This window comes from Perca fluviatilis, chromosome 6, assembly GCF_010015445.1.
Source record: "Perca fluviatilis chromosome 6, GENO_Pfluv_1.0, whole genome shotgun sequence".
NCBI lineage: Eukaryota > Metazoa > Chordata > Actinopteri > Perciformes > Percidae > Perca > Perca fluviatilis.
The window spans coordinates 31,270,859-31,342,947 of record NC_053117.1 but is presented as its reverse complement, the minus strand read 5'-3'; the positions used below and the strand labels follow the sequence as shown (position 1 = coordinate 31,342,947).

The 72,089-nt window shown below is 40.5% G+C and overlaps 3 protein-coding genes across 4 annotated transcripts; 1 reads left to right on the top strand and 2 right to left on the bottom strand.

Annotated features, from left to right (window-relative positions):
• Positions 1-26,525: 26,525 nt before the first annotated feature.
• LOC120560681 (transcriptional activator protein Pur-beta) lies at positions 26,526-27,649 on the bottom strand. Its single transcript, XM_039803436.1, has one exon. It carries the CDS (start codon positions 27,556-27,558, stop codon positions 26,626-26,628), a length of 933 nt encoding a protein of 310 aa, XP_039659370.1. The 5' UTR covers positions 27,559-27,649; the 3' UTR covers positions 26,526-26,625.
• Positions 27,650-28,371: 722 nt separating this feature from the next.
• On the top strand, positions 28,372-31,274 carry LOC120560682 (histone H2A.V). The gene is made up of 5 exons (XM_039803437.1): positions 28,372-28,527; positions 29,601-29,678; positions 29,808-29,921; positions 30,043-30,172; positions 30,359-31,274. The coding sequence occupies exons 1-5, from the start codon at positions 28,525-28,527 to the stop codon at positions 30,418-30,420; spliced, it is 387 nt and encodes a 128-aa protein (XP_039659371.1). The 5' UTR covers positions 28,372-28,524; the 3' UTR covers positions 30,421-31,274.
• Positions 31,275-42,502: 11,228 nt separating this feature from the next.
• hs3st1l2 (heparan sulfate (glucosamine) 3-O-sulfotransferase 1-like 2) lies at positions 42,503-69,050 on the bottom strand. 2 transcript variants are annotated; one of them, XM_039803819.1, is made up of 3 exons: positions 68,710-69,050; positions 44,533-44,924; positions 42,503-43,970 (listed from the first exon to the last, which is right to left on the bottom strand). In XM_039803819.1, exons 2-3 carry the CDS (start codon positions 44,788-44,790, stop codon positions 43,305-43,307), a joined length of 924 nt encoding a protein of 307 aa, XP_039659753.1. In that variant the 5' UTR covers positions 44,791-44,924; positions 68,710-69,050; the 3' UTR covers positions 42,503-43,304. The 2 variants fall into 2 exon arrangements, with proteins under 2 accessions (XP_039659753.1, XP_039659754.1); XM_039803820.1 differs by lacking the exon at positions 68,710-69,050 and adding an exon at positions 45,524-45,544.
• Between the last annotated feature and the right edge of the window lie 3,039 nt (positions 69,051-72,089).

Here is a 72,089-nt window from a genome sequence, read left to right as displayed (position 1 = left end):
CTCAGTTGGTTGTTCCAACATTTTTTGCAACCAATCTGCACCAATCGAGTTAGCGCTGTCGGAGGGACACACTCCTTAATACGTGGCATACCTCATCTTTTTTTCTTTTTTTTGGTAATCTATTAAAGAGATGATTTGTGCACTGATAATAGCGATTTAAATAATACATTATATAATAATTTATAGAGGCTTTACAATGTATTTATTAACCATTAACAAGGTATTATAATCATTATATTAATGCAACTTAATAGCCATTAAAATGTATATAATGTATAAAATGTCATGCTGTGTGCAACAATAAACTGTTAAAATAACATTAATTATAACATTACTAATAATTAGTACATTATTAATTACCATATATATATGAGGGGAGGCTGAAATGCAACTAGAGCTAAAATAATTAGTCGATAAATTGATCGAATGAAAATTCTTGCAACTATCTAGAAAATCTATTGATAGTTTAGGTCATTTTGTTTAGAAAAAATTACATATTTTCTGCTTCCATCTCCTTAAATGTGATATATCATTGAAATGTTAACACATTCAGGTTTTGAACTGGCAATTTGAAAGCGTTGCCATAGATTCTGGAAAACTGTGATGGACTTTTTCCGCCATTTTATGACATTTTATACTATTGGAATAATTGATTAGTAGGCTAATAACCCATAGTTGCTGCCCTTACATTCAACAAAGGTCCCGAGCTGAAATTGAACTGGAGATATTGTGTTTGCACGTACACATCTTAACCACTAGGCCTCCAGGATGCCCCTAATAATGTGTTTTGTATGTCAAATGTTACTCTACAGAGTGTTTATAGCAATTGTAGCTCTCCAAACTGTCCTAAAAATGTAGAGGAGTAAAATTTTATGAGTATAAACTATAAACAAATGTATTTAGCTACATTTAACCACTGAATTTAGCTTTGACTAAACAGTCTGACATTTACAAAGTGTAATGGCAGAAATTGTATTTTAATATATGTCGACGCCTTGATTCATTGCTAAAAGTCCATATATTCAATTATAGTGGACACAATAAAAGAAACGCCTGTATGTGTTACACGATCCGGATACTGTAGCAGGAGGGTAGAGGGGGCGTCCAGAGGGATGGATGTGTACACCATGCATGGTACGCAGAAATGCACAGAGTATGTACAGCAATCACATCCAATCTAGTCATAAATACAGAGCAGGAAGACAGTACATATGACATACTGGAGCGAAACATAGTGTTTCTGCTGCTCTGTGATGACTGCAGATAAATCAACTGAAAATTAAGGAATTTAAAATGCAAACTGCTGCAGATGGTATTATTGACAGTAAGAGAAGCACACTTTCATTACCAAACTGAGCATCAAAATTTCACTGAGCCACCTGTTCTGCTTAAACAAAACTCTACTCCACTCAACTGCAAGCAGATTACACAATCAGTGATCCACAGTGACCATTAATGACCAAATGTACATTGTTGAAGTGTAGTGACAACTGAGAATACACATAAGGCAAATTGTAAAGAAAAATGTATTTTTTCCAGTTATATTCACTTGGAAAACTGGAGTTTGTAAAGTTTCTGAAGTACTGCAGATTGTGTTTCTTAATATTAAAGATATTTCTATCCTTCCCTACTTGTCAGAACGCCACTGAAGAGACAACATGGCACAATGCAAAACATGTCCTCTTCTGACTAAGGGAGGGAAATATCTGACAGTCCGTACATCTAAGATTGGACTGAAGCTGGTTGCTGAAGACTTTCAAGATAGCGAAGGTACCACTGTTTTCTAGTCACCAGTACTATTTCAAAGTAAAAGATGAACTGCAGATGAATTACTTTGATGCACCATTGATCTGTTACACTCCATCCTAATTGTGCCATTAAAAGTCTTCATATTAAGACCTCTTGCAGTGAGTTGCAACATTTGATTTTAATCTGATTTGGAATGATTGTTATTTGAAGGATTATCATGGCAAATGTATTGACTCTGACACAAAGTAAATATGTTGTCTTGCTCCTGTCCTTAGCACCTGAGTTGGTCATACATGAAAAGGACACAACAGTTGCAAATGTCACAACGAGAGAGATTGCTTTCAGGTTAATGCGGGGCAATGAATACTATTCTATAAAGGTGGTTGGAACAGACCTGAAGGTAAAAATAAACCATCATCAATAGCAATAGTATATAAGGAGATGTATATATATATATATGTTTATAGTATAAATAATTCAATGGTGGTGAATCAAAGCATGTGTTTTGTGTGTTCACAGGTGGAAAAAACTATGAATGAAAATCATTCATTCACCAATGATCATTGGTTTAAGAAGATTAATCTGGGAGGGGACCATTTTGGCCTGCAAACGATGAACCATTATTACCTGGCTTGTCAAAACGATTACAGTTACAGTTACGATACAGTTTTCCTCTGTCAAAACGTAACGGAATGTGTTCAGTGTAGAGAGGTATTTTTTCATTATTCAAATTTGTTTTGTATTGTACTTATTTTTTTATGCTCTATTTTGCACCTGCTTTTACATGTTCTGACACGTTTCCCCAGAATGAATCACTTCTCCTTAGCTTGTGACAGTCTGTAAGAACTTCTTACTGATTTATTTCATTATTTTTTTTTAAAAGATTTTTTGGGGGGCATTTTTAGGCCTTTATTGACAGGACAACTGAAGACATGAAAGGGGAGAGAGAAGGGGAATGACATGCAGCAAATGGCCGCAGGTCGAAGTAGAACTTGGCCCGCTGCGTCAAGGAGTAAACCTCTATATATGGGCGCCCGTTCTACCAACTGAGCTATTCGGGCGCCCACAACAATTGACATTTAACGCTGAGCCAACTTCTCCACTCTCCTTCCGCCTTCTGCTCCATTTCATCCATTCATCCATCCAATCACTATCTGAATTTCTGATTCACTGTTATTGCTCTATTTATTCATTAAACTAGCACTTATCCTCCTCCGCTCTGTTGTTTGTTTCTGCAGGCCTTAACTACCAGCTCACCTTCACCTTGTACCACATAACTCAAGATGTCCCTGCTGGGGTAGATGTCTTCCTTTGGACCAAGCAGACAGTGGAGTTATTTAGATAATTTGTCATTCTTGGGTGGCTATGTGTCTTCTTTTTATCTTGTATAACTTAATTAAAGGGATACTCTTGCAATTAAGTACTGTACTTCCATAAAGTTGGGGGACTTCAGTCAAAATAAAGGCAGCAGTATGGGCCAAACTCCAAAAACACTGGGTCCCAAACTATCTATACTGTAATTTGACTTAATTTGTCTTTTTTTAAATTAACCTTTAATTCCGTTTCAAAGCTGACGCCCCAGTTTGTAACATCCTGTTAAAGTTTGAAGTCTCCCATCCCAAGCTGAGATCCCTGTCAATATGACCACATGACAAGTACACTTATCTTTGTGTAATGTTGGTTGTGTTTCCCTTCGATGTGAAAATGTTCTTCAAATGGTTTTGACGTGTTGTTTAAGTGGGGAAAGGGTTATTTACTACTGCATGTGTGTGAAGCAGATTGATTTCTTTTGGTTTGACCAATCTCTACTGAAACAGACTTGGGGTTCTTTAATGCAACCATTTTTATGATCCAGTTTACTGATTGGCTGGCAGTAATGCTGACCCTGCTTGATCAAAACCTTACTTAGTTAAATATGATTTTTTTAGTAGCAGCAGCAGCAATTGTGTAGTGTCATGATGTTAAAAAGTTGGTTCAACAGTTGAAGCAATTTAACTTATGCTTAGCATTTACAGCATTAAGATAACACAAGCAACTGCCAAATCCATCCAAACTCATGAGAATTAACGTTGAATGCACATCAACGGTTGCCACATGCCTGTTCATGTTTTGTCTTGCTAGTGTTGGAAATAAAAGCTTTATATGTATGTACAGTACAGGCCAAAAGTTTGGACACAACTTCTCATTCAATGCATTTCCTTTATTTCCATGACTATTTACATTGTAGATTCTCACTGAAGGCATCAAAACTATGAATGAACACATATGGAATTATGTACTTAACAAAAAAGTGTGAAATAACTGAAAACATGTCTTATATTTTAGATTCTTCAAAGTAGCCACCCTTTGCTTTTTTTGATAACTCTGCAAACCCTTGGTGTTCTCTCAATGAGCTTCATGAGGTAGTCACCTGAAATGGTTTTCACTTCACAGGTGTGCTTTGTCAGGGTTAATTAGTGGAATTTTTTCCCTTATTAATAAAAAAAAAAAAAAAAAAAAACTTTTGGCCTGTACTGTATATAAATATATATATATATTTCTTTGTAATTGTTATACTAACAATGCATATGTAAATGTAAGAACACATTTTAATAAACTGTTGTATATCTTTATGTTGTGGAAATTGTCTGCAAAGCCCTTAAATACACATCAAATAATGCAAAAACACTGAAGAGTTAAATTAACGTATATTGTAATTACAAGGAGACAAACCTTCCAGACGTCAGGTACAGCAATTTCAAAATCCTTCACATTGTAAACTACACTTTTATAGTTATTATAGTTGAAGGTGCTCTAAGCGATGTTGGGTGACGTCACGTCTTGTTGACGTTCGAAGTATTGTCAAACAAAACGGAGGCTAGCTCACCCCTCCCTCCTCCTCATCCCATCCCCTCCCCCTCCCTTCTGCGCACTAACCCCCCATCCCCAAATCCTTCTTGTCGGTTATTGGCTGGAACACTGTTTGTTATGTTTGGTGGTGCAGGTTGGCGCAGTTTGTTTTTGTTGCCGTTTGTGGAGCCTGGGCTGTCTTCAGAGACCGCATTTTTTTTACAGTGTGTTCAGGGGACAGGCAGCTAGCGGATAGTGAGGAGATGTTTGCTGTATGTGACAAAAAATGTTGTAGCCTAAAAACGCGTCACATCACTTAGAGCACCTCTAACTAAACCCAAAAATTGTAAACTAGGTGTAAGAAACAATGTAGTTAAAGCTATGGTATGAAATCTAATCTGACCTAGATTTATTGCTTAATGCCTTAACACCACTTTACACTTGTTTCTTAAGACTTGTAAAACCCATTAAACTGAAGGATAAACACATACTCTATTCAATAGACCTACAGTACAATAGACTATATTGTACTGTAGGTCTATTGAATGGAATCATGAGTGCTCTCATAAACATGCTGGTAGGACAGACTATTGCAAATAAGTTTTCAATCAACTGAGGCTTATCTGTGTCTGACTCATATCAAGTATATTTAATTATTAAATGACTCTTAGTGCTGGTTCCTCACTGAAAACAGCTGGATAAAAATCATCTGTGAACAAAACAATCACTTTACTTGTTGAGCCATTTACCTCTTTTTGCCTGGATTAAAACGAAACACATGTACAACTCAGGCCCAACTTTATTTTTTATTTAAAGGTTGTGTGAAATGATGCCCTCCCTTCCACAGAATGGGTGTGGTGGATCTATCTGCAGAACTAAAGTTGTAATGTCCCATTTCCCCCCCACAAACAACAATAAAAATAAATCCAAGGGAGACAATACATTCCTTTGATGAATCACTGCCTTGGTGGTTAACTGCTTGATGATAACTAAACAAAAGTTATTGTGTTTATTATATTTCATATCACACGGCGTATGCACTCCTGTAACTTTCACCAGCAATAGAAAAGAAATCCCCAAAAAATTCAAATGCGGTGGTGATTATGGTAACGATGATGTCATTACAGAGAGAGTGTTGCGTCACCGTGGTATTGCGTTGAAGCGGTTATCGTCACAGCCCTATATCTCAATAGTTTGTCTTTGCTTTTACACAACAGGTTACAGTAATTACAGCACAGATGTCGAAATGCCAGAGCTCCACACATCAGCACTACCTGCAGATACTGTTGCATCACCTTCATTCTAGTATCAAGTCCCATAACACTTCCTCAACATGAGCAACACATAACAGAAACCATTAGTGATGTTACGTGAATACTGGAAGTTTTCCAGCGTTTATGCTGTGGGAACATACTTTCTAGTGCGTGTTTCATATCTTGTTTTGTCACCTTTAGGGTTGGGTATCGTTTGGGTTTTTTTCGATTCCGGTGCTAAATCGATACTTTTAAAACGGTGCCGGTGCCTAAACGGTGCCTGACCCGATACTTTTCAATAAAGTTAAAAAAAAAGAAGAAGAAAAAAAATAAGGGTAGTAGCCTAAACAACAGTCAGTGACTTGTTTATTGCTAAGGTGTGGTGTAATTTGTAGCGATGCTGCATTGCTGTGTAGAGAGGAATCTGCCGACACTGTTTCTTGATTATAAAGGTTTATTTACATCGAAGAAATCAGCATCATGTACAAGCCCTGCAGAGCTCGGAGAGGACCGTTTCCCAAATCTCTGATGGTCACTCTAAAGTTCTTTGTGTGTGTGCCACATGTGTATATTCCATGAATTGGGGTGGGATCGATAACTGACCAATGGCTTCATGCCAACTGGCTGTGTCTAAGAGTCCATTGATAATGCATACCAGATGTCCAGAAAAGTGTCCAACGAATGTAGGCCAAAGTTCATCTGGGTTTCTCTGTTACCCAAAGCTTAAGTACAAATCATATAGAATATGCAGATACAATAAGATGACAATATACCTCAAAGGCCATGGTCAAAATTAAAGATTTAATAATAATGTAATAACTATAACAATAACAATAACTTATTTCACCAGTAAATTGCTGTTGAACCCCAGATGGGAAAAGGGTATTTTACAATTACTGTGAATGCACCACGAGGCTACCTGTTTTAAGTGAATGCACCGTCTGTGTTGTTTAATTCCGACCAGAGCCATAGAGATTTCTTTCTTTCTCTATCACTCTGATTCCGACCATATAAACATAGTACTACTAGTACTACTACTGTATATCTATGAATTGCGACAACGGCAGCTGCTGCTGCGCTGCAGAGCAGACTGTTACATCCCGCTGTTGTCCTCCACAGTGAAATACAGTCACACTTTACACTGTTTAACGTTAGCTGTCAGCATTTTACCGGTGTTTAATCCAGCTACTAGCTAAAGGTAGGCTAATGTTACATGCTGTCAGTTGTAGTGTAAAGTCAAGCACCAAAATGAGGCACCGAAACTTTCGTTCTTATTCGGTCTCATTACTACCGTTTACGTCGGCACCGGTTCCCTATTGGCACCGAGTTTCGGTACCCAACCCTAGTCACCTCACACAAATGAAGCAGAGAAAGAAAAAAAGGAGGTGTGGGACAGGTGTGCAGGGTGGCATCTTTGATTTAAGTTATCATCCTTGTGAATGTGAGTCACATTCAAGTAAAAAAAAAAAATCATCAGGTCAAAACTTCAGTTCAATACTGTCTTTGGTTTATAAACAAATACCTGCAAATCTAATGACATTTCGCCTCAGCTGTACCAAATTCATACCACATACTGATTTAATACAGTTACTAAGCCGTTACTATAGAAATATATCAGCACACTTAACCACTTTATACTAACAGGAGATGACACCTGACGTAAGTACTTTATTTCTTTCTAGGTGTAAACCGCTTCTCGTTCATTTCTGCATTGCATTGTGGGAGAATAGTGTGCATCAACAGCACACTCAACACTCAACTTTAGTATGCATGCTGTCTGCTTGGAGTACACTTTATTTATATACATATACACTATATACATATAGGCCTACTAACCCGCTTAGAAGCTCTAAGCCCTGCTGTGTCTAAGTGCAGCATCACAGAGCTGCTAGCATAACAAAACAATCACTTAACTTGTTGAGCCATGCTTTTTTTAAATTGACATTTACCTTAATTTGCCTGGATTCAAACTAAAACACATACAACTCAGTTCCAACTTTATTTTTTATTTGAAGGCTGTGGAAATAATGCCCTGCCTGCCACAGAATAGGTGTGGTGGATCTGTTTGCAGAACTGAAGTTTTAGTGTCTCATTTCCAGCCCCAACAACAATAAAGATCCAAGGGAGACAATAAATACTTGATGAATCATTAGGGCTGGAGGTTAACTGCTTGATGATAATTTAACACGGTTTATGCACACCTGTAACTTTCACCAACAATAGAAAGGAAATCCTAAAAAAACTAAGAATGCGGAAGCCATGGTATTGCATTAATGCAGTTATTGTCACAGCCCTACAACTCACTAGTGTTGACAGATGTCGAAATGCCAGCGCTCCACACCTTAGCACTAACCGCAGCTACTGTTGCTTCACCTTCATTGTATTAATATCAAGGCATATAACAACTCCTTAAATGAAAACCTAATTTATTTTGTTAAAACTGTTTGATTCAAGAAGTGTTGATCAACATTTACACAAAACATTGTTAACACCTCAGTACCTATAATTATTCGTACTAATTTTGTTTCATGGCTTGATTTATTTGTTTACTTTGTTGTATTTTTTATATTAATCGATGAAATGACTTAAGTTAATTGAATTTGGAAGTTACTACAATGAACTGAAAGTAACTTAAATGAGTCTAAAACCTCTAATTGTTCTTTGGGTACAGTGCATTTTGGGAGAGAAAACAGACACACTTCATGGAACCATGCCAACAACTACTATCCAAAGAAAAAAAATTTAAGGTGTGTTTGAAACACTTCAGAAGTAATTTATTTCTGATGCCTGAGGACATTTTACGGTTTAGAGTGAACAGGTTCCAGTTTCACAAAGACAGACTTTGACTAATGGCCTAGATCAAACTAATTTTATCATTTCCACCATGTCGCCACTGGTCAGCAGGTATTACTGATTGTTACCATGGAAACGTGGGTCTGTGTTAGCCTGGCAGTAGGGTGGCTAACTTTTTTTTATTTGCATTAGACCAATCTAAGATTTAAACGACACAGGCCTAACACTACAGACCGTTCTAAAATGTTAAGGTTGCAGGGCGTGGCAAAGGTGCTCTCTTGTGCTCTTTTTAATGAATTTTTCCTCACTGCAGCAAGATGAAAACATGGATGTAGGACAGCAAAAACAGGTTAGGTCAGGTTAGAGTGTTCTATGACTATGTCCAAGTATTTACTCACTTGATTGTGCATTAATGTTCAGATGCTCTGTCTTGAAAGTCTTTTGAAGTTTTCAGATGGTGGTACGGCATGGAGGTCCCTGAGGGGAAATGCTGATGGGAGTTCATGTAGGCTATTCCAGCTCTTTGTAGTGCATCTTTCTAAAAATGATAAAAGTCTGGAATCAATCAGTGATTGAGGTCAGCAAAACAAACATTTAATGAGAAAGTTGCAGGTTTGCAACCCAGTGTATGGTGCACTTGAAAGAAATGGAATGTTTATTCCCGTCAGAGACATGAAAATTAGTTGGCTTCCACGTGCTCCTGTGTGTGAGACAATGTGCTCTTATGGAATGCCTCCACAGTGGAAACACCTGAGGTTCTGAGGTCCCTGAATCAATCATCTTCGCTCACTGCAGGTGATATGAACAGGTTGTGTGATGCAAGCTGCCTGTTAGCTCCACAGTCACTTGATCTCTGCTGCTGACATGTGGCATTCATGAGGCATTGCCACTCTTGATTTGGCTAATGATTGATAAATAATTTAATGTGGGTGCAAAAAGGGAGGTTACATACTGGGGTTTTGCAATGAATTACCAAGTATTACTGACTATATATACAAGTTTAAAATAGACCGTGATGTGAAGGGGATGCTGAAAAATTTGACATGTCGTGGTTGAAATAACCACAACTTAACTATTGTGTTATCACAGAATAACAGGAATATGTTTTCCTTATAGATACAGGATCATTTTGTAAAATAAATATGATATGGTTATTTCAATGTTTTTTTTAAATAAATAAAATAAAATAAAATGAAAATACAAAGAGAGACTACCTTCAAAATGACTTGTCTTCAGCTGTCATGCCAGAAAAGCACAGAGGACTAAATTGTCATTGAGAGCTAGAATGAGAGGGAGGAAGAAATGTTCAGATAGGGAGAAGAGACAAGAAAGTGTGTGATTGTGTGTGTGTTGCATCTTTGAGCAGTTCAGTTGAGCTGATTCTTTCCTCCATTCATGCATGGGATTGGGATGATGCTGTGTCATGTGCGTACATAATGTAGTTTGCCTGAATGTGCAGCAGAGAGCATTTCTCACACATGGCAACACAGACAAAAAATAGCTCAGATGCTCTGAGCTATTTCACCACTTTTGGATATTTGCTCGGCAATAACCTTGGTTACCTCACACTTTCTTGTCCATAATCTTCCCCAACCCTCCTCTCATTATCAGTCATCTTTGACCCTTTCTGCCTCTCTATTTGGGGTTTTGCAATCCAGCTGCTGATGGGTTTCATCAGGCAGGCTAAGAAGGAAACCATAGATGGACAGACCTCTCACTCCTACATACTCTTCATAAAGATATCTCAGTCATTCTCAGGGAAGGGCTTTTTTCCTGATAGATTTGAGAGAAATTTCGAAAACATGCACTACTTTCTGCTGAGTATTTCACTTTTCTTTGTATTAACACGACTTAGCACGTCATTATTAATTTTTAAACATATGACATTCTGATTAACAGTATCCCATATTAGTCAAGCACCAGATCACAGATGCATCTTGGGTATGTTTGACTGAACTTTATAACAACAACTGAGAGATATGGAGTGCTACATGTAAGATTTAATACAGTTTGTTCAGTGAAAGATGGGTAATTAAACTATCAGCAAAGGTCGTAACAAAATCAGCATTTGGTGTGTTTTATGTCTCTCCTTTAAACTGGATTTCCGTCACATTCTGCCTCTCTGTCCGTCATTTGGGCCAAATTTCCACCTCCTCAAACCCGTTCACTGCCATTCTCTACCTTTCCGCTAGATGCCCTCAGACTTTTCCACCTGCTCCTGTCACAGAACTCACCTGTTTCCACTTTCCCACATCTGCATTGCAATAACCTGCAGTATACAGTATAACCAGCCCCTTTTTACCTATAGTGTCACTTTTCCTGAGCTGTCCTTAAAACAGGAGGACCTCATTTACTGTAAAGTGTGATGATCAACATGTTCTTGCAGTGGGAAACATAAAGACATGTGTGTTGGAACATGTGAAAATGGCTGTAAGCCGAAAACAATGAGCCTTTATGTGTTTCTTTCTCCATTTACCGTACCCACTAACATCTTGCATTATCATGCGTTATTCTGAGGCGCAGCATGGATGCATTTAGTTAAGTGTGTGGCATTGGGCACCAGGTTCATTCAATACCCCACTACCTCATGGAGATCCAATCCTCAGCCTTCGCTACCTCTCGCTCCTCGCCTGTTCAGAATGATGGATTGGCAGCTTAGCATGGCCATCAGGACACCAGGCCCATGTGAAATAAGCCCCTCTTCCACTGGCTCCTGGCTCAGCATGGTATTATGTGCCCTTGCGATGTCCTCTCTACACACACTCTTTATCACTCAACACTGGGAGGGTGTTGCTCGTTTATATGAATGAAAATGTGTGTGCACATGCACATGTGCACATACGTAGGGGGAAATAAACAGTGTACAGGTGACTCAAAATGCTCAGAAGAGGAAGCGGAGTACGCAGCAGAGGATTTAGCATCATCCTCACAGGGCACAGTGGACCATGGAATGCACTCATGTGGTGAAACATCATACAGACAATACACATTTTAAAAAGATGCCAACACTTTGTCAGAGAGGCAGTCATGTTAACAGCTAGCCTGGTGCTACTGGCTCAGAGATTCATACTGTAGCTTTATTGCAAGGTTGACACATTAATGAGTTAATGAGTCTAGAAGGTCATTCATTTGCTCCGAGTTTTCTGTTGATGCCAAAAGCAGCCACAATGTATGGGTGTTTTCCATCATTCTACACAAGATTGTGAAACTGTGTATCAGCTCGGTATCAGCTGTTTCCCACCCAGCTCTGCCGTCATGTTGGCCATGATCCTTCCTGTTCAGACGCATCCTTCTGAGAATTTTTGTCTGCGTGAGGTTGTATTGTGAAACAGTGTCATAGTGCACAATGATCATTATTTGCATGTTTGCAAGTTCAGTATTAATCTGAGCACAACTAAATGTTTTCTCACAGCTATGGCTCTACTGCATAAGCATCACCTACTGGTGGAAAGTAACTAAGTACATGTACTCATATACTGTACTTAAGTACAATTTTGAGGTACTTAAATTTGATTTGAGTAATTCCTTTTCTTTATACTCAACTATGTTTTTTACTCCACTGATTTCCAAGCCTTGACCACCCTCTTTCTCTACCCTTAACCATAGTGCAGTTGCAATGCATGGCTATTGTAGATTATTTAAATTTAAACATGGCACTCCATATAAATTCGAGTCCAAGAAAACATTAGTTTTATATCCATCAGGTTGAATGCAGACATGGCCCGAAATGTTCTTTATCAAAATAAAATAAAAAAATTTTGAAGGCTGTGCTGCATGCTGACAATTTGTTCTGCCCCATTGTGGCCAAGTAGTTTAAGGTTTAAATTATTTAAGGGAACATTATTTTAAGTTTTTTTGTTTTATTGAAAATGCTCAGTTTTGATGTGTGAATTTGATCCAAAGTTGAACCACACCAGTGGGGACTCGGGACTAATTGCCCAGTTGATTGCAGATCAGACCGGCCAAGTGTTCATTTTGTTTGCCTTGGGACGGTCTCGTGTTTTCATCCGGACTGGTACAGATGACGTCATCCGGAAGCAAATCCTTTAGCTGCTCAATAGACTAAATAATAGACTATAACATTGCATATATTTTTGTATATAAATCATATAAATATTTTGAGGTATGCTTTGCCTTTGATAAAGAACTAAGGTTCCATTTAACACCAGGACGCTAATACAGCAGTCATAAGGGCTTTTACTAGTATATGGACACATTTTGGGATTTAATGATGGTAGCCCTGCATTCAACTAAAACAGATTTTGCTGAAACATCTCTAAGAAAAACATTGAATTTAGGCCACAGTGGCAGTGAAGTCAGTGAGTGGCAGTGGTGCAACTCCACATGATAGCATCACAGGACTTTTAAGTGTTCTGATTTCCAGCTCATAGAAACAGACACTTTGTATATATTTACTTCTATAAATTTTTTTGAATTAAATTTTTTACTTTAAAAAAGTTAAATTGGATTAGATTTAATAATTGCGGAAGGCCTACAAGTACTGAGACAACTGAATGCAGTTTAGCATCTAACCAGATGGGCAAAAATCTGTCAAGTGCATAGTAAGGTATAGAAGATATAGAATAAATAAAGTATAGAATAAACAATAAGGGGTACATGTGAATATGCTAGATATATACAGTACTTGGCAACAGTTACAGTAGGCAAAATATACAGTGCAGGTGTAAGTATGAGTAATAGCAAAAGTAAGACATTGTATACAGAATAAATAGCTGGAGGTATGATATGAATATGATATATAGATCATATATATATATAGTAGTATAAATATGTATGGGTGTGAGATCATAAGAAATGCAGCTGAACATGTAAAAAGGGGAACAGCGTAAGAAGAAAAATATCAAAAAGATTTTAAAAAAGTGGTGTAAAAACCTAGGTTTGGGACTGAGGCCTAGGACCTCTTTTAAACTACAGTAATTCCAATTAAAAGTAACTATTAAAAACAGGTCCTTTGTGCCGAGGGAGAGCAGTAAGACAATGTATTTAAAACAATGAATGAAAAAAAACAAGTTAAGGAATAACACATTTATTTTAAAAAGGATAAAAATAATAAAAATTCCTCCTTAAAAGATTTTAAAAAACTAAAAACACAACCACTAAAATAAAGTTAAAACAGTACAACGGAACAGGAGTCTCGGCTTTAAAACGTCCACAGGGCTCTGCCAGGAATCAGCCTCCTTTTCATAGGTCACCTTCCTTGGGCAGGGCCGCGCAGAGACCTTTGGAGGGGCAGGTGCTCAAAGTATAAAAGGGGCACATGGAACAAGGCTTTAAATAGGGCTGTGCTCAAAATATCAATACATCAATATATTGTGACACATTCCTTTCTGATACATGTATCGATATGGATGCTTCTGTATTTATATGTTGTTATGCAGTTTTGAAAAAGAATCAGAATTGAAAAGACCATTTTAAGGTCAAAAATTTTCTTCTTAGTGTCTTAAATTGTCCCAATCTGAAGGCTTTTTCTTCTCTGTTATACAGAATAGTAAAGAATAGTTAACTCTGTCTAGGACATCGTCATTATACAAAATCAACGTGGCCCGTTTCGTACAGTACAGTATAGTTTTATTTAATGCCTTATCAGCAGGGGTTAAATTGGGATTTGTTATGTGGGGGGGCTCTCCCTAAGGGGTCCGGGGGTATTCCCCCTAGGGAAAAGAAATTGAAAAATAAACCGCTAAATGGCACTTTCTGGAGAGTTTTGTGCAAAGAAATGGAGAAATTGAGTCTTACATGATATGTGCAAAACTGCCAGGTTAAGAGCCTATACTTTGCATTGTAGTATCAACAGGTATTAGGGCATTTAGCATTTACATTACTGTTAATCAATCATCATTTGATTACACATTGTATTACCTTGTTATGATATAAGAAGTGACCCATACAAGAGTGCAGCATATGACAGTAGGAACAGCTGAGAAGATTTGGGTCTGTGGTGACCAGGTCCACCTCACACAAACTTCCTTCTCCCATTCTCTCTATTACTAACACACACACACACACACACACACACACACACACACACACACACACACACACACACACACACACACACACACACACACACACACACACACACACACACACACACACACACACACACACACACACACACACACACACACACACACACACACACACACACACACACACACACACACACACACACACACACGGCGCTGAGTGGGGCTCTCCGTGGCCGGCTCAGAGCCCTGCCGCTGGAGGAGATGCGACAGTGAGAACCGGTTCAACGGCTTGGTCAGCGACATGAACTCGTAGCGGCCGGTCCAAGCGCCGAGCTTCCACCACTGCGAACAGGGTTTTTAGCTTTAGGAGAAGTCATTTTATCTACCGACGGAGACACTTTGGCGTTATGTAGTTGACCCACGGTGAATTGTCTGCAGTTCTGGGCGGGTTGTTGCCGTGTTCTGATTGTTCTCATCTAACTAAATTGTGACATATTTAGACTGCAAGCAGGCACATCCGGACAAACGAGCAGGCTTAAGCCCAGGAGAGCCCCGGCCCAATTTAACCCCTGCACACAGCAATATAAACAACAGCTCCATGCTCTCTTCACGTCGTTCTTGTAAAATAATAATAATAATTATCAGTAAACATTACAAACACACCGCTTCGCTGAGAAGAGCACTTACCAGCAGCCGCGGAATTGAAGGTCCTCTCCTTCTGGTGCAATTTTAAAAAACGCGCGTGCGGCAAATTGTCCCGGTCTGGATGAGGTCTCAGGTGAAAGGTCATCATGTGGTTCATTTTATTTACGAATAAATTATTATTCATTAATTTACTAATAGTTAGATTTGGGCAGGCCTTCACAAATGGGACTTTAATTACATTTTTTTATTTATTTTTTTTGCCTTGACAAAAGGGCACTTTGGGCATCAAGGGGCAGGTGCTCAAGCACCCTCCGTCCCCCCCTCTGCACGTGCCTGTCCTTGGGCATAACCTGCAACAGAAACTTTGGGCAGTAAAACGTCCTTAGGAACTGCTACCGCTTCATACAATTTACCACCACCAACACCGGTCTCAAAAAGGGACTGACGCGGGAGGGAGAGGTTTTACGCTCTCCCACTTTTTGCCACTAGCGGTCGTTGTTGGTGTTTCCTTCGTTGTAGCTTCAGGGCTCCTCTAAGGTTCTTTTTCTTTTCTCTTCGTCCGATCCCCTGTCTGCTTCTCCGCCTGTTCCATATGCTCCATCGTGCTTTCAGCGTTTTCTCTGGTGTGCTTTCCCATCTTGCGTCTCTCCATGTGTGTCTTTTCCCATACTCTCAGGCCTCCCTCATGTTCTCCGTGGCCTCCTCCTTCTCCCATGTGCCTTTTGCTGTTCCTATTCTGCCCTGTTTTTATCCAAGGGCCAATCAACCCCCTCTCTCACTCCCAGGTGAGAGTCATTAAGGTGTAGACACATTTAGCCGACGGCCGACCGTTGACAGAAAACCCCGTCGATATGTTCAGTCGCGTCCCCGAGGTCCAAAAAACTGCCACAGAACAGACCAAAAAGACGAGACTTAATACATCTCTATAACAGCAGGCGGCGCTAATCTGTAATGTTGCCCAAGAAATGAAAACCGGCAGCTGATTGGACAAACGCGTCACATGGATTTGTTTTCTCCGGAAATTCAAAGCCAGACTGTCAGGGTGGCCGTTCAGAATACGATCTCATATTGTACTAAAATAGTTCACTGAAACGTGTTTCTGAGAACATTTTAAGCGAGAAATAGGCCGTGCAGTGTCTGAATCTGTCTTCATTTCAGCTCAAAAAAGGTCAGTTTAAAAGATTTTCGTCAGATTTTGAGAGACTCTAGTCACCTCATTCCGCTCGCCATTTCCCGGGTGAGTCTCGGCTGCCCTGCCGTCGACCTAATATGTCAGGTCGGCCAAAATGAACGCCGACAGCCCCTCGTGACGCCGCCTTCACACTGGCAGTTGAAATCAGCTCCGATACGGCTTCGAAACGGCCGGAAGTCATTAATTTCCTATGGAGATTCGCAGACCGCATGCGAATGGGTCCGAACCGGGTCCGAACAAATGCGGTGCGAAAAAAATCGTGTCAGTTGGTCTCTTGCGAAAGGCTACCATTTTTGTGAGTCGCTTCTGAAGCGAAGGTGTAGTACGACGTCCGCTGGGGGCGTATTGCGTATTACGGAGCTGATTTCAACTGCCAGACTGACGACGGCACTCGGCTGGAGTAGGGACTTTCAAACACAACTTTAAGGGACAGGTTATGGAGACTGAGACAGATGTTTCAGGTCACTTTGTCAGTATGATTATAGCCATAAACAATCTTACTATTATTATAATCAATCTCTATGGTTACCACTCCTCTCTGGAGAATAGTACACTCTTTGATACTTTGGAAGATAAAGTATCTTACTGGTTAACCAAATCTCCCAATGCTTCTCTAGTCTTAGGTGGGGATTTTAATATAGCCATAAATAACACCATAGACAGATTCCCCCCAAGGAATTCAGTGTCTCCCAATTCAACTCTGAAATGTTTTATGGAGAAGTTTGAACTAGTTGATGTCTGGAGGCAATTGTTTCCTAGTGAGCGACAATATACGTCTAATAAGGACAGATCAAGACAGTCTAGAATTGATTATTGGCTGCTTTCCAGATGCCTGATAAATTATAACATTTTAGTTCATTTTTATAATACCCCGTTGACTGATCACAAAGCAATCTATCTATCAATATCCTTACCTGGTAGTCATACAGGCCCAAAAGCATCATTCTGGAAATTGAATAGTTATCTTCTGAACTATGCACAGGTCAAAGAAAAAGTTAAGGATCTTATAATAACACACTGGAACCATGCAGAAACCCAGAAAGCTTATGGGAGGAATTGGGAACTGTTAAAATATGAGCTTGGGAAATTTTTTAGGAAGTTTGGTGCTGATTTGGCTAAACAAAAAAGAGCAAATGAAGATGAGATTACTCTGCAACTGGCATCTCTTTGTCAAAAGGAGCCCTTATCTGAATTGGAGAGGATTGACTATATGCACTTACAAAATAAACTAGATTAGGGCTGCAGAGAGAGAGAGAGATGCGTAACAATCAGCTGTTTTCCGAAGGGATAGTCAACGCGTCGGCTCATCAGATCGTGGTCACCACTACGTATTTTCTTGTCTTTGTTTTTGGTAGTTGTTGTGTTTAGTGTAGTTTCATCGTCCATACGACTCTGTGATTTACTTTAGTCGGTCCTCTTCGTGGATGATTAAGTTAGACGTCGTGCTATTATTGTGGTAAGCTAGTTTGATTTTGCAGTAGACACACTGTACAGAGTTTTAGTTTTAATTACGTTTGAACTGATTCCAAACTTTGGACACTTTCTGTCGTTTTCTCCAGCCTGTCTCTTCTCTTAGCCCCTCGTTATTTATGCTCTGGCATGTGTCGCCCATGCAGCAGACTGAGCCGCGTTTGTGCGACAGTAATAATGCTCCGTGCAGAAACACCATCCGTCAGCGATACAACGTTGGTAACATTGATTTCACGAAGCTTCGAGGCAGTCATTTTGCATCGAGGATTTTTTGTAATCGAATTATTCGAGGAATCGTTTCAGCCCTAAACTAGATGAATTATATATAGAAAAAGCTAAGGGTGCATACGTTCGATCCAGATCCAAATGGTTAGAAGAGGGCGAACAAAACTCTGCCTACTTTTTTAGATTGGAGAAAATTAGATCTCTTCTTGATACGATCGACAAACTAAAAATAGATGACCAGATAGTTGATAATCCCAAAGATATATCTGCCTTTTGCCACCGTTTTTACAGCAGCCTATACACATCCAAATACTGTGAAGTGACAGCTGACTCATTTATAGACTCAATCAACAATTGAAAGTTATCTCCGCAGAAGATAGGGACGCATGTGATTATAACATCTCAATGTTAAGGTTCTGAAAGCGATGGTATAACCTCTGAGTTCTATAAAATGTTCGACAAAGAACTGTCCCCCTTTTTGCTAAATGTTTTCTCAGAAAGCATTCATAATGAAGCTCTTCCAACAAGTATGACTCAAGGTATCATCACCCTGATTCCAAAGACAAATAAAGACAAAGAAAATTTAGAAAACTGGCGTCCGATTACTCTGCTAAATAATGATTATAAAGTTTTGGCTATCATATTTGCAAATAGAATGAAGTACGTTCTGGACTCTATCATAGATGAGTCACAATCTGGATTCATGAGGAAACATCATATTGCTAACAATGTTAGACTGATTTTGGATGTGCTAGACTATAGCGATCTCATCAATGATAACAGCTTCCTCTTGTTTCTTGATTTCTATAAAGCTTTTGACTCTCTTGAACACGGCTTCATTTTGAAAGCTCTTGATAAATTTGGTTTTGGTAATTTCTTTTTTTAAAACTATTAGAACCCTGTATAAAAATGGCAACAGTGCAGTAAAATTAAAACTTGGCACATCCCCAAGGTTTAACGTGTCTCGCGGGGTTAAACAAGGTTGCCCTATCTCACCCTACTTGTTCTTAATAGCTTCTCAACTCCTGGCTCTTCATATTTCAAACAGTGCCTTACAAGGAATCTTAATTGCAGATAGGCAGATTATAATCAGTCAATTTGCTGATGACACCACAATCTTCCTGAAGGACACCTCCCAAATTCCTTTATCGTTAGAATTAATCAAAGATTTCATGAAAGCCTCTGGTCTTCATTTGAACTTAAAAAAGTGTGAACTTATGGCTATAAAAGATTGCTTGGTGCCCTCTATACACAACATCCCTGTAAAAGATCAGGTCACTTATCTAGGAATTATCATAACCAAAGACCAATCTACAAGGTGCTCCCTAAACTTTAGTCCTACCTTTCAGAAAACACAAAGGAAACTGAATTCATGGTTACAAAGAGACCTATCTTTAAGAGGTAGAATCTTACTCTCAAAAGCTAAAGGTATATCCAGACTTACTTATGGTGCTCTCTCTTTAGCTGTAGAGTGTATCCAAAAAAATTGACTCAGTATTGTTCAACTTTATATGGAAAAACAGAATACATTATATTAAAAAATCGGTTATAATGAACTCTAATCAATGGGGGGGTCTGAACTTTTTAGACTTCACCACATTAATTAACGCTTTCAAAATAAACTGGATTAGACAGTTTATTAATAACCCCACATTCTTATGGAACTTTATAACTAACTATGTTTTCTCTAAAGTTGGTGGCCTGAAGTTTTTATTGATGTGCAATTACAAGATTAGTAAAATCCCAATCAAATTGTCAAATGTTCACAAGCAAATGCTTTTGGCGTGGTCTCTCATATTTAAGCATAACTTCTCACCACACAAATGCTACATTTGGAATAACGAGAACATTCTTTACAAACACCAATCTCTTTTTTTTGAAAATTGGTTTAACAACAATATTACACTTGTTAGCCACCTTGTTGATCTGAATGGTAAACTATACGAATACTCAGATTTCCTAATATCAAATTCCAGTAACAGTCAAGGAATATGCTATTATTTTTGATGCAATTCCCACTGGGATTATAATGTTGTTAAAGAGTAATACTCCCCCACAACCCACACTCATCCAATCACTTTAACTGATACTTCTGTGGGTGGTTTGTGCTTCTCAACAGAAAATCGCAGCATTAATAAGAACATTAGAGCTTTATTCCAGTCTGACATTGTTACTATTCCCTATGTTGTTCCATACTGGAATGGTATTGTAGAGAATATTCCCTGGAAGAAAGTGTGGTCTTTACCTTTTAAATATCTTGTTACTAATAAAGTGAGAGAAGTTTCGTTTAAACTAACACAGGTTTTACCCAGCAAAATCCTTCCTTAAAAGATACAAACAGGATATTGAGTCTAACTGCTCATTCTGTAATAACACTGATGAAAAAATGTCACATCTTTTTTGGAAGTGTCCCCATGTTGTAAAATTCTGGTCCGAGTTCCTAAAATTCATTCACTCAGTATTAATCCCAAATTTTTCATTTTGCTTTAAGGATGTTTTCTTTGGTATGTTTGACTTTGAACCTGAATATAAAGGTAAATACTTTATTATAAATCTTTTATTTCTATATGCTAAATACCACATCCATAGAAACAAATTCAGTGGTTCTAAACCATTCTTTTCTAGTTTTATGACTGAGTTTAGAAATTACATAAATTCAATTAAGTACTCGAAAAACACTAAGGCCGTAAGAACTCTGGATCTATATGAGTTGTGTGTGACTTCAAATACTTATTAATAAGGTTTTATTATTATACATATTTTTCTATTTATTTCTCTGCCTACCAGCATGTCCACTTAGGCCTTGTGACTGTGGCTATACCCCTGTACACTGTATATCTGATGTAATGTTGTATGTCATTTGTTCCTTGCATTTGTTGTAGACAACAGGAAACGTAGCCGCGGTGCGTCAAATACAATTGTGAAATTCAAAAAAAAAAAAAAGAAAAAAAGAAGAAAATATTCTGACGATTATGGACACACCGAACAGATTTGAGTCACTGACCTCGCCAGACTGTCCCACGACCGATTAGTAACCGTGCGTTCATGGACATAGGAAAAACGTTTTTCCGAGTGAAAACGTCACCATTCACGTAACGTCCTGTGGGAATCAGAGGTGGGAAACTCGGGCTGGATTTTGATAACCGAGTTCCCCAGTTGGTGACGCGTTGTTGACAACTGACGTTTGACTTTGGTTCACTGAACATATTTCAATGATAATAAACTGTTTATTGTGGACAAATGCCTCTGCCAAGAAACATACACAGACATAATATGTTTAAAATTATTCATAAATAGGTTTATGTATAAAAAAACAACACATTATCCGTGTCTTTTCCCGTTCGTTGTCCTGCAGATAACACAAACAAACACCTGGCGATGTGCTGTTGGGATGCTCGCATAACAAAACAGCAGAAAATATTTTGTTATTGTGGCCTCCATGTTTTCACACACCTGATGCTCTCTAGGCTACGGCCAACCGTTGGTGGCAGTCATGCAAAAAGTTGTTATGCCAAACGCCAATATAACAGAAGAAGGAGAACGCGCATCCCGACCATGTGAACGCTTTTATATATGTCAATGTGTGAACGCTGCCAGTCGGAAAAACAACGTAACCAGGGGCGATACCTGTTATTCCGAGGTAGCATGAACGCAGCATGAGTGTCCGGTGGCGGAAGTCAACATTAAAAACACACACATTTCAGAATAAAAGCATGCAATAAAAAAGATAAAAACACAGCAAATCCAATAAAAGCATGCTCAAATAAATATAAACTTCCACCCCGTGACAAACACATCAAATTGATCTGAATACAATCCAAGATCAAGTAGATACATACTGTATGATGTTCCACAAACTAAAACAGAGTTTGGCAAAACTGCTTTTAGTTACAGTGCTCCAACTTCATGGAATGAGTTGCAAAATCAGCTAAAACTGCAGGTTTTTATTTCACATACTGAATTCAAGTCTTACCTAAATCAAATATACCAACATGTCTACGCTTGTTTTTAAAATGTGATTTTCTGTGTTTTATTTGTTATTGCTGTCCATCCCTGTCTGTCCGTTACTTGTTGTCTGTTAAAGTGTATTCTTGGCCAGGGATTACATGTAAAAGAGATTTTAATCTCTATTATGTGACTCTTTTCCCTGGTAAAATAAAGGTTAGAAAAATTGTCTTTTACTTGAGTTTTGTGATAGAGCAGGGCCATTTAGAGTGCACTGTGCAATAAATTGTCTACGTCATCACCTGAAATCTCGGCCTGTGCTCTAGTAAGTAGTCAGCAGATTTTTCTGTGACTCATCCTTCCTCTGTCTGGAGGGGGCTGACAAATTGTGGACAGCTGGGTTATTCTGAGTAACTCTAAAGTAAAACCACACACTATTACCAGCCCTTTCGGGCCTTTCACATGTTGACCTGTTGACCTGCACATGGTCATGGACACATTTATGGATTTAATGATGGTATTGACCTGCACATGGTGCAGGTGCACATGGTGCAGGTCAACAGGTCAACAACTACACTACTATATATGGCGAGGTGTTTTTAGGTTTCAGGCAAACCTCCGTGGATACACCGGCCTCTAGTCGGATCTGCTTCTTGTAGGTTTGGTTTAACGTAGTAGCAGTAGGTGTTGCAATACTCCACTTCTTCAATTTAAGACAAGGGCTTTTAGATTGTCAGGTGCCTTTTATCTATTTCACTTAAGTAAGAGAAGCAATACTACAGGTTAGAATAATTTTGTTACAAGTAAAAGCCCTGCATTGAAAATGTTACTTTAGTAAAATTACAAAAAGCATTAATGTGTTCATCACTTTAATGTTGCAGCTGTTAAAGGTGGAGCTAATTTAAAAGTTGAGTAATAAAAATGCAATTGATGCCCATACTTTCAATGTTTTTGTTTTTTTCATGTTTCCATCTTGTAATTTTTCTGTTTATACATATGATCAGCATTGTTGTATATTAAACTATCCAACAGTTTGTGAAGTAGTCAAAATTAAATCTCAACAACATTAAAAAACTACTTAAATGTTAGTAATTCAGTCTATATGATAAATATAACACTCTGAATGGGGCCATTTTGCATTATGAGTACTTTCAGTTTTTATACCTGAAGTACAATTTGCTTATTATTCTAAGAAAGGTTTTGTATACAGGACGTTTACTTGTAAAAAGAGCACTGCGGTATTGATACTTTTACTTTAGTAAGTCTTTTTCACTGTATTCCTCAGTATCTGAAACATAAGCAGACATTTCTATGCATCTGTTGAGTACTAACAAATTGTATCAGGGCCAAAATAGATGATATAATATTGGAGCCATTCTGCATTTTACCTTATCTGTAAGGTGTCTTACATGTAATCTTGGAAAGATGACAATGTGCGACAGAGGGCCAACAGAAATAAGATTACAGCAAGTGATTTCACCGACACACTTCAAACCAGACAGGAGGATCTTATCTGTAATATCGCCATCTGTTATCTTTTACTTGAATAAGACGAATGTTAGGATTTACATGCTGTCTTACGTAAATGTCTTTGTTTTCAGTGACACACTGGAAATACAGGTGTCTGTCATTCTTCCCCTTTTAACCCTTAGTGTCGTGAAAAGCCCTGAAAACATTGAGCTTGTATAAACTGTCTTTGCAACAAACAAAAAAATTATGTCCAAGTCTGAAATGTAAAGAAACATGTTATTAACAGTTGAGCGTGAAAGTTAACTCTTGACGTTGTACATAGTCGTTTTATAAAGAAAATCTTAACTCATGTGGTTGAAAGCTCTGGAAAAAGCTAATACTGAAAGTTGACCCAAGGTTGTTTTTTAAATGAAATTACTTCCAATGTTTACTTGCCAGCAGTATAAAGTAACTAATTACATTTACTTGGGTGCTGCACTTAAGTAGGAGGTGCTGGTAGGTGCTTTATACTGCTACTCAATTACATTTCAGAGTGAAATATTGTAGCCTACTTTTTACGCTGCTACCTTTATACAAAAAAATGACTGGTTCCAGTTTCTCAAAATGTTGCTGGGTTCACTGACTGTTCTATGATTGTAAATTGAATATATTTTGTTTTTGACTGTTGGTAAGACAAATCAAGCAATTCAAACATGTCTCCTTGTCCATTGTGATGAGCATTTCCCACTACTTTTTAGACATTATTTATCAAATAATTGCAACTGGCTGGTTAATCAATAACTTTTACCTAAAAAATATCAAGAAAAATCACAACTTTGTTGCACTGATCCTCTAAAGATAGAATGAGCTCCTCCCTTAAGTGGGGAGGACAAAAAGAACACACCTCTCCTGAGCAAAATCTTTTTATTTCTTGTTGAAAGGAACTTGGTATATTACAGCAGAACACACGACTGAAACAGCTGCCATTTCACGTAACACAGTACAGGAAGGATGTAGTTCAATCTCATGTGTAATATTATATATATAGTATATTTATATCAATAGAAAATAAAACTATTGCTCCTATGGGTTTATTTTTTTCATATGGCATTTTTCTGCTGTGTAAATGGATAAAGTAAAATTCAACGAGAGGTTTACACACCAAAGGAAATGGGACAATGAATGTGACATTCCTCAAAGCACGGGAACTTGGTGGCTTTTTTTTTTTATTAGGCTGAGAAGTAAACTTTAAACCTTTTCCATTGCAAGAAATAAAACTTGAAACCGCTCTCAAAAATGGATAAATACCATCATACAGCAATCAGAATATGCAAAACCAAAGAACACAAGGCAGCTCCGCGTAAGAGCAGGCATGCAAAAATTCATATTTTTTAAAAAGGAGCACTAAAGACAAAATGTTGATGATTGCAGGTGTTTGTGTGCGTCGTATGGCAACTGATGGAAAGCCAATTTGTGACAAAAATGGTAACGGGTGGACTGAAACGAGGGGACAACTTGATGCTATGTAAAGTGAACTGGAGTGCTTAGTGTTTGCTGACAAACTTCTTCAATGAAGTTGTTTCTAGAAATTGCTATAACATACTTTGTTATCAATTTGTTGTAATCTTCTTAATTTCCTCTAAGGAATAACAGAAATGTTAGGAAAAAAACAGGTATGAAATATCACCTTGGACAGTTGCATCCAAGTTTAGTGTTTTAAATAAGCCACTTTAGGCAGCATTATCTAATAAATGTCTCATATTTCGAAGACACATTTTAATAGATCTCTTTTGAAAAATAAGTTCTATCTATACTTGATCTTTTTAGTAAGTAAATCTCTTCCAGTATATATATATATATATATATATATATATATATATATATATATATATATATATATATATATATAAATATATATATTTATTTTTTCTTCTTATGCACCCTAAATAAGCCAACAAGGTCAATTCCCTTAAGACCATAGCTTAAGTTCGACAATATTAACTTTAACTCGAACAATCGTGACCAGTGCTAGAGGCCTGAGCTTGCCCCGTCCCCTTTGACAAAAAGGAAACGGGGGTCAAACATGGGACTGCATCATATGAGACATCATCAGTTGCCAAAGACGTCTCGACTGCAGCTACTGGCTGACCAGATCTGCACCCAGAACCTCTTAAAGATGATGCACAGGCACAGATAATGCTGATATACCCAAAAATACAGATTGGACCAGCCAGCCCTGAGACAAAACAAGCTATGTGTGAGGAGGCCTCACCACGTTTCAGCTATTGGAGCAGGTGGTTAGCACCTAAGGGATGCCCAGGAAGGAGAGAGGGAGGGAAGAGGTCATTTGGACTTGTTTGGATTGTCCGGAGAATCCAAATGAGTCATGTGCTTGTAAAGATCACTTTATGGGACCTCGCTGGGCTGAGTGGATTTCCTGAGATGCCAAGGATGCCCCCTATAGCTGAGACAGTGACTCTTGTTGTGGGTCTGTGGGCAAGCCGTTCGTTACAGGTCATTATAGACAAAAACACACACAGCCATGGTGAGTGATGCAGGTGCTCGGTGTCACTCCCACTCTGCACCTGTTGGTATGAGTATGTCACACGTTTCACACTTATCCTTATTATCATCACACAGACTACAGGTCAGCACCAGGTGAGCTCTGCAGGGATATCAAGCAGGAAGTGGGTCTGGTAACCTATTGGTGTATCTTGAGCACTGTCAAACTTAATTAGTTGGGCTACATGGGAGGTTATCAAATAGAAAATCAATATATATATATATTGATATAGATGTACAGATATAATCTCTATTCTTTTTTTTATATCAATGGGGAATCTCATACAGGAGCTGACTACTGCAGTTCGCACTCATTTAGCTATAACATCGACCTAAACTTTAGGACATGATTCCTTATGTAGACAGTGATTTATCAGTCAAATATACATATTTTTATTTTACTCCGTTGTTTTAGCATTTTAAAGTTCGATTCGTCATGCACAGAATAGTCGTTCATCTCTCTCTGTTTAACGCCAGGCTTTGCATCATGTTGTCAGCTTCATCACATGTAACCACCTCTCCATCAATCGTCGTCCACGTCGTCGCCCTCCGACTCCTCTCCGGCTCTCCTCTCGTACATCTTATCACGGTGCCGCTCCTGGATCTCTTTCATTTCCTCGGCGTAGCGGCTGAACGCTCCCCCGAACTTGCCCCACGCCTTGAAGGGGATTGTTATAGAGTTTCTGTAACTGGGCTTCACTTCGCTCACCCGTAAGAAAACTCCGTACTTGTTGGACCCAACGTCAAAGAAGAACCGCTTGGAGTCCACCATGATCGAGGTGCCCTCCGGAAGCTCGCTGTAGCCCCCGGCCCCTCCACCGCCGGCCAGCTCCTCCTCATCTCCCCCGTAGTCGTCTATCAACTTGGCCAAAGCGTCACGAAACTCTATTAAGCCTTGAGCCGGTAGTGCAATGGTTTGTCCGGCCTGCAGGCCAGCCCCGGGGATGCCACCCACTCCAACTCCGAAACCGGGGCCTCGGTTGACGGTCTGCCGTATCCGGAGAAACCGACCCCGCTGGTTCTCCTTCAGGTCGAGGTAGTATTTTCGGTTCTCACGCACCAGGAACTCGCTCTTCAGGGCCCGTCTAGGCCCGCTGTCATCCCCACCGGATGATTGAGCGATCTGCTCCGGGGTGCTAGGCCCAAGCTGGGCGTAGTGCTCTATGAAATCCCCCAGGTAGTCGCGGAACTCTGCCGCAACTGACATAGAGAGGGTCAGCCGACTTTTCGAGCCCCCAGCGCCAACCTCGGCGATTTTGATGAACCGGCCTTTGGCGTTCTGCTTTACATCAAGGTAGAAGCGTTTGTTCTGAATGTCCAGCCGCTTCGACGCCAGCTCCTGGGTCTCCACTTCCCGCTGGTATTGCTGAAATCCGCTGCCGCCTCCTCCTCCTCCCCCTCCGCCGCTGCTGCTGCCTCCACCACCGCGCTCACTGCCACTGTCCCCATCCGCCATCTTCGCCACCAGCAGCCCGTTTCTCTGCGTATCTTTGACCCCCCACCGCCCCTTGCTTGCCGAGCTCGCTGAGGAGACCGGACGCTGGTTGCTGGGCTCTGATTGGCAGCTATTGTTGTCAATTACAACATCAGATAGAGGGCTTGCGTTTTTATTGGACAAGCATCCTGCCTGTCATTAAAACACATCCACCTTCTGGATGACATTCAAGTATATATTGTATTTAGTCCACGTTCTACACGTAAGTATTTAAAACGATGTTTTACGAACATCTACGACGGAAAATGTGTCCGTCGGTGAATTTACTGTTTGCATGACCAGTTCTAAAGCGATGAGTGCAAAACTATTAGTATTTGAAGAAGTTATGCGTGTCCTTGTACTGAAAGTCAAGAGTTAATTCCAAATACGGCCCCCTGATTATGTATTTAGTACATTTTTGGGACGTATGCCTCTCTGGAAGGAGGACACTTCACTGTCCCGCCTGCAAGATTTTCTTTCCCAGGATGGCGAAGGCATTTCCCGCCCTACTCTGCCTTACTGTGCATCTTAATGGCTTAACCTGAAATTTTTACCCTAAATTTACCCAATCCCACTCTTCTTGTCTAAAACTAACCAACCCACCCAGAGCGGGTAGGGACTACTAGCCAATCAGAGTGAGAGTAGAGTGAGTCGTGACTTCGCCATCCTAAGAAGTAAAAACGTTGCGTCCCGCCTACTTGTTGGTTTCGTGCGCAAAGGCAGGCACGATGATCGTAGGGTGGGGGATGGGTGAATGTCCTGCAAGCCTTTTGGCGATTGGTCGAAACAGAGATTCGAAGTAACAAAACACAATCTGATTGGCTGTCTAGACTTCCACGAGGGGTCGCATGCAAACGATTTGCGAAAGGGTTTATTGTTTCTTTGCTTTCGGGAGCCAAAATTGTTTGCTATCTACTCAGTTCTACAATCAAATAACGAGACGGAAAAATGGTATGTGCGCTTCGGCTAGTGCTAAATGCTTTACCGGGGATGTCGGAACATTTGTACTGCAATTAATGTGCAACTGTAGAAAGTGCTGTTTTTAATTTGAACTGAGGAAATTCGACCAGAACGTGTGTGGTTAAAAAAGCTTGATAAAGAGCTAACTGTCAGCTAACACGTTAGCATTCACGTCAGCGTGAAAAGTCGAGTTTTGTTGTTTTAACGTTAACGGTAGCATTACTACCTGATGTGTCAGGTAGTTCCTATTTTGCAGCAGTGGAGCGGTTAATTAAAGTGTGTAAACTTAGCTAGATTCAACGCAAAGTGCTTCCTCTCGGAAAGGTGGATTAACGTTAGCAGCCATTAGCAAGCTAAGTTTAAGGGTAGCTGTTTCATTAGCTGACCATTAGTTAACCCGTAAATCTTTCAAAAATAAGAATAGCGTAAAACGACTGTGTGTTTTCTATTCGCATATCGTTAGATGACTGTGAGGTAGCTATTTAAAAAAAAAAATAAGGATAACTTAAGATCTAAAAGCTGTTTGTCGCGGGGTCCCTGCAGCATCCCGCTGACAGCTTCCCGTGTTTTTGTCAGAATTTCGCTATATTATTTTTTTAAAACTCAATTTGTTTATTTCTAGCTAGGTGTTGTGCATTTAAATTCCGATAATCGTTATCGTTACCCGCGCTGATTTGTTGTGTTTTACTTGTCAAAGGCGGGAAGGCGGTAACAGTTTAACCGGGCATCTTCACGGGCAGCTTTAAATCGAAACGTTATTAACGTTACATATTGTAGCGCTAATACGGTGCGTTTAGTGTTGACTTTCTCATTTGTTGAGTTTTCTTTTTCTGCTTTAACGTTAACCACTTCGTGCGCTTTTGTTTTTGTAAACTCCCTTGCCAACAAATTTGAAAATATGATGTGCTGTTGTAGTTTTCATTATTATGTGGCACTTACTGCACAAAATCCATACCCTACAGCCTCACACATTTCTGCCTCAGTTTTGCTTCTCTTACTTTTTACTCTGATGTCATTCCCTCTATTGTTTCCTGTTAAAAAATGTCCTGAAATCACCCTTACAGGCTGGTGGCAAGGCAGGAAAAGACAGTGGCAAAGCCAAGGCAAAAGCAGTGTCTCGCTCCCAGAGGGCTGGGCTGCAGGTAATCTCTTTCAATCTTTGTATGTCTGTTTGTGGCTTAACTGCATATGTTTTGTGGCACCCACCTTGATCAGAGAAAGTTTTCCTCTTGGTTTTCTCAAACCACCGTTTCGTATCTGTTTCCTGACAGTTCCCAGTGGGTCGTATCCACAGGCACTTGAAGACTCGCACAACCAGCCACGGTCGCGTAGGAGCCACAGCAGCTGTGTACAGTGCAGCTATCCTTGAGTACCTCACCGCTGAAGTAAGCCTTTCTTTTTTGTGTACATGTGTGTGGTTAACCGTAGCATTGGATGCCACATCATGCAGTGTTTGTGTGAAATGGTGCTTTTTGTCTTAATGTCTGTTTATTTTCTTGTTCTCAGGTACTAGAGTTGGCGGGCAATGCCTCCAAAGACTTGAAGGTGAAGCGTATCACTCCCCGTCATTTGCAGCTGGCCATCCGTGGTGATGAGGAGTTGGACTCCCTTATCAAGGCAACAATTGCTGGAGGAGGTAAGCTGACAGCTTCACAGACGTTGATTATGTTTATTTTTCCCACGTTCTATCAGGCTTGATTGTATGTGCATCGTACTTTCTTCCTAGTATCTGTGTTCCAATTCTAAACTATGATTCTCTAGAAATGTTGACGTCTACCTTTGCATGAAACATTTAATCTCACCATATGTTTTTTGTTTTCAGGTGTCATTCCCCACATCCACAAATCCCTCATTGGGAAGAAGGGCCAGCAGAAGACTGCATAGATGTCATGTTAACCAGAAATTTCAGGGCTTGGGCTTTGAATGGACCAGGAGTTCACATTTGTTCTTTTTTACTATTAATATTATAGCAAACGAAGAGTGATTGTTAGAATTTGTGTTGTAATATTTCCCCATAACTAGAAAAAAGTACGGAAAACCCCTTAACGACAAAACCCTTTGTATGTTATTGTAGAACGTTTGACTGGGGAGATCATTATTATTTCAAATGGTGACAGTGAATTTGTTTGATTGGCCTGGGACTATGTAATGTTTTATACTGAAAAAATAAGTTGTTAAAACCGTTTTTATATAAAAAAAAAACTTGTGTTGTGGTTATTTTCTTGAAGTTACAATATTTACTATAATACAAGTCTTTTTTTTTCAGACAGAAAATTAGGTAACAGCTAAATGTAAGATGGTGCTTCTTTTCTCCCTTTCGATTTGCTGTAATATTTTGAAGTGCACATGGATAGTGATGTATTAAAAGTTTGGTTTTTTACATCAAAATGAAAAGTCATTGAAAACAAGTTATTGCAACCTTCTGCTACACTGTTTTGTGTTTATAGCTCTTCATATGTGTTAAACATTTAAGTGTGATCCTCAGCTGCTGTGATCAGGCAACACTGATCCTGCAGTTTCTGCCTCAATGTGGCACCGTATGTCAAATACATATCACTACTATATAGTTGGTACCCTAATGTATGGAGAAGATGGATTAATCATCTGGCATGGAAATCTAACACATCTGAACCATATCAGTGCTTTAAGAAGTACTCACAGTTTAAATGTATGCGCAAACCGAAATGTTCATCCTTAAGTCCGTTATGTTTTTCAAGTAAAGAAGTCAGTTTTTAAAAGCTGTGCTTAGGGAAATTATGTATTTTCTCTTTGACTACCCACTGCATGTTCTTGGCTTGGTTTATAATGACTACTTGAAATCATTTTTTGCCGTTATCAATATTATAAATCTTATGTAAGGTGCTACAACTGTCAAAAATATATAAACAGAGCTTCAATATTTTTATGTTTGATTTTTAAATACATATTTACACTCACCTAAAGGATTATTTGGAACACCTGTTAAATTTCTCATGAATGCAGTTATCTAATCACCCAATGGCAGCTGCTTTAATGCATTTAGGGGTGTGGTCCTGGTTAAAACAATCAGTTTTTCAAAAGTAATCCAGTGGGGATTTCAGATCACAGATTGGCTCAAATCTTGGAAATGGGTTTTTCAAAAGCAAAAGAGGGATTCCGAACTAAGATCAGACCATGTAATCCGATTTTACATTTAATCTGGATCAAACCTGCCCTTTGGGTTTTTCAAAACTTTGAACTTGGTTTGGGATCTATTTGATAAAAAAAAAAAAACAGGATTATCCTGATCCCATCAGTGTTTTTTTTAAGTGAATGATCACAAAATCAATGTTTACTGATGATATATACATTTCTTCATATTTGAAGCATGTCACATCTAATGAGATATGGTAAACAAAACAACAAAATAAAGAATGTAAAATGTTTCTGTTTATTATAGTTTTTCTGTTTCTTAAAATTAAAACAAACAATGGCTATTTGTGGCCACCGGTATTTTGCCTACCTGTTGTTCTTTGCTATGCCAGTAGGCTACACTGTTGGTTCCATTTAAGGCTCTGGTAAACAGGATTTGGTAATCCTGAAATCTGGTATTTGGATCACGGTGATCCAATCCAATGTTCCTTTAAAAAAACTGGCATAAAAGTAAGATGGATCAGGTGATCCTGGATAGCAAAACATGGGATTTCCAAATCCGTATCAATTTCAGATTAAATGTTTTTGAAAAACTGGGCCCCGAACTCCAAACTGAATGTCAGAATGGGAACGGAAGGTGATCTAAGCAACTTTGAGCGTGGCGTGGTTGTTGGTTCCAGACAGACTGGTCTGAGTATTTCACAATCTGCTGAATTACTGGGATTTTCACCCACAACCATTTCTAGGGTTTACAAAGAATGGTCTGAAAAAGGAAAAACATCCAGTAGTCGGCAGTCCTGGGAAGCGAAAATGCCTTGTTGATGCTAGAGGTCAGAGGAGAATGGGCCAACTGATTCAAACTGATAGAAGATCAACTTTGACTCAGATAACCACTCGTTACAACCGAGGTATGCAGCAAAGCATTTGTGAAGCCACAACACGCACAACCTTGAGGCGGATGGGCTACACCAGCAGAAGACCCCACCGGGTACCACTCATCTCCACTAAAAATAGGAACATGAGGCCACAATTTGCACGAGTTCACCAAAATTGGACAGTTGAAGACTGGAAACATGTTGCCTGGTCTGATGAGTCTTTATTTCTGTTGAGACATTCAGATGGTAGAGTGAGAATTTGGCGTAAACAGAATGAGAACATGGATCCGTCATGCCTTGTTACCACTGGGCAGGCTGGTGGTTGTGGTGTAATGGTGTGGGGGATGCTATCCTATCAATATGGGCCAACATTTCTAAAGAATGCTTCCAGCACCTTGTTGAATCAATGCCACAAAGAATTAAGGCAGTTCTGAAGGCGAAAGACGGTCAAACAAGGTATTAGTATGGTGTTCCTAATAATCCTTTAGGTGAGTGTACATTTGAGATATTTTAGGAAACAATTCTGCAAGAGAAGTTGCACCAAGTGAGTTTCTGAATTTTACAGTATTGCTAAAAGGTCAGTTTTGTGTGTATTTACATTTCTTTTGTGGAGTTTAGTAAAGTAGCATCTACATAGTTTGACTAAGCAAGTCATAACTTGATTTACATTTTGGTCTCCTGACCAAACATAAACTTGGCTATTTTAGTCTCATCACATGATTTGTTCTGCAGGTTCACAGCCTGCCAGCAGGGGGAGGCACCGACATTCACAATAACATCTTTCTTTTCTAAATGATTAATTTAAATGATTAGTACTTTTAACATTGAGATATACAGCAGATACTAGTCTTTCAAATATGTCTTCTGCCAACCCGATCCGCACCATAAATCCATCACACGGTACAAAGATGAAAACATTTGCAGAAATAGTATAAAACATATTAAGGGGTGATTGTAGTGTTAATATTGTGGGTTACGGCAATTTTCTAAAACAGCGAGCATGTTTAAAATTCATGTGGCATTAGTTTTTTTTAGGCTGCAAAGAAAATACACATAAATAAGATGGATATAAAATCTAATTTCGAACTTGTGGAATAAAAAAGTGCCAAATAAATACATACGTGACACAAGATCAGGGTTTGGATTTCTTTTTTAACCTAATCTTTTTTCCCCCACATGTTTACAATATTCCACTGAGATGGCTCAAGACATAAAGACATTTTTCATCTCCTTCAGATTGTAATCTGTATTTGCTACTTCCAACACTTCACTGAAGCTGGAGAACACTTATAATTTACATTTAATTAATCCAAGATACCAACATTTAATGGCTACACTATTTCATACAAATATGATTCCTTTTTTCTTTTATTTTTAATATGTATAGATCACACAAATGCCCTTTTTCTGCTATTCAACATGACTGCATAATTAAAAACTGTAGGAAAAAGGATTAGGATTTCAAATAAAGGTCTGCAGGTTTGAAGCATTAGTTACAAACCAGTTTCTGTTTGGTGAGGGAACAGAAATTTGCCGCCTTGCTGTGCCCACACCGTATGATAAAAAATGAAAAACTTCTCAATTTAGCTTTGCAAAGATCTTTAGTTTGCGCTGACCAATTCTGAAGTCAGTCGGGTTAAATCTGTAGGAGGAGTTCGTTACAGTACAACCCCTGAAACAATCGTCCAAAACATTGATTTTCAATTAAAAATGGCTGACTTCCTGTTGGGTTTAGGGGGTGGGTCCTACAGACTTTTTTGTATGTCTGAATATAATACATTTGCCTCCCAAATTGCATGCCTATACGTGAAAGTGAAAGAAGGGGGCTTTAACTTTGAAAACTGGTAGGGGTGCTATTGGGCCAATTTGCCACTGCCAAGGCCGAGACCCATATCTGATCGCAACGTTCTCCAGATCTGACATGCGTACCAATTTCGTTTTTGAGTAGCCCAAGCACTTAATTTTTTGCGCTCAAAGACAAAGAATAGTAAGAAACATTTCAAGACCAATAGGGCCTTCGCTGACTGACGCGGTCGGTGCTTGGGCCCTGATTACATGTGAACAACAGTACTCTGTGTTTCTTCAGTATTCGGTAAGTAATAGTAAAGCAAAACTCCTGGCATAATCAATTCTCTATAAAGATGGAGACGAATGTCAATATTCATATCTCAGTTAAGCATTTCTTCACATGAGTTTCACACAAACATTTGTGATTGTCTGAATTTGACACAGCCACTTAGGCTATGATGAAATGTGCTGTGGAGTGGGTGCTGTTGTGTGTGTGTGGGCAGCTGTTGATTTTCAAGTGCACAAAGTATCTCATATTTCCTTTCACAAGATGATGAAAAGAGTTTACATGGAGTGATCTACAGCTCCACTGGGCTTTGACACTTAACTGTACAGAAAAGGCCTCACATAACATTGCAGTCATCTGAACAACTTTCCATCCATGATGTCCTAGCAGTTTTACCAACGTGAGCAAGGACAGTTCAGCCGCTTGTTGTGGGCATCATGTGATGTACTTTATACACAGTGTGTTCCCTATATCTGCTATTCAAAGCTGAAATATTTCAGTAGTGTCGTTGTTTGCTTTTTATTATTCCTTTTGCTGCATTTGTGTTGCTAGAGATTTTTCTTAAGGGCATTGATGCTGTTGGTGATGCTTTCAGCTGTTTGTGCAAACACTTCGAGCTTCAGTATTGAAAGACCTTACTTTAGTTAACAACACAGCTCAACAACAAGGACAACATTCATACTTCAGGCAATATTTGGTAAGGGAACAGTCTTCGAAGATGAATTGAAATCCCTAACTTTGCAATTGAAAATGACTCCTTTACAAGTTATGTGAAAGTTGATCTCAATCATCAAGGTGAAACAATGTCAAAATAAAAAAGTATTAAAAAGTATTATTATGTTATTAAAGTATCAACAGTATTTATTGTGACATGAGGAAAACCATTCTTTTTCAGAGTTTCTAAAAAGTTGAAATTCTTTGCTAAGATAACACTGCTTAAGGCCCAGATACACCGACCAGATGACCGACTATCGGCAGAAAAGGCAGTCTCCCTGAGTGACGCCGACTTGAGCGTACGTTCTGCCCATGTGCGAGACGTAATACGTCTCCATAACAGCAGGAGGCGCTAATCTGTATTGTCGCCTGGCAGCTGATTGGACGAATGCATCACGTGGGTCTCGCTTCTCCCAAATTTCAAAACTGACCATAATGGCGGCTCGTTTGGAATACGATCTCGTATTTTACAAAAATAGTTCACTGAAACGTGTTTCTGAAAAGATTTTATACAATCTGTCTTCATTTCAGATCGACAAAGGTCAGTTTAAAAGATTTTCATCAGATTTTGAGAGGCTTTCGTCACGCTTATCCTGCTTGTCATTTCTGGTAATTGGTCATTGAGTCCGACTGCCCACTGCCCAAAACGAACGCTGACGGCTCCTCCGACTGACGACGGCACGGAACACACCAAACAGACTTGTGTCACTGACCTCGCCCGACTGTCCGACGGCCGATAATCGGGTTGGTGTGTCAGCGCCTTTAGAGGGATTGACAAATTTAATTATAGGGCTCGATCAACATTTTGGAAAACAACCTTATTCGCTTTGTTGCTTAGAGTTAGATGAGAAGATGGATACCATGATTGATTGAAATAGTTCTATTGGTCTTCTCATTTAACCGTCTGCAAGAAAGCAAACAAGCATATTTCCCAAAATGTTAAACTACTCCTTAAAGGCAAAACAATTAGCAAGAAGATTTAAACTCTTTTTTTATATATATATCTTTAACAACCTCACTCTTGAAGCAATTATCTATTTTCATAAACGCTTATGAGAAGCCTTATTAACTTTTATTCCCTGACAGAAACTTAAAATAGTCTAATTATGACTACTTTGTATCCCAACACATCAGCGTCATGTTCATCTCATTATTGCCTTTGCAGTTCCCACTTACTAAAGTGTCATGAAAGCTCTTAATTATATAAGCTGCAAATGATGAGGAAGAGATGAGTGATGATGAGACTGCAGAAGAACAAACAGCTCTGAGGGTGACAGTAACAGAAAACTGTGGTTTATTAAAACCCACATTTTGTTTACTCATGTCTGACTCAGAGGATGAGGATCTTATTATGACACTAACAGGACTGACCTTTGCAAGAGCAGCAATAACTCCTCTATCGCTCTGAGGCCCAGAGTCTGAGTTTACATGACAAAAACCTCAGATCGGAATCACACTGAAAATTTTTTTCTTCCATTTATCAGGCACAAAGGGAAAAAATTTTAAGATTTAACTGGATGAACACAACATCTTTTAAATAAGAGTTAGACTACTGCTGTTTTACATTTGCGTTAGCAATGGAGTCATTGGAATCATTATACAATTGTCTATATCCAGTATGTTCCACTTCCAGGATTGCTTCGGTGCCGCAGGAAATTCCGCCAGATGCATGTCTTTTCGCCGATGTCCGTTTCCTTCTGCTTTGTTTGTGTTGGAATTTTAAACTCCGATGGAATTATGAGGACTATGGTTAACTGCTCCTCAGATCTCTACAGGCTAAATCCAGACAGTTAGCTAGACTATCTGTCCAATCTGAGTTTTCTCTCACATGACTAAAACAACTTCTGAACGTACACGTTCCACCAAAACAAGTTCCTTCCCGAGGCTATTTTGCAGCGGCTCTGTGCAGAGCTTAGCACCGCCCAAGACGATTGTGATTGGTTTTAAGAAATGCCAATAAACCAGAGCACCTTTTTTCTCCCATCCCGGAATGCTACGTGGACTAGCCAGGCCTTCCTTTGCAGCACTGTGGAGGAAGGTCTGGCAAAGCAAGACTAATTATACAAACAAGCACTTAAAATATTAGAAACCAAAATACAAAATCTTTCACATTTCATCATTGCCATATACTGAAAAAGTACAGGTAAAGGGTAGCAGGAGATTATATTGGCCTAATTGAATTTTAATTTTATTTGAGAAGTTATCTGCTGTAGTTATGGCTGATACTGGGGCAGGACCATCACAGAAAAAAAGAAAATGAAACGAAGAACAACTAAAAGCTAAAAGGGAATGGGAATGGAGTCACACTCGGTCGGGCTTTCTAACATTTAAAGAATTCATTCATTCTTATAGCTATGTTATGATTTGTATATTTATGGTATTTTTATTATTGATATTTGATATTGTATTACCATTATTAGCCTACTATTTTGCTTAATATTGGCTTAGCAACTTTAAAAACTTTAAAGATTTTATAGATCATACAGACTTTTCAACTACCCAACAGGCCAACCGCTAGCATTTTCAATGTAGCCTAAGTTTAAACGTAATAAAATGTTACAGCCAAACTGCTTATTTTACACACACACACACACACACACACACACACACACACACACACACACACACACACACACACACACACACACACACACACACACACACACACACACACACACACACACACACACACACTTAATTTGCCTACTCCTTAATTTGCTTACTCCTTATCACGTCGTCATCTACTCTCTCTTCCATCTTTCCATCTTTTCCTCACTCGCTCCCATGGCCCTGTCATGGTCACTCTCCTCCTCCTCGGCTTCTTCCCTGTCATGATGATGTTTCTGCTTCTTTGTATAGCCAGCCACCTCTCCTCCTTCCTCTACTTCAGGTAATGCTGGTGTTGAAGCAGCTAGCCCACTACAGCCCCAAACATGTCAGAAATGTCGGCACATTTTTAGGAATCCTTAATTTTTTTTGTCCCGTAATTTCTCTGCACCTTCCTTGCGCTTTGGTGTTCGTTTTTCCATTTTAACGTGGATGCTAAACTTCCAGCATAATTATTACAGCTTGTGTCTCATGGCCGGGAAGCGTGGCCATAGTGGGATTCGTACATTTGCGGCCCGGAGTGGGGAAGGGGGTTCCTGGATTTGATTGGGTCAGGCCAGTGCCAATAAAGAAAATTAACCAATGGGCCGCTGTGAGTTCTTTATGGGCCGGCGCGGCCAAAAAAACAAAAAAAAAGGCCTATTCATATCCAAAAGTGCGTCGGCCCACCGGGAAAATGCCCGTTATGCCAGATGGCCAGTCCAGCCCTGCAGTGCATGGCTTCATATCACTCACTAGAGTTTAATGCAAAAAAAAACTATAATGTGATTTTAGTTGTTGTATACAAGACAATAATGTAATGTGATTTTATCTGGTGCACATGTATTTATATTTGTATTTTTAATGTTAGGATGCCTATCATTGCTTTTTAGGGAACCTATTGCAACATCTAGGGACTGCAGATGAAAACTAGCCTTTTGGCTAATTCTGGCATATTTACAGAAATATTCAATCAATATGCAATGTCCCTGTCAAATTAAAAAAGAAAATTGAAAAAAGAAAGCAGCTGTAATGAAGACACAGTCTACAGCTAAGCTTGTGGCTCTGTGAGTAATTAGGCAATAGGGTGCATTACGCTAAATGACAACATCGACATGCTAACTTGTTCAAACCATTCATGTATCACACAGACAATGCTAACATGCTGATGTTTAGCATTATGTTCACCATCTTGGTTACAGGGGCTGCATGTTAGTGCATGTGGCTGTGAAAAAACGCGGGTATTTCACGTAGTGGGGAACGGTCTGTGAGAGCCGTGTTGAGGCAGTCCCAGTCGGCTGTTTATTAAGTATGCCTAGTTCGAGTACAGCCCCTTTAAAGTAACATTTAACATTTAAGTAACATTTGTTAATTAGCACTAAACACTTCACTTGAGGCTAATGAGACTGACATTAGTTTTGCAGGAAATTTGGTTGTTAACCAAAGTTGGACAAATTTTGACCTATCTAGATGAAAAGTCAAGGGATCACCAAAGTTGTTATACAATTCACACTGAGGTGGATGTGAATGCAGTCTATGATCTGTACAAAATGTCCTGACAATCCATCAAATATTTGTTGCATTTTACTCAAAACCACAAATGTTAGTCTCTTGGTGATGGTAGAGGAAATGTCAGAGGATCGCCAAAGTAAGGAGCAAACTGCATGCTGTCTGGGAATCATGAACGCTTCTACACAATGTCATGCTGATCCATCCAATGGTTGTTGAGATATTTCTGTGGTGGACCAACTGACCAACATGTTCATCCCTAGAGCCGCTCATGTGGCTAAAAAAATCCTATTACTGTCACAACATGTCATGAGCAGTGATAGCCATGTTGGCTGATCAGAGAAAGAAAACATCACAAAGTTTGACACTGGGAAGTGCAGCAGAAACACCAGGATGCATAAAATATGACACCAAAATAGAACATCTAATCCTGCAGATAAAGCTGATGCTGACAATCGTTCAGAGAAAAAGTTGGTTATGAAACGGCTGCAAACTCAGGGACCCCAACACATGAAGTGAAGATTTCTCTGATCAAATGTGACATGAGATGTTTGTCCACATGAGTGTGAGCCTCAGCAGGAACACATGAAAGAAGCAGCTGCCTCACATCTTCAAAGAGCGAGAATCATTTGTTTATTCTTACATCTCTCTTTCTTCCTGTCTTTACAGTGCTCTCCTGAGGACGGTGGGAGGGTGACAGCCAGAGGTCGGCCTTCAGCTCCCATTCTCTTCTGCAGCAAACAGGAGATGCCTGAAGTGCACCACAACAGTGACAATGTTTAAGGTAAAAAAATTCAGAAATGCTTGTTTAAGTGATTTAAATTGCTGGCTGGTGAAAAAGAGTTACCATTCAACATGTTCTCAACTCCTGAAAGCATTTGCTGTTTTCAAACACGTTGTGTAGATCTTTTTCTGGGGGTCAAATCTTGTGTTGCACAAAGAATGATGCATTCTACATTAATGATTGTCTTGAAACAAATGGAATGAGTTGTCCTAAAGCATGTTAAATCTTGTTTTTGAAAACAGAAAACTCATGATGTAGTCTTGAAGGCCCAATCCATCTGTGTTCTTTTCCAGGTTTTTCAAAAGGAAACGCCCATCCAGCCTTAGCAAAGAGCAGTGACGTGGGTTACCACAGTGAGTTGGTCAATAGCGTTATGAATAATGTGAACGCTAGCACTAACTGAGTCATTGTTTGGAAATAACAGTACAGAGGCTTAGCAATGTAACGTTACTGCTGTGGACGCCACGTTAGGGAGCGGTAGGGGTAACTTCCGTGTTATGTGAGGTGAAATTCATGTTTGGTGTCTGGTGGATTTGAAGAGAGCGATATAACGGCTTCAGTTCCCAGTTGAAAATATTCTAAATATAGCGTAAACTTAAACTGATATTGTTTTGTCTTTTTGCTAGTATCCCCATCCACAGCAGTACATATTGCTCTATTCAAAGCCACCAGACTCCTTTGACATTTTCCCTCTCAGACCACAGGAGTTGCTACCGCTGCCTCGATCAGTTAGATAGTATTATTGTGGGACGTTCGGATCTGACCTAAAGTGGTGTCCACAGCAGTACATTGCTCAGCTTCCTGTCTGCTTCGCCAAACTGGCGCCGTGCCGACAGCCATTACTGAACTCTACTGTACTGAAGCAACACCATTATACAGAAACCTACGTCAGGTCACGTGGGAAAAGGTTTTTCATAGCGCTTGGGAAAACAGCATTTTGACAGTAAAACATATTTACTTTGACTAAAATGTGAATGTTTGGATTTGAATAGCTACATAAGTAACACTATTGGGAAGCTATTGTCATGTAACTGTTCACATGCTGGATCTAGTTAACGGCGTAAGGTTACCTGCATAGTGATGAGGCTGCCACAAGGAGGCGTGATATACATTGCTTAAGGTAGTCGGGAAAAAGTCCTAGGATGTAATGCTGTATGCTACGGCCCATACTGTTCACATGTCAGGAGACAAATAAACGAGAAGCCTCTCGAGTTGTATGAACGTGTCACAGAGCATTGTACAGCTATAGAATTATATGAAAACCTCAACAACAACAAAAAGATGGACCTGCCCTTTAATGTTTGACTTCCCAACATGAAATCATCAGTAATAAAACCTGGAAGAAATCATCATTTTGGACGCTTGTTTAGGTAAATCATGTAAAAACTAGTTTGACCATGTGAGCTTCCTAATTTTAAAAACAAGGTTTCCTGCACAGCAGTATGTCAAACACATGCAACATTAGAATACTCTGGACTGGATCAAATCCAAAAAATACCTGAAAGTGTTTTTGGTGTGTGGCAGATTATTATTATTGATAATTGATTAATCGATTAAGTCTTTTTTTCAAACAAATATCCTTCACAATTCTGAGAATTTGCGTGTTTATGTTTAATTGAATACTTTTGGGTTTTGGACTGTTGGTCAGACAAAACAAGAAATTTACAGATGTCCATTTGAGCTTTAAGGAAATTGTGAGAGGCATTGTTCACTGTATTTTACCAACAGTTTATACACCAAACAGCTAATGAAATGACAAAAGAATTGGCTGCTTAATCAGTAAAGAAAACCATCATCAGTTGCAGTCCTAGTTAGATTTATACCTTTTTTTGAAGGCCTAAACAGGTACCCCATTCAACTGGGTTTAACCTTACACCCTGTCTAGTGGATCCTGGGACAGCCCACCTATCCTTTAATCCTATACTTTAAACTTTCTTCTCTGATGTCAGGACATGTCAGTCTGATGTAGTCCTTCCCGGTGAACTAAATTAACTTAAGAAATCCATCCTGGCTTTAAATATGAAGACAGGATTCAAACAGCCCTTCAGATGACCTAACAGGTGTGATTTGTTAGTGTGGTGGTGAAAGTGGAGGTGATTCTTTGGCAGGACTAACTTCACGATGAAAAGAAACCTAGGCGTCCTTTGATCCTAGATGTAAAGAACTTGTTAGATTGATACTGACAGAGAACACCCTGACGCACTTTGAGATAGCGGAGCTTTCAGAGAGACCTGTCAGTGTGTCTTTATGTTTGATGTTTTTATACCTGTAAACCTCATAACTGGGTTCAATGCAGTCTGCTAAAAGGCAAAAGACTGTAGGACTGAACACATTTATTAGAAGGGTGTCTTGAAAAAACACAAACTAGCGATACATTGGCCTTGAAAGTAAAGAGAAACCAAAAACAAGTTTTCAAGTTGGCTACTTTTAAAAAAGCTTAAAAAATGATATTTTTTACTGAACATCTAAAAGTCAGCCTTGTAAAATAAAAAAAATAATGAAGTAATCAAGATGACTCAACTCAATATTTTTTTTACAAACACACAAACATGTTACAACTGTTGAGAGAAATCAAAGCAAGAAAGTTTCCGTTTAAAAATTGTCTACATTGAACATTGAACCTCTTTTTTTAATGCAATCAGAGTTCATAGTGCAACAATTCAGTCATTCAACCATCGTTTCACCACTTGTCTATTTATACATCACTTCAAAGTCTGCACATTTTCTTTTAACACCCTACAAATGAGCACGTGTTTTGACTTTCAGACCTGCGTATGGCACGGTTGTCGTAGCTTCGTCAAGTGAGTCTATCCAACCAAGGAGGCACCAGTATCGGTCATGGTAAAGGACTGTGTTGGCCACGTGTTCAACACGAGCAGTTTGAATTCCCCACATATTCTCACACACAGATGTGCTGCTTTTGTTGGCCACATTTATACCTGAGTAGGTATCAACAACAAGAGATGTTTATGACTTTAATTGAACTAAAATCTTGCCACTCATCTACCTACAAAAACACACAAACCACAGTTTCTTGCTCCTTCTGTGTCCCTGAATGTGTTGGAATCGTGCAGGAGGTGTTTTGTCTTCTTCACAGTTGCTTTTCACCACTGGATCAGCACCAGGAAAAGGACCTCCCCACCATTTCAAAGAACAACTTGTTAGGCTTCCTTAAGTAGCGACAAAGCTTCTTAAAGGCCTGGGTGCTCAGCGGCGCATGCGGCCTGCCTTTAGACTCGTCCAAGCACTTGTCGTGTCCGGCAGACAGGAGGCAGTAGAAGCCCTTGGTGGTGTTGTAGTAGAAGTTGCTGGGGCTTATCTTGGGCGGCAGGTCCAGAAACCTCTCAGCCTTCCTCAGTTCAGGGAAGGGATCCCGAATGAGCGCGTCGCCGTCCACCACGTGGAACTGCTCCCTGGGGAAGACCTCCAGCCAGCGGGCCAGATGCTGGTGGTACAGGCTCCTCTGCAGCGCCTTGTACCCAGGGTCAATGTGGCCCTTGTGGATCAGGAGCTCATCTAGAGGCTGGTAGGTCTTGTGGCGGGTCAGGCGGTTGTGGAGGACCTGGGTGTAGTCAGAGACCAGCCTCTCGGCCGGGTCCCGGACGATGAGCAACAGGCGGACGGCGGGGTTCATGTCCCAGACACGTACAGGAACCTGAGGGGCCGCGAAGTAGCCAGGGGTCTTCTCCACTGTCAGCTGTCCAGGGAGGGTGAAGGGCATCTGGGCTCGGTACCAGGCCAGGCCTCGGCGGTAGTGCTCCTCCACGTTGAAGTAGTGCACCTGACAGGGGGACAGAAGGTGGTGTTAATGAAGACAAGGAAAGCAGCCTGTCCATAAGATGTCTCTTCTTGGTGCAGTGGTGTTGAAAACCTGTAGGGATGAGGAATGTTTCTATGAGACACTGAGTTCTATTCATTTTGTCCCCATCTTGTCCAAACCAATCTATTTTCTTTCACGCCAGCTTTCCAACTTTGCAGTCCTCACCTCAAACTACCCTGATTAGGATTTCTCTCTGTGCATCTCCTTCGGGACAGGCCGTCATCATTCATAATCATGTAAGTGCACTGCAAACTGTATATAGGCCGTGCTGACTTTGTTCTCATGTATGCCTTACTAGGATTTTAGGGGAAAAGTTCAAAGAGAGTGGGACACAAATTCACCTAAACATTTTTACAGGTTGAATTTGATGTATTAATTGAAAACGCTTGGCAAAAAACACTGTCCACGCTTATACTATCATGAGCCAAGTAACAGAAGATTGAAATACTACATCAAAATCTACTCAGTTACTGTCCACCACTGGTGAGAATACAATCATAAAGCAACAGTAATGGTCGTTTACCTCGGCCTTTGCCACTTCCACATTTGGGTGCAGGTTGAGCATCTCCAGCAGGGCTCTGGTGCCGCCTTTTCGCACGCCAATAATAATCACTCCGGGCAGCCGCTGCTGGGTGGCATTGTAAGTGGAGGAGGAAGAGGATGATGAAGAGGAGTAGGCAGGGGAGCTGGAACCCCCGCTGCGTAATTCCCTTAAGCACACAGACAGCTGAGTCTGCAGCAGCAGAAGCAGCAGCAGCGCTAGTATCACTGTCCACAGCATGGTGCCAAACAAACACACACAGAGGTGGCGTGGAGGTTATGTGCACAAACTCATTAAGCTCCCACACTTGTACAGAGTTGTGCTTGTTATCAGTCAGCAGGAGGCCTTAGGAGGAAGCTCTTCAATTGGATAACCTATGAGCCAAGAAAAAAAAAGGTTATTGTCCACTTTTGGTGTCTAACTATACCACTTTCCTCTGTAATACTGGCCCTGTGGTAGAAAAACAAGGTGGAGAAGTGATAAATTCTGCTGATAAACAAGCAATATGAGGTGCTCTTTAATGTACGTGAAAACAGGCAGACTGGAACATACTCTTAATGACTTCTATATAAGAATTTGAACTGTATAAACGTCAATTTTTTTTTGTTTTGGGCATTTTAGGCCTTCATCATATAGGACATCTGAAGATGTAAAAGGGGAGAGAAAGTGGGAATGACATGCAGCAAAGGGCCGCAGGTCGGAGTCAAACCTGCAGCCGCTGTGACAAGGACTGACACTTTTTTACATGGGGTGCACACTCTAGCAGGTGCGCTATCCAGGCTCCCCATAAGCATCAAATTAAAGTGATCAAGTAAAAAAAATATTTTATATACAATACAGCTAGGGTTGGGTACCGAAACTCGGTGCCAATAGGGAACCGGTGCCGACGAGACCGAATAAGAACGAAAGTTTCGGTGCCTCATTTCGGTGCTTGACTTTACACTACAACTGACAGCATGTAACGTTAGCCTACCTTTAGCTAGCAGCTGGATTAAACACCGGTAAAATGCTGACAGCTAACGTTAAACAGTGTAAAGTGTGACTGTATTTCACTGTGGAGGACTTCAACAGCGGGATGTAACAGTCTGCTCTGCAGCGCAGCAGCTGCCGTTGTCGCAATTCATAGATATACCAGACGGTGCGTTCACCTGCAGCTGCCGTTGTCGGAATTAAACAACACAGACGGTGCGTTCACTCGCAGCTGCCGTTGTCGGAATTAAACAACACAGACGGTGCGTTCACTTGCAGCTGCCGTTGTCGGAATTAAACAACACAGACGGTGCATTCACTTAAAACAGGTAGCCTCGTGGTGCATTCACAGTAATTGTAAAATACCCTTTTCCCATCTGGGGTTCAACAGCAATTTACTGGTGAAATAAGTTATTGTTATTGTTATAGTTATTACATTATTATTAAATTATAAAAAAAAAATGTCTTCTTTTTTTTTAAACTTTATGCAAAAAGTACCGGTTCAGGCACCGTTTAGGCACCGGCACCGTTTTAAAAGTATCGATTTAGCACCGGAATCGAAAAAAACCCAAACGATACCCAACCCTAAATACAGCCCTGTTATCACATGACAACATGCATGCGTTCTGAAGATGCACAGGACCGAATAAAGTCACCTTCTGCACAGAAATATAGAAATGTAAAAATGTTTCCTTTTAAGCCGGGGGAGGATGTAGAGTGTGCATCACTTTCTTTTCATCTCACACAGCTCCAGCAGTCGCTCCATGCACACATGCTTGCTCAACTGTTTCATGATCCCATATGTCTGACTGAAACGGCTTTGCACTTTAATGTGCCATTTTACAAAGTCCCAGTCTAAGCAGTGGTGGTTTCAGCTCAGAATATAGGGCTGTGATGTGATTATGGACAGAATATATTGAAATATTAATCTACATCTAAAGCACATAGAGAGGAGATGCATTTAAAATTAATGCTGTTATGAGGTTTAGGGCATCCCCAAGGAGCACTAACACCTCTCTGAGTTCAGCTGAACCATTTTACAGTATAGAAGACAAGTTGCAGTAAATCCTGAATGTCAGAATGCTGTCGCATGGGGTTGAGTTTAATTGTGTGTGTTTCAAAATGTTAGAAAGTAAGATAACACAATTTTTTTTAATCAAAAGAATCAAGCAATCCTTCATCCAAGACTGATTTTTTTTCAGCTGAGCATCAAATAACAAAACAAAAAAAACAGACCTGTGATCAACCCTTTTTTTTAGGCTTCTTAGTCTTCTTATAACAACGGCTTGCCCTTGAGCTGGGTACATAGACCCCCATGTGTTCGAACAGAACTGATCAGCTGCTTAACCACAGAGCAGAGGCTGAAGTTCTTCTTCACATCACCTTGGGGTGAAAGTGTTTTAAAGAATATTAGTGTGACACAGAGGTTTGCTAAAACTGTTTCTGCTGTTGTTTCTGAGTGATGACAGGATTTATTTTTGCATGAGCTTATTATTGCTGTCAATGGGCCTGACCAAAATGATCTACAAGCTATGAAGAGTGACTCAAGACACTTATTTGCTTTCACGCAGAGAGTTAGATGAGAGGATCGATACCACTCTCGTGTTTGTACAGATAATATGAATCTCGGGCCAGGAGACCAACAAGTTCTCCAAACCATACAACGATATAGGTTGTGTATTCCTACCCTCGAACACGACCCATAGGAGCGCTTCATAAATTAGTGCCTCTAGTGGTGGCAGGAAATACGACCTACAGGAGTGTTTTCCATCCTTATATGTAAACCAAAGAACTTAACGTTTGCTTTAAACACACTGGTAATGTTGTGAAACGGTTGCAGTTTGGTTAGGTTTAGGCACAAAAACTTTTTGTTTATTTAAGTTAATTAAGTTTAGAAAAAGAATGTGGTCAAAATCAGTATAGTCTCACTTTGGCCAGTCCTCCAAAGCGCTGCAAAGGAGGGTCTGGCTAGTCCACACAGCATTCCGGGATGGGAGAAAAACTTGCTCTGGTTTATTGGCATTTTTGTAAACCAATCACAGTCGTAATGGGCTGCGCTAAGCTCCGCATGGAGCCGCTGCAAAATAGCCTCGGGAAGGAACTTGTTTTGGTGGAACGTGTACGTTCAAAAGTTGTTTTAGTCATGCAAAAGACAGTCTAGCTAGCTGTCTGGATTTATCCTGCAGAGATCTGAGGAGCAATTAACCATAGTCCTCCATAGTCCATGAATGGACCGGAGTTTAAAATTCCAACACAAAGAAGGCGGAAGGAAACGGACATTGCCGAAAAGACATGCATCCAGTGGAATTTCCTGCGACAGCAGAGCAATCCCGGAAGTAGAAGGTTGTGGATATAGACTAAAGTCAGTACATATTTTACGTTACTTTACTTCTGGTTATGCACATGACGCAGAAAATTACGTAGTTAATATGTTTTCCCACTTTTGTTCTGTTTGTTGTGAAAGTCCTGTGTTTGTTTGATCCATCCACACCCCAACGTAACCTCCTTGCACGGGATTTTGTTGCTCAAATACTTCGTCACCTTACTTCCTACTTTGCTCCCATCATAATTGTTACGACCACTAGAGGGTGCGGCGGCCACTATAAACGGAAATATGCGTTTTAATTGCTGCTTGAACAAACAACTTATGGGGGCATTTTATAGGGGAGGGAAGTCTCCAGGTGATGGTTAGCTTAGCTTACTCACTCTGTCCAAAAGTTAAAAAAAGAATCTGCCTACCAGCACCTCTAAAGCTCACCAGTTAACATGTTATTTCTTGTTTATTTTTATCCGTACAAAAACTGGCGTGTAAAAATGACAAGTTGTGGTTTCAAGGGAGGGTTTATGTGAATTTCCCAAAACTATTTTTTTAAAGCAACACTAAGGCACTTTTCCGCTTCAGTCCCCCTACAGGTTGGAAGCGGAATTGTCCATTACCGCTGTCGTAATGTCTCATTATGTCTCATTTGAACTACAGATCCGCTAGCCGATCATTACAACAGTGGTAATGGACAATCCCGCTTCCAACCTCTAGGGGGACCGAAGCGGAAAAGTGCTTTAGTATTGCTTTAAGATCTGATATTCTGCCTTTGGTGTGAAAAGTGGATCAGTTACTGTATGAGCGTGTTGCATTCAGCTGAAGGTCTAGACCATTTTTTTTTACAGGTGTAACTAATCAGACTAACAATGGCCACAGTCGAATTATGGTGCAGAGCCGTCGTTAATGTCATTACTTACACCTGTGCCTTTTCTGTCCTGTGTCCACTGTCAGAAAGGTCTCTAGGCGGTGACATATAGTAAGAGCTGGAGAGTGAGTCATTTTCAGTCAAGATAAAGTAATAGAACATTTTCAATGCCTTCTGGTCTATTAAATCGGCTTTGGAGGAAGATATTGGTATGTTGGAATCTTATGTGATTAACTTCTCCCTGCTTTTGCTCTTTGACTTTTAAGGACTAGAAGAAAAATCTGACTTTTTCTGTGATTATGTTATAAAACTGCATTGTAGCGGCCCTGGAAATATTGTATTTTGTCAGTGTAGGGGCAGGTAAATAACAAAATACACAGCATAAAAATGGTTGAATTAAATTGCTTGCAGCAACTTTTTAACAGTGTTAAAAACTTTTAGTGAGGATTTCTTTCAAACACAGTTGTTAGCAAAACACTAAACCCTTCCACTTCTGTTCTTCTGCTTTTCCTGTTGTTTCTGTTGTTATTGTGTTGAAGCCGCCCTGATGTGACTGAGTTATTAATTAGTGTATCCAATGTTCTGATTCAGAGGACACACCCTGTCTAGGGTTGTTCCTGTAGTGGAGTGCTAATTGCACCTTCAGGGAGCATCGCGGCACCCCCGACCTACTGTGCTATCCCCTGGCTTGGTGACATTGTCGTCATAGATGTTGCAACCTTTGCCATCCCTCGTTGATTGTGAATGGGAGTTTCGATGTAAAGCAGTGTGTGGTTTGTTGATGTAGGAGTTAGGCGTGGTGAGTGTTCACTACAGTGTTGCAGTTATCAGTGAGGATAGGCTTCCTCACTGATTCTAAAAGGTACAAAATATTTTTTCACCTTCTTCGTTGCTTCTTTGTTAGACAGTTGATGTTAAAGTTAAAAAGGTCCCAATATTTTTGATTTAATATAAAAAAAATCAAGGCCAGCTTTCTGTATTTTATTATGAAAAGAGCTGAATGTTGTTTTTATCCCCTTTGACTTTTTTTCTGCAAAGTCATAGTTGAGAATTTAGAGACTGCACTTGATGATCCAAGTTTTAGTACATTCAAGTTTTTCGTCACACATGCAGATAAGATGTGAAAACTTAACAGAATCCATTGCTATCCCTCAAAAAGTGCATGAAAATAGTCACCCGGGTTGTCAAAAAAAAAAGCTGAAACCAAATAGTCATTTAACTTCAAACAAACTACATCTAACAGATTTTTAAGCCATTTAATTTTTCTTCCAAAATATTTCAAGACATCACCACAATGATGCTCGCCTCACACAGTCATCACTCGCTGTGGTCTGGCAAGGCTCCCAGTGAAGACCAAAATTACCGGAATACCCTTTAATCAATCAGTACGGCAAAACCAAATACAGTGCCCAATTAAAATTCCATATGTAGCTGGGTGGCTTGTTGTCGTCATCTAAACTGCTCTACATAGTTCCCTGATTTGGTCTGGCTTGCAGCTGCAGAGCTCAACCGATTCTCAGTGGATGTTTTCTTCAGATTAAAGGTGCTCCGTGTCTCATTCACTTCAACTGAAGGCTGTACAACCGATGGATCTAAGAATGCATGTCGTGTTTTGGTGCAAACTCTGACCAGTTCCAGCCAAACTGAAGAATGTGTTTCTTTCTTTGTGCAAGCTCCGATAGATTAGCAGGATTTGTGAGTTTGCACAGTTGGCATTAAAAACGATACTGTTTTGTTTCTTGCAGTGTCCAATCACTGTGTTGTACAATGCACCAGACTACAGCAGCATAAACAACCAGGCTGTGCGTTCAAATGTCACACCAGCCCTTTTCTATTTTACATCAGACCAATCCTGTCTCATAGAAATGACATTTATATACTACATACGTATGTGTTTTGCAATTGCACTTTGAGGGAAAGAAATGTGCCTGGATTATGCACCCAGGCACATTTCTTTTCCTAGTGTGGGACGAGATACATTTATGTGCTGCACGCAACGGTATTAACATTTTGCGACAACATATCCATAGCGTTTCCCCTTTATATTGATAAAACCATAATCCTGGCAGAATGTATTCAATCATTTCTAACAATCTTGACACTGATGCCTTAGATTTTGTTTTGTTTACAAAGATACATATTGAGAAGGACATTTTACAGTTGTCAGTGCTCTCTAGTCAATGTACTGCAATTTGTACATATTGTCTGACATACAGTATACACCGGTACTGATATATCTGATATCTGAAAATTCGACTAGCATCAAATGTCCTATAAATGAACTCTGCCTCATGTACATTGGCTGCTGGCAGTGAGCAAAGAGAACACCAGATTCAGAGCATCTACAGTCATCATTTTGATGTGAAGTGGCAAACTGTGGGCTGATGCCAATCACAGTGTAGAGTGTGTACAGTTTGTGTGTGTGAATATGAGAGGGAGCAACTGAAACAAAGAGATATCTTTTGGGAGGTTTGTGTGTTGCACAGCGAGACACATGCCTTGTATTAAGTGGTTGCGTGAGTCCCTTGTGACTCCTCTGTAAGCTGGAATTTTCCCCTGCTGTCAAGTTGCTTCGCTTCCACCTCACCTCATGGCCTTCCTCTCTCTCCTCCACCTCCTCCCACCCTCCCTCTCACCTTTCCTTGTCCTCTTCAACCCTCACCTTTTTGTTCTCTGTTTTCTTCAGCCTGTTCCTGTCTCTCTTTGTGAGTCGTTTGAATCTGTCCCTGTTTATGGATCCGCTAACAAACCTGGCACCATGCTAATGGGGGATGCCCTGCAGCAGCCTTTCAGCTGTGCTCATAAATAAAACACATTTCTGCCCTGAAATCATTTTTTGAGTGAATGAACTTTTAATCTTGACGAATTAGAAATGAGACAGGTTTGGATTTAAAAATGAGAAACAGCTACAAGGATCATGTGCTTAATTCACTTTCTAACAGTTCTGCTGCATTGAAACTTTTTCTGGGAAATGAATATACATTTTTGTAGGACTTTCTTCACTGTTTTTCGAACTATTTTGTTTTCAAAACCTTTTTAATTTAGTTCATTTGTGCAGTTACTACTCTTGTTGACACATGCCTCAAAAACATAACTATACACTTAACACTTGAGGCATTTCTGTCTAGTTTCAACCCGGTCTCACGGCAGTTCGTGTTAATGTCCACGTTATTCTTAAAGCGCCCATATTATGCTCATTTTCAGGTTCATAACTGTATTTTAAGGTTGTACCAGAATAGGTTTACATGGTTTAATTTTCAAAAAACACCATATTTTTGTTGTACTGCACAGCTCTCTCTCACTGCTGCAGATCCTCTTTTCACCTGGTTTCTGTTTTAGCTACAGAGTGAGACCTCTTTTCATCTTCTTCTTCTGTACTATCTTTGATTGCACTCGCACATGCTCAGTAGTTCAGATGTAGATCATGTCAGCTAGCTAACTCTAGAGACAGTAAAAGAAAGGCTGTTTCTCCAACTTTGGTCAGTTACAAGGCAGGATTAGCTGGGAGACTTCTAAATGAGGGCGCACATGTAAGTAGTTCTTTTGTAGATTATGGTGAACTTGTGTGTGTTGTAGCAGTGCTTTGCTATTGAGAACGATGTAGCATGCTAGCGTTAGCATTAGCGTTAGCATGCTAATGCTAACGGTTAGCATGCTAACGAGCTAACGGTTGTGGTTAGCCAGCTCATTTCGGACTGTGACGTCACAGTCCGAGCCGATTTTGAACAGCTCACTAGGAGACTGAAGGCAGGACACATTCAGAAACCGTATCTCACTCAAAACAGCATGGATGGATTTTTTTCAAAGTTTGTATGTGTGTGGAAGCACCAGAGACACAAAAGAACACCCCAAATCCCAGAAAAAGTGATTTTTTCATAATATGGGCACTTTAATCTATTGATACGTGTTCACGCAGACGTTTTTCTCGTTTTTTACGTGTAACTGTCACGTTATTTTTTACGTGTAAATGTCACATTATTTTCTCGGGGAAAGGACGCCGGGAGGCGGCCGAAAAGGTCGCTCCATAAGCCGGGAGGCACCCGCGAGGCGGCCCGCTGGGGACCCGCCGGGAGGTGGCCGAAAAGGACGCTCCATCAGCCAGGAGGCGCCCGCGAAGACGGCCCGCGACCAGGCGGCCCGCTGGGGACGCCCACAATAAACGGGATGGCGGAGGTTGGGTTTAGGAAAAACTTACAGGAAAGAGCGCACGCACGGGAAAGGGGGGCGCTTAAACGCCGGGAGACGCGCCACAGTAACACGCGGGACAAAACGCCACACGCAGGGACGCCATCCCTGGGAAACAAAGTGCCGCAAACGGGACGCGATCCCCGCTTGCTCGGGTGAAAGTCCTGTGTTGTTTGACCCATCCACCACCCCTACCAACCTCCCTACGCGGCTTTTTATATTACTCCCTACAATTTCGTGCTGTGGCCACGAAATATGCTTCCCATTGAAATACATTAGTTCACATTTTCGTGTTGTCCACCACGTAAAAAACGACAAAAACGTCTCCGTGAACACGTATCAATAGATTCAAATAACGTCACATTTACACGAACTTCCATGAGACCGGGCTGCTAGTTTAACTACTTTGTTACTCATGGTATCTTTGGTATGTGTGTGTGTGTGTGTGTGTGTGTGTGTGTGTGTGTGTGTGTGTGAATATTGTTTCCTGTCTGTGTGGTTTTTATTTTTTATTTTCTACTGTTTTATCACTATGTACAGCACTTTGAATTGCTTTTGTATAAGGTGGTGTTCTACAAATAATCGAATTGTCTGCACACATGTTAAAATTAGGATTGTAGGATACTTCATGTGTGGCTTTTTTTAGGGTAAATGGCACAAAGCAAAATGGCCGACGTTATTAGCGCCACTTAACAGCTGGACAGCTCTTTTTATCATCACCATGTGAGCTCTGAGTTAGCCTCTTAGCCCTGCTCAATGAGGCTCACATGAGTTATTGCAAGTCCGTGTCTTTCCTGCTCATCTCTCCTTGTAATTCACATTAGCCTGCATGGATAGGGAGTACAAACAACAAAAATAATGCCAGGATTTTCGACGATGCGTGAATTCTCCATATTGACAAAAACAAATATCTATCCAGGCTGGAAAAGACTGGGATAGAGAGAAAAAAATTAGAAGAGGGGAGGGTGGAGTGTAATTATCTGTGAAAGGCAGATGCTGTCATCTGGGTACTGGGAGTGTCTTATCTTATACATTTTGGTGTGTGTGTGTGTGTCTGTGTGTGTGTGTGTGTGTGTGTGTGTGTGTGTGCGTGTATATATTGTCTCATCTGCATGTGTGCCTTTGCCTTTTGTGCGAGCACGCAGCATGCAACTGCCTCCGATCCTGGCCCTTGGAAATATCTTTTTACTGAGCGACGGTATTTGGGAGGGGAGCGGGGGGGATTATCCTGTACAGAGAGACGGAGGGTGGCAGGAAAGGAGGAGACAGGCGGTAGGGCAGGATGTGTGTGTGTGTGTGTGTTTGTGTGTGTGTGTGTGTCAGCAAGGAAGATTGTCCCTGGTAGGGGGTGGCATGGTGAAATGCCTTGGATTGCCAAGCCTGTCATATCACCAAGGCTGTGAGAGTCTGATAAAACTCTCTCTGGCCTCCATCCTTTTTCTTTCATTCATTTCCCCCTCATCCATCTCTCTTTCACACTCTGGACTCCTTCCTATTCCTTTTTATTTGTTGGGTCTCACCTTCATTTCCTCAGCCATTTATCTTTCTTTACATCCAAACTTCCACCTCAGCCGCACCTTCTCAGTTTTCTTTTTCTCTCTCCATATACCTTCTTGTGTCCCACTCGACCAATCTCGCTTGCTGATTACGGCATACATCCACAGGCGTGATTGCCTTTCAGAATAAAAACCTAAATGTAACAAGGCTGGTCCTGTTGTCCATTCCATTCACATTACCCGCCCGGTGAGAAGATGGCCAATACTCGGATGGGGGTCTGTATTGAAAATAGATGAAGCCATCTAAGAAAGATGGGAATCAGTCATGCTTCCAGATCAGGCCAACCGCAGGCGTTCTTCCTGCGTCCCTCAGTTATTACACAGAAAAGATGGAGGACAATGAACAGTAAGGATTTGGATGGTGGTCTAAGATGTTTCTTGCTATATGAATAAAGATGCTCAAGAGTTTCTACAAGTCCAGTTTTCTCCTTTTCCCAACACAATATGTTACAAAAGTCCTTTAAAGCCCAACAAAGCTTCCTATCTAATGCCAGGTCTTTCAAAGTTCATAGATAAGATGAAAGAGAGTGAAAACACTTTCCTGTCTCTATTGAAGCCTCTTCCAGGCACTCTGTCTATTGTGTGAGGAGTTCGAGGCACCCTGCACCAGGTACGGGGCCTGGGGAGACACATGCTTAGTGATCCGCATGAGTGGAAGATTTGATCTTTTGCTGAGAGGGATTCAGAGTAAAGAAGAATACATAAAAAGGGTGAAAAACCAAGGTAGGTCCTGACAAGAGCTTCTTCCTCTCTCTTTATCTCTCTCTCTCAGAAGGTTGTCTGTGCTGCAAAAGCATGCATGGGCATCCATAATGATATCATGTGCACAAGCAAAATACCTAATACCAGTATTATATTATACTCTTTTATATTCTTGAACCAAATATGCAATATTGGTACGTGTGCAATATGTTATTTGTCCATGCCGTCTAGAACGACACATGCAAGCTTTTTCTAATCTGACGCCCATGATCATCGTCAAAAGAAACCAACGTTGGCTATCAGAAGGAAACCAACATTGTGTTTTCCCTACCATCCACGGCAACATTCTCCCTTCGTGGACTTTTCGCTTTGACATTTAAATGTAAAGATACATTGTTTTAAGGGGAACTAGCTGAAATGACAAACAGCAACAACAAATATATTCTCCAGTAGGGTACTATGTATGTGCCATGACAGCTCTTTTCACATTTACAGAGCAAAAATACAAATTGAGTTGGACATAAATGTCAGGATGCTTTTCATGGTGTTAAAAGAGGCTAATGTTCCATATTGGAAATGAAATCCTCTCTTCTCGGATTTTGAACAGTTTAAACCGAGCAAATGCCAATTTGCCTCCGAAATGGGCTTTTGTCAAGGAGCTCCAAAAAGTGTCGGCCAGTGGAAAATCAGGGCTCAAGTCCTGTAGTGGGCATTTGCCATTAGCTAGATGCTAAGTTTATGTGCTGATTGAATAAGTATAGAATTAAAGGTCCAATATGTAATATATTTACTGTAATTAATCCAAAAATGACCCCACTGCGCCATCAGATATTAAGGAAACATGCTAAGTTGAAATACTGTCTTTTCTGACAACAATGCTAATACCAGTATTTTCTCCTTTTGAAATTTTCATTCCGTGACGGAATTTCGGTTTATGTTTTGGCCTGTGTGTTGTTATCAACGGCCCAGTTTGACAGCCAGGCCGGGTTGCCAGATATACCTGTAAAAACGTAAACCCAGCGCACTACAGCTGTAACAGCCATGAAAACAGCAAATAGACGGACTGGATCAACGGAGACGCCCAAAAGGACGCCGAGTTGGCTAGTTTCATCCTGAACAGGTAAGCCTTTGCTTCAGGCTAATTTGGCTACAAGGGACGGGCATTATGTAATTTCAACATTTGTGTACTCACATTGAATTATATAGCTAGAGTACCCGAGTTGGTCACTTGCAAAAACAATTGAGACACAGCCAGTAAAGTGATCCCAACTGGTCCTGGCTAACGCTGCCATGCTAACCCTGCTAACTGCTAGCTAACATAGCCTGTTCAGCGGCCGTAGCCAACAACATGAGTTATTTTAAGCCAAGAGAGGGGGGCTGTAAATTGGGAAGAGAGGACTGTGAGTTTGCAGTGTGTTTTGCGATTGTTGACGTAACTCTAAGACAATAAAGTGTGTTCAGTCAGGTGGAGAGGACGGCAAGGTAGTGCTATTTTTAGCGGTTCTCACCGTAATTCTAAGCTGAAAAGGTGTGTCTGTCCATTGAGTGGAGAGGACAGTGAGGTTGTTGTGTTTTTAGCGGTTCCTACCGTAATTCTAAGCTGAGAAAGTGTGCCTGTCAGTTGGGTACAGAGCTCCGCGTGAGCATGGGCTTTTATGACTGTCAATATAGCTAGCATCTAACGTTAGCTACTCCACTGTGCAGTAATGTCTGGCTATGTGAGACAAGCGTCTAGCAACATTGTTGTGGATGCTGCAGTCTCAGCCTGGCAACCAACATCAACTTCAAGTCTGGGGGCGGGGGAGACTCACTCCAGTATTTTGAATTTGTACAGCAGTAACTATTTTAAACACTAGCTGTCAGTATTAGATGTTTCACCTTTAAAAGCAGCACAAAGATGTAACCATGTCCTTTCAATTCCACTTAAACATCAATGTAGTGAGTTTAGAAATACAGTAGCTTCCCATCAAGGACCTCCAACATGGCTGGCAGACTGCTGACAGCCTCACCACCCCTCATGTAATCTTATCATTTCGTTATGTGTTGACTTCTCTCTCTGTGTTTTATCTCACTCGCTCTGACCTTTGCTGAGATCTGTCCGTCTTTTACCCATCAGCCCCCCGCTGGTTTTTGTATTAGACTCTTTGGAAAAAAAAACTCTCTAAGCAGCCCAGCGGCCCTCACCCACCGCCCCTTTCACCCACTCATCATCTTATTCACTCACACATGCATAACACCCAGATACCCCCTCCTCCTCCTTGCATTTTCAGCCGTGCACGCTCCAAGATCTGGGTCAACCGTATCAAACACCAAAATGCGCCTGCTCCTTCTCCTCTCTGGTGTGTGTCTGTGTCTGTGTGTGTGTGTGTGTGTGTGTGTGTGTGTGTGTGTGTGTGTGTGTGTGTGTGTGTGTGTGTGTGTGTGTGTGTGTGTGTGTGTGTGTGTGTGTGTGTGTGTGTGTGTGTGTGTGTGTGTGTGTGCGTGCAGGAGAAAAAGTGGGGGTTCTACAGTACTGTTTTATCAGAAGGTGCTCAGGGGACGTCTGATTAGGAAATCCAGTTTTATCAAAGGAATCTGTGTTTGTGTGTGTGAGAGAGAGAGAGAGAGAAATAGAAAAGCAAAGCATGCTGAGAGTGTGTGTGTGTAAATGTTCTAATTAAAAGGGGGTTTGGCCTGAGCGTCTAGGCATACAGTCTACTCATATGTCTGAATGTCTGGGGTGTGTGTGTCTGGGTGTGTGTTTACATGGCCCACCTGGCCCACCTGGCACAGGGCCCAGCAGGTGCCATTTGGTTTTGGAGAGGTGAGCGAGAGAGAGGCAGCCTGCCTGGCGATGCTTGGTCATCAGGTACATGATGGGGCCATCTTTCTTTCCCTACTTCACTTTTTGGGATTCATGTCTTGATCCTCTCTCTTTGTCTTCCGCTCTTCTTCTTGCAAAAATATTTTACCCACCGTTTAAGGTTACAATAAAGTATTTGGAAAGACATAATATCTCAATTAACAAAGTGGCTTCAGTCTAAAGAAAGACAAATACTCCACCAAGGTCCCAAAATCTTGGAATGCATTCAAGGGCATTTGGGTGTAATTTCTCCACATTCTGTTGGCCATTAGTGTATAGTAGAGTAGTTCGAAATCCAGCTCTGCATCAATAAAGACATACTGTAAAGATAGGTCCTGCTGAGTTTTGAGAATACCTAAATTTATTAAGGTTTATCAGAGAATATTGAGTCATATCTGTGACCAATGAGTTGTGACAATTTAAATGAGTCATTTTGCTGAAGTGCCACTTATTGAGTGCCACAAAATGAAATCATATTATGCCGGATCACCCAAAGTTGGATTGTGCACCTGTGTTCCAAATATTTTAGCATTTGTACAATATTTCCAAGAGATGTAATTGTAAAATAGTCTACAAATACCATACATTGGATATTGGGAGGACTGAATAAAATGTTAAGGAGTAGTGAACAAGTGGTGTTTTGTAAAAAAAAAAAGTAAAAAAAGTAAATATTAAGAAGCTTCATAGGCACTCTTTATTCACTTAATTCACTTCCCTATCGTCACCCCACAGCCGACATCTTTGTTTACACCCACTCTAACAGCCATAACATATGTCGTCTCTCTCACAGTGACAGTGGCCTCGACAGCTTGGCCTGACAGTGAGAGGAGACTGACCTGTCAGAGTGGATTTAACCCGACTGTCACTGAGTGACGGGACACTCGGGAGATGCGGGACTGTTTTGTATGTGTGTGTGTGTGTGTGTGGTTTTTGGGGGAAAGAGGGATGGGAGGATTTGGGTGTGTCCCTCTTGGCACAATGGCGAGGTCAGCAGCTCCGGGGCAGCAGACACCATCGACTTATTTTTTTCAGCTGAATTCAGTGCCGTTTGCAGTACGTTTTGTAAGTAGTACTTATGTACATATGGGCGTCTGGAATGAGGGTGAGCTGACAGATGGGGGCGGGCAAGTTGTCTGGTCAATATCATCACGGGCCACCGAGCCCTAATATTATCTGCGTCCTGAACTGTGGCTTTTCTGGGTTAAATGCTGTACATGCAAGAGAAAAACAAAACTGAGACTAAAAGAGAGAGAAAAAGCAGATGGTGTTTACATAAAAAGAAAAAAGGAGGATTTGGAGGTTGGAGAAAGCAGAGTGGAAAGTGAGTGATGGATGTAGAGAAAGAGACAGAGAGGAAGAAATGGTGCACCAGCATCATCAGGTGTGTTTGAGCTCCTGCTTCTAGCTTACCATGGCAACGTTTGTTTAGAATCTCTCACCTGGGCAGGACACCCCAGAGACTAAGGATTATTAAAGCCAGGAGGTTGAGAGTAAGGATGGAAAAAGATAGTGAGAGAATCAGGGGATGAGGGAGGGAGGGTGGTGGTGCTTACAGATGATGCCACAGTTGGTGTGGTGATACGGCCAAACGGTGCCCTACGGTGACAGTAATAAACCAAACCGGCTGCTGGTGGCTTTGTTGGCCAAAATGGGCGATTAGTCTGATTGGTGTCGCAACTGTTCATCTCTAAAGGCAACACAGAAACACAGAGACACAGATACCCTGGCTAGCAGCTATAATTTGGGCTGTTTAAAGATGCACTAGTTAAGATCTTTCAGGAAAAACATGTCAGTCTTATTGGTTTAAATTACATTTGTGCTTAACTTCAGCAGAAGTAACCGTGAGACAAATAGAAATGAGTAAATAACATGTCAGAGTACTGATGGTGTCATTGCTTAGCAGTCTCCCTTTTAGAGCATTCATGTCAAATTTACCATCTTAAATTTTAAGATTAAAACAACAAAAAACAGCAGGTGAGTCCTGAATCATCAGAGAAGGCAGGAATTAACATTAGATTATTTTTTATTTTGCTTTTGATTTGGAGCACAAATACAAAGTTTTGTTGGGATGATTACAAGAAATGTGCAGTCAATTAATCATGCTATGTGTTTTTTTAATCATTTGATCACATACTCATTCAGTACAGTTTCTTTAGGCTATTTTAAGTGTGTTAGAAGGAAGAAAATCAACAGATGAGGAAAGACGCTTCCCTTCTGTGTCTGTGGATCATTAGGACAGGGTGAGCTTTCGTACCTAACTGTGTGATTAAATGCCGTTTGAACAGTTTAACTCCTAGCTCACTTTAGTTTCTTTAATTTGACAGTTTCAACTGTTGCCAAAAGTGTATCTATGAATTGAACAGGAAAATCATTATGGACAGAGTCCTGCAGTGGTTTCAAATTAGACAGAAAGTCTGACTCACAGGCGGAGACGTAGGTGTAAATGCATGCACATGTATTTACACGCTCAAACACATTGTAGTGTAGAGAGACAAATTACAGTCTAATCACTGCATCCGCTCCATTTTCACAGAGCTCGACTGATGGTGCATCCTTTCATTCTTTTTTTCTTTCTTTCTTTCTCTCTTTGTGCTCAGTATCCCACCAGCTCTCCCGACTGGCTGGCTCACCCCCTCAGCAGCACACACACACAAATGACACACAGACCTACACATGGATGCACAAACTCAATCCCCCACATAACACAGAAACGTGCCATGCACTCGGTCTCTCTTTTTCTTGCATCCACGCACACACTTGCACACAGTGGAGGACATGAGGTGCCTAGCAGGGGGCCGTTTTGATTGACCAAGCACTTTATGACTCTTAAATGGCTTCATTGCCTTCATACTTAACCCTCACACACCACCTCCTTCCTCCCTGTCACACCACACACACACACACACACACACACACACACACACACACACACACACACACACACACACACACACACACACACACACAGAGTCCTCCGGCCGTTTTCTGCGACTGGGAATTAATGAGAGCCATCACTAGCCTCACACACGATCACATATTGCCACCCAGCTTGCGATTTGAGCTCCCTCCTACTGTCTGGAATCCATCAAGGTCACCCTGCAAATCTAAAGCACGGCTCCCCCCCCGGAGTCTTTCTGTTTGCTCTCCATGACCTCGCATGGATGTTTTTTTGTTCTTAAATATTGGGAGCGGGCCAGGATTTGTGTGTAATGACTTTGTTTCTGTACAGAGGAGGTCAATATGGGAGATTGGGTGTATTGATGTTAATTGACAGGGCGGGGGAGGTGCAGACTATCAGTATGGATGAGACAATGCTTCGACGGATGTGAGAGGTTGAAGGCTGCTTATCACTTTTGTTCAAAAAAGAGTTACGCATGTTTCAGCCATAATTCAGATTTTTGGTAGTTTAGAAAAGCATCAAAAATGTTAAAATGCACCACGAAAACCACTTAAAATCTCAGGGAACCTGATTAAAATGCAGCATAAATTTATGATCAAGCATCACATCATTAAATTAGCAAACTTGTCTACTCCTGTAACTACGGTTCTATTAAAAATAACACATTTTCCAATATTATGAAATTATGTAGTACATTATTGTCACTGTATCAGTATTCCACTCAGGTGGAGTGATGTTCCCCGTTCATGGTGAGTGGGAAGATCATCCCTCGGCCTGAAAACTTTGGCTCGAGCCCACTTTGTCGACAGACACCTAATCCTGTTGTTGTGCCCTTGAACTCAACACTGAACCCCAGCCGGCCGCAGGACAGCTTCTCTGTAGCTGACCTCTGAGCTCTGTGTGGAGGCGAGCAAACAAAAGGAAACTTTCCTCCAGGGATCAATGCAGTATCACATAGTTAATAGAGCTGAAATGAGTCCATTCAACTCTATAATCTGCAATAAACTTCTCAAAGTGTTATCATTGTAGTTGCTTTTCGACCTTCACAGTGTTTGTTTAGGCTTGTAACCTCTTTCTCAAGGTTCTAATTCAGTGTAAAAGAAATACTTCACCTCCAGCAGCAGTAGTCAGCTTGGATTCACAACAGATTTTACTGTGAAAAATTATGAAAACATCCACAGTATTTTGTCAAATGTATCTCTGTCATTCCTAGTTTTCTTCAAAACATACTGCTTTAATACAATATTGTGTGTCGTACTATCACTTTTAAACTGTGACAGACATAACATATAGCAATTTATTGTTTAAGAGAGGATCACTTGAAGCATACGGAGTGGTTGGATGCTTCGATATGTTCCCATTGGATTATTTAATAAATAAAAAAGATTACATGTAGCTATTCAAGTCGTGTTGACTGCAGAAAGACTACAGGTTTTTAGATGCAGCCTAAATAACGTAACCTAGCTACAGCCTGAAAATCAGCAGCTTTAGATGTGAAATGGTGATCAACTCCTCTAAGATTTGGCTTTAGGTTTAAGACAACATTTTAAGATTCTCTCATTTTCTCTGGGGTTAAACTGGGAATGAAGTCACAGTTTGGTTTGACTGTCCACACCTGCAGGTCTTGGCCAGAAAACAGGGTGGGACCATAATAACACATATTACAATTGCGTGGCCGTGCTGGCTTCCTCCATCTGCCATCCACCAGGAGTTCTTGTCACCTCAGAGCTGCTGAGGTGTGACGGCCATTGTACGTGTGTGTGTGTGTGTGTGTGTGTGTGTGTGTGTGTGTGTCTGCTAAGCTGGAGTCACTGTGAACCTTCACCCTGACAGCGCGGGCGGCTGCCAGGTTGATGAACTTCTACCCCAAGGTTTTACAAACACAGTTAACACTGACCTCCTGAGTGCATGGCCTCCCTCTGGCTCCAGCTCTTTATGCACCACTACATCCTGTCATAAAGGAGCATACCAGGATGTTCTTATGTTTCGTGCTAAAACTAAAACTTGTTTCCAACCTTTCAGGCAGACTTTTTTTTTTTCAGTCAGATGGAAGTGCACTATAAAAAATCAACCTGCAGAAGATCAAAATTCACTTAATATTCGGGTTACTATGGAACCGTCTTTTTCAGGCCACGTTGATACTCTGATGTGATCAATTTTAGGCTTAAAGGAAGTAAAGCTCAACATTTAGTCAACTTTAATTTTTACTATTAAAATAACGGATGGAATGGAAATCTCCTTTTTGTATTTAATTTCTTGTGGGAAACTATGACATTAAACTATTCAAATTGTGCTTTCCACAAAGCTCATTTGGCTTTCTTGTCTGTCTTACAGATTTCATTTTCAACAACATTGTTGCAAAAGTGGTAATTTTCAGTGGCCCATTCACAAATTTTAGGTTTAAAAACAAACAAACCTGTAGAACCTTGTGATAAGAACCTAGAATTTCAGAAGTGTACGTTTTAAAAGTAGATCTCAAGTTGCCTCGTATTAATCTGTCAATTATATAAAAGTAGAGAGTCATCCAATCCACCTTCACCTTTACATTGCTAACACATAAACCCCTGCTGAAGACGTCACTCTCCTTTTCATGCCTGCAGTAATTTCAGTGAGAGTAGATGTCAAGTGATATCTCACTTTGGAACAAAACTGTTAAGTAACGGATTAGGCTAGAAAATTCAGCACGCCATAGAAGACACTTAAAAGTTTTAACTGTCGGAAGTCATCTGAATATGACTCGTGTGTGTGTGTGTGTGTGTGTGTGTGTGTGTGTGTGTGTGTGTGTGTGTGTGTGTGTGTGTGTGTGTGTGTGTGTGTGTGTGTGTGCGCAACGTTAATGGGCTCATTGGCTGCCCTGTTAGACCTGAGGATCGTTCAATGGAGCGCACTGACCGTCTGCTGCCTCCTTTTATGTCAGCATGCTGGAATTTGAAGGTGTCTTAAATATATTTTAATCACACACTCAGCTGCTCACAGACACACATGCACACAGTATATGCACGTTTCCAGTTTGCCAAATTTTATGATTTTGAGAGCATGTAAGAGTGATTGAAAAAGTGTGTGTGTGTGTGTGTAGCCCGGTTCAGTGCGCTTTAAAGGACGTATGCACTCTGCTCATATTTAAAGGCCATGCATTATTCAGGGCTGCTCCTCCAGCTAATGCCCCTTAATGTGCCCAAACAGCCATAATGTACTCTGCTACCAAGGTGGCAGAGACCCCCTTACACACACACACACACACCCACACACACACGTCAAACCTTCACCCATGGACTTGACACGTCTTTGTCAGTGTCGCTCTCAGGCTCTTATATCCCTCTAAAATTGTCCCATGTTCCTAATTTTCTCCAAAAAATCCATTTAGCTTTTGATCCAAATTGCTCTTGCTCATGCTGTCTCGCCATGTTTCCATCGAACTTTGCTTGATTTGTCCCTAATTCTCAATCGTCACTGTCTCCATCTCCCACTCCTCCCCCATACTTCTCCCCACTGTCTCCATCTCTTTGTTTTTTTTGAACAGAAAATACATCTAAGTGCCGTTCTAAAAAAACAATTGTTCTTTCCCTCTGCATGGCCCCAGGGTGCCAGCTTTCTGCAGAATTAGGATTGTGTCTTAAGCTATAGCTGTGAAGCTCTGTCAGCGAAGCTTCCTAAATGCGTAATCTTAATCAGTTTATTGGGGAAATTGAACTGATTAAATTCGGAGGGAAACAGTTAGGAGCAAAAAAAGCCATGAAACCCCATAAAATCGCTTTAAGGTGAAATGTTTATCCCTGCTGCTTTGCTTGTCCGCATTTTATCGACAGTCTTTTATGCTCTAATAACTTTGTAATTGATTCGCTTGTTTACCGTTTTAATTGCTTTGGCAGTTTGTGATCCTCTTGTTTTTTTCTTTGTGAAGCACTTTAACTCTTCTGAAGTGTAATATAACTGACGTTTACCATATATTTGTTAAAAGAAATAATGCATGTATGAGGTATTGTTTGAATTTCCTTCAGGAGACACTTAAATGGCTGTTTTATTCATTTGAATTGCAACATTCATATACTAACCCGTGTTGGTTGAAAGTTTTAAGTTTATTTGTTTTAAGTTTATTTGTTTTGCCAAAACAGTGACGTCATTTCACACTGTTGTGCACGATTACATCACTTTTTGGGTGTTTAAAATTGACATTCATATGAAAGCAAAGGAAGGATTTTCAGTGTAAAAGTCTAGCTGCAATGATTTACCTTGTTTTAGTTTTTGTTGCTTTAAAGCCTGTATCTTACCACAAGCAAGTCAAAGCTTTTGTACTCAGTATTTTGTATTGAACATGGATTAAAGGTGCTGTAGGTAGGATTGCGAAGATTCAGGATTTAGCCCAAAAATTTGAACATCAACAACTTCTCAGTCCCTCCCCCTTTTCTGCTAAAGCCCAAAACGGTCTCCTAAGCCCCTCCCCCCACGAGGGAGAATGAATGCGTGTGCATGAGCAGTGATTGACATGCAGTTAGACACCCCCATCTGGCCCTGATTGGTGCATCTGAACAGGGAGCTGTGGAGTTTTGCAAATCACACTACAGGCTGTAAGTGGTGCCAGAGGAGCCAGACTTTTTTTTTTTTTTAAATGACCTGCTTCATGTAGTTCTACTGGAACGTAGAGTCAGTTTCAGCAAATATGACAGAAAGTTAGTTTTATAAGTCTTACCTATTGCACCTTTAAATAGCTGCTTGTATGTAAAAGAAGTTGCTTTGTATCGATGAACCAAATATTGCCTGACTCTGCAGCTCCCCTTAGCTCTACACACCTTTTAATAGTTTCACTGTTTTGGTTCACTCTCACTGCTCTCAAAGCATTGTTTTTCACCAACAAACACTCCAAGACAGTGAAGGGAATATCATGAAGCATTCAGCAGCTAAATATCCAGATTTTTTCCACACTGATTGCTCACAGTTTGTTTTGAGACACACAAAACACGCCCCCCCCCCCCCATTCAGCACACATAGACCAGACAATGACTCCATTCATCCCTTCACTCTCTCCCTCTCTTCTGTTCTCTTCTTTCTCTCCTCCTCCTTTGCTCACATCAGCTCTTTATAAACACAGTGAGGGTCAAAAACACAAAACACACCACGTCTGTCCCTTCACAGCCTCTCTGACCTGGATCTGCTCCGGGTGTTTCGTCTGTTTGAATTCTTTAGACACTCCAGAGTAGGTATTGTCTTCTCAATGGTACAGACTCACCAATTAGTCATAGGAGTGTCATAATAAGTATTGCTGGTGGTGAATTACTGCCTTGTTTTAGCTGTCACGTGTACAAGGTTCGGCTAAATCATGCTCTAGACATGTATGACATTATTAGAAGGGAGATTTTGAATGAAACACAACAAAGGTTCAGGGATAAAAAAATCAAAAGACTTACACGTTAGTCTTCGCAACAAATCCTCCAAATGAAAGGCCAAAATACATTGTTCGTCCATGCCCTCCAGGACGACCCATTTTCTTAACTGACGCCACTATCAGCCACTAGCAGCGCCAGGATTTTGATTGTAGGTGGTCCTCCAGAAAACTGGATGGGCCAGTTAAAATGAGCCCAAAAAAAACGGGTTTCCATTGCATACAGACAGCCAGACACTAACGTTAACGTTAGCCTAACTGTTAGCCTACTTGCCTTGCTGGTGTGAGGGTGTGGCTACGGGAGGACTTGATGTGGAGAGGGCGGCCGAGCAGGATGGTAACTCGTCACTTGTAACCGCGTTACTTAAAATGGTGGCCCGGACCTAAAAATGTGGGCCCGGACCTAAAATGGGTGGGCCCGGACCTAAAATGGGTGGGCCCAGGCCCACCCGGGCCCAATGGTAGCGCCGTGGGTGCTATCAGCAGGACGATATCATTTATCTATTGTTTCCAAAACCGTCACAAATCACAGTTAAATTTAGTTTTATGATGTGACGACGCTATGTTTAAGGATGGTTAGATTTAGGCATAAACACAACTTGTTTAAGATTTAAAAAGGCATCCTGGTTTGGCTTAAAATGACTACTTTGTTAAAGGAACACACCACCATTTGTTGAAATAGGGTTATTCACCGTCTCCCCTAGATGTAGATAGGTGGGAAAATGCATTTTTGTCTCAGTGCATGCATTGTCTTAGTCGCTAGCTTAGCTTAGCGTAGTGAATGGAATCGTTTGTTAGCATGTCGTGAGTAAAAGTGAGCCAACAACAACAAGAAACAACCTAATTACTTCTTGTGGCCTGCGTATTCACAACGAGTACAAATGCTAAGTTAGGCTAGCGGCGGCACTCACACACACCAGACTAAGACAATGCATGTACTGAGACAAAAATGCGTTTGCCCACCTATCTACATCTAGGGGAGACGGTGCCATGGTTACAATAACCACCTGGTTACGGTTAGTAAACAATCAACATCATGGTTAAAAGGAAACCAATGTTGACTGTTGGTAGGTAACAGGAAACCAACTGCGGTCTCCCATGTTAAAGTCTGATGTAATGTTGACACATCCAACCAGCTCGACCTCCCTCTGTGGACTTTGGCTCTACAATAATGTCATCCAACTTCCTCCTTCTGCTAACGGACAAGAGTCACCATCACTACAGCCACTAGAAGGCTTTGTTACTTGAATTTAAACACGGTTAAAGCTATAGTGCGTAGTTTCTGTCGCCCCCATTAGGAATTCTAATTAATGACAACACCACTGTTGTTGCATCCACATGACACAAGCCTTCCATAATAACGCACGCGCCCCCACCCCTCCTCCACAAAGTTGCTAGTAGCCAAGGAGGACACGGAGGATTAAAAAAACATGGACTCTTCAGAAGAGGTCATTATCTTCACTTGAGTTTCTGCGTGCGAAAGTCGCCGGACGACAACAACTTCTAAACACAGCCATGCTGAGAAATACAGAGAGTGTTTTGTGAAGCTGATAGTCTTAATTAATTAGCTTTGTATCAACTCATTTGGCAATGGCTTGAATGTAACGGACGTTCATTAATATGAAAAAAGTTACGCACTAAAGCTTTAAATTAGAGTAAGAATGTATGAGTCCAGGTGGCTAGGCGACATCATACTACCAACAAACCAATTAATTAATACCTAGATTATAATCAATAAAGAGTCTTCAAGTCAAAAAGCAAAAAACAATTTATAAGATTTATATACAAACTACAAGCAGAACAAGCTTTCCCTTCCCTTTGAACTAAACATTTGATTAAAAAAAATAAACTGGTGTTCTTTTAGAGCGCAAAAGTAATTTATTCTGGCGTTGCCGAAAGAAAAGGAACAAATGCTCAGGCCTCAGCAAGAACAAATCATCAACAAGAGCTCTTATGTGATGACCATGAGTCTCTGCGACTCTAAGTGGTCTTTGAGAGACTCCAAAAATTCCTCCGAAAGCATTTTCCTTCTGCTTTCACTTTCCTCGTATCTTACTCTATCTCTGATTTTGTGTGTATGCTTGGGTGCGCACACACAAAAAATGAACTCCTTGACTTCATCTGCACTGATGAATGAACCCCATTATTTCCTCACGTCAGCATTTGTGACTCAAAAGCACCACAAACAACTGTTCTTCTCTGTTTGTGTACGTCTGTACTGTACACTCAAAGGTAAAACATAAACTAACAAGCCTCCAAAAACGTGATTTTATGAACTACCTACACAGAGAGGAAAAAGGTCAAAAACCTCCAGAGTGAGATTAACTTTTTTTACACTGTTTTTTTTATTTGATGCAAACGTCAAGTAGTGTAGTGATTTTTATAGTGTGCCATAATGAAGTACAAGCAGTGAGTCAATGAAAGAGATAAAAAAGAGGTCTTACCTGATTGATGTTTTTCCAAAATGTATCTTTACTTTCTCTTCTTCTTCTTCTTCTTCTTTTACTTAGTCTTCTCTTATCTTCTCTTTACCGGTCTCTCTCTTTCCTCCTTGCTTCCTTCCTCTCGTCAGTTCTGCTTCAGCTCCCGTCTGAGCGTGTGTCTCAGGAGTGTGTAATGCGTTGTGTGTGAGAGTGATTGTGTGTGTGTGTTTGTGTGTGTGTGTGTGTGTGTGTGTGTGTGTGTGTGTGTGTGTGTGCAAGGTGGTAAAAGAGCGACTCTGCTTTGTGCTGCCAACCCTGGTGAGCGTGTTGCTGCAACTGACTGAGTGACTGGGAGAGAGGGAGGGAGGTGTGTGTGTGTGTGTGTGTGTGTGTGCAAGAGAGAGAGAGAGAGAGAGAGAGAGAGAGAGAGAGAGATATTTGTACACAAACATCTTCGCCTCAGGGAAACACTCCACTCTCTCTCCTCATTCCTCCTTTTTCCCCCTTCTTGTCTTTTTTATTTCTCTCATATCAGGTCTTTTCTTTCATCTAATCACCTTGAAGGACTCGTGGAGCAAAAACATTTTCACTCCTTCTCCTCATTCTCTGCTCCATTTTGACTCCAGCAACTCCAGCTTGATTTTCAGTTTTTAACCTTTTCTTTGTTGTCTTTCTTGCTCATACCTTCCCTTCAGTTTTGCTGTTGCTAGTTGTTGTGAGTCCCCTGAATCATAAATAAGTTAAAGAGAACTGGCACACAGCAGCACAAAGGCAACAAAACAACCCAAATATCTCTGATGGGCTCATCTCTATGTCTCTCTCTGTCTCTGTCTCTCTCTCTCTCTGTCTGTCTCGCTCTCTCTCTCTCTCTCTCTCTCTCTCTCTCTGAGCTGTTGCTTTTTGTTTGACTCCATTTGAGTGAAAAATATGTACTATTTTTGCACTTTCCTTGTTTTTCATGCCTTTACCTCTACACAGACATTTAATTGAATAGTGAGGCACTAGGTGGAAAGAGAAAGGAATCTTTTCACTTTTCAAATCTTTTCAGGGACAAACTGCGTATTACTGTAATAGATTGTTGAGTGTGATTTAACAGCACTCGGATAAAGTTTTTGCTAAATGACGTGATGTTGAGTGTTTGTGAAAGATGGCATTATTAGTTTGAACAAACTAAACAAGTAACTTTTCTAGATTTAAATGTCTGATCACAGACAAGCCAAGTTCCTTTCTATCAACCAATCTTTTGCAACCACTTCAGTTAAATACTGCAAAGAAATCTCCATCTCATCAGGTCATTTCTGTCTAGCATTGAGTCCTACAAATCTTCATTTCTTGTCTTCGAAACAAGACTTGAAACGAGACGTTTTAGCTTGCTGCAAAAGAATCAAGAAAAATAAATGTAATCAATTTCACATGCTACTTCAGACACAAGTTTTAGAAACAGGATTAAATAGATTAAGGACTCAATTACAGACAAAAATTACTCAATTTAAAGGGGATATTTACACAGTTTTCCAAATTTGCCATCAAAATCAATATCTTGCAGAGAAAAAAAACGGACAGCCTGAATGAATCCCAACAGGTTATAGAACAAGACAGCAATCAGTTTAACCTTGAGAAGACCGCTAGTCAGTTTTGATTAAGCTCATCACGGCGATTACAGAGTTTAGCTTTAGCATGTTAATCTGCTCTAGATCCACATTAAAGTGCTCCCCAGGAGGATCAGCAGAAGGGGTATTTTTGTGGTATGTGCGTTAAAAAACGGCACAGCTTCCTGAAGTATTTGGACTCTTTGGTTTTGGTCACCATACTTGCAGCACATTGCGTTTGTAATTAGGTCAAGGTCAAGGAGTCTTTATTATCCCCGAGGGGCAATTCGTTTTGCAGCAAATAAAGTGCAACATAAACAACACATAAGCCATACAGAAAACAGACACTATCGATGGAGGACACAAATAAATACATACTACACAAAAGTCCACACCTCACATTGAATTATTAAAAAAACCTATAGCAGCAGGAACAAAGGAGTTTTTGTGTCTGTTTGTCCTGCATTTAGGCAGACAGAATCTGCAGCCAGACGGCAACAACATAAAGTAGCTGTTCAGAGGGGTGGCTTATATCAACCAGGACTGACTGGGCCTTCTTCAGGGTCCTTGTCTCATATAGCGATTTTAAGTCAGTCAGAGAGTTCTGGGAAATTTTTCCACACACTTTAGTAATATATTGCAGCCTGTTTTTGTTTTTAAGAGTGAGGGACCCAAACCAGCTCACAAAGGCAAAAGAAATAAAACAGCAATAAAACATCCTCATAAAGGTCTTATCGACATTAAAATTGCGAAGTTTACGATAAAAAAAAACATATGCTGGTGTGATTTTTTTACAGACAGCGTCAACCTGAGGCTCGAAGGTGAGTTTGTCGTCTATTATAATACCGAGGTATTTGTATTGCTTCACTACTTCGATAGCTTGATCATTAATAAGGGTCGGGGAGAGGGTGGGGGGATTCTTCCTAAAGTCGATCAGCATTTCTTTAGTTTTTGCTACGTTGATGTTCATAAAAGATGACTTGCACCACGTTGTAAAATCATTTAAAGTAGCGCCATACTCGGGGTCGTTGTGAGTGAGCAGTGACACTATTACCGAGTCGTCAGCAAACTTAATGATATGACGCCTGGCGTGCTGGCTTTGGCATGCATTTGTATATAAAATAAATAAGATCGCGGAGAGGCCGCAGCCCTGGGGGGAACCAGTGGAGGAAAAGAGAACATAAGATGCTATTCACTCTCACGCGTTGTGACCTGTCAGTTAAAAAGTCCATCAGCCAAAATACAAGACTATGATCAAACACTCCGTAACCGGGTTATATTACCCATTAGTGAATAACCGGGTTATGCCAGTTCTCCCCATATACATGAGCGGGCAACAATGGGGTAGAGTGACAGGAGAAACTCTACCTCCGGTACAGTAGGTGGCCCTCTGCCAACGCATAGCGCTTTTTCTTCCGGTTGACCTATGTCAAAATTACACAGACCGATCACTAAATTAGTAAAATTTAACAACTGAATGTTTCGTTTACACACTCTTGTCACAGCGTAGGACAGCACAGCGTTCCCCCCAGATGACTGACAACTTGTTCGGCTTATTATAACGTTATTTGTGTCTGGTGGAATTAGCAAGCTAACTTTGTTAGCTAACTAACATTAACGCCAGCCAACGGCCGCAGCGAGCGTTATTATGGAACCCACGCAAGTTCTAGGCAAGACCCGCCCTTTTTGCTGTATGTGACAAAAAAAAATTGTAGCCTAAAAAACGCGTCACATCACTTAGAGCACCTTTAACCGGGTTATGAGAACTCAGATTTTAACCAGTGTAAGGTGTTTACATGGCGTTTGTGAAAT

Excerpts from the sequence above, each read along its gene's own strand:
- hs3st1l2 (XM_039803819.1), bottom strand. The coding sequence starts at position 44,790 with ATGCTGTGGACAGTGATACTAGCGCTGCTGCTGCTTCTGCTGCTGCAG. Across the intron at positions 43,971-44,532 it reads TGGAAGTGGCAAAGGCCGAG|GTGCACTACTTCAACGTGGA; the intron begins GTAAACGACCAT and ends TCCCCCTGTCAG.
- LOC120560681 (XM_039803436.1), bottom strand. The coding sequence starts at position 27,558 with ATGGCGGATGGGGACAGTGGCAGTGAGCGCGGTGGTGGAGGCAGCAGC.
- LOC120560682 (XM_039803437.1), top strand. Across the intron at positions 29,922-30,042 it reads TTGAGTACCTCACCGCTGAA|GTACTAGAGTTGGCGGGCAA; the intron begins GTAAGCCTTTCT and ends TCTTGTTCTCAG. Across the intron at positions 30,173-30,358 it reads GGCAACAATTGCTGGAGGAG|GTGTCATTCCCCACATCCAC; the intron begins GTAAGCTGACAG and ends TTTTGTTTTCAG.